Source organism: Vigna angularis, chromosome 4 (assembly GCF_016808095.1).
Source record: "Vigna angularis cultivar LongXiaoDou No.4 chromosome 4, ASM1680809v1, whole genome shotgun sequence".
In the NCBI taxonomy this organism is placed as follows: Eukaryota; Viridiplantae; Streptophyta; class Magnoliopsida; order Fabales; family Fabaceae; genus Vigna; species Vigna angularis.
The window spans coordinates 621,814-683,294 of record NC_068973.1 but is presented as its reverse complement, the minus strand read 5'-3'; the positions used below and the strand labels follow the sequence as shown (position 1 = coordinate 683,294).

The following is a 61,481-nucleotide window of genomic DNA, read 5'->3' as shown; positions in this document are numbered from 1 at the left end:
TGGGGGTTATCCTAACACTCTAATGGTCATACATTCTCGTATAGAGAAGTTTGATGCATGTAGTGAGAGTAGTAGGAAGTCTTAGTCTAGGTGCTTCCAGTATGACCTATGACGCATTACAGACTAACCTTGTGATGTGTGGTAGGGTAAAACCCAATTGACAACGACTTTGCAAAGCAGTAGTGACCACCACAAGTGTACATACTAACATAACTCGACATTCATTCTAAGTCCAAATAGTCAATTTAGGTCTTTGCATATTAAGATGTTTAGATTGGTGAATGTTACATATGTAATTTAAGGATGATAGGTTATAAATGATATATGACATGTTTTGTATTCTAGCTTACCTTTGCTTTTTATGTTTGTTTTCTCTTTTGCGATGATTACCTTAATGGTGTCAGCTTAGGGAGACATTCTTTACGGTTGCTCCAGCAAGAGGTGAGTGTGAAACAATTGAGAAGTCAAATGATTCTACAAGTGTATATATTATTTTTTGTAGGTTTTTTTTCTTATAATAGTTTCCTGATCATACACATAATATTCATTTTAGTAATATTTTACTATTAATGGATATTACATTAAAATTAAAACAAATTTAAAATAATAAATTACTAAATGTTAATAAGGTTGAGTTAAGTATTTAAGTTTAGTAATTACCATGATAGATAGATAAGTTCAAATTATTCTAAATTAATCTTAAAATTTTATTTATTTAAACTTGATTGAGTAGCCATTTACATGATTAAACCTAATAAAAAAACCTTGTAAAATAGAAAATTATAATATATTGAATATATATTTAATAAAATCAAAATTATTTTGTAATTAATTGGCTTAGAGCAGTTTAATCTTTGCCCTATATTTATATGTTGTTATAATTCTAAAATCAAATCACACATTTTCACATTTATAATTTATGTTTGGACTATTTTGTGGATGTTGGGTTTATGGCCAGGGCATTATCGCCATTTAATGAGAAAAACGCTAAAAGGTTTCGTCTCAATATATAAATAAACAAAGCCATCGTCCAACAACCCTAGCCGGCTCATCTGTGCAAGCACTTTCTCTTCGGTTAGTACGCTCATTCGATTTTACGTCACAACGTTCTTCTAATTCTGCATTTCGCAATTTGTTCTGCGGCTTTTCATATCTGATTCTGCATTTTCTGATTGTAGGGATGGCGAAGTCTAAGAATCACACAGCTCATAACCAGTCCTACAAGGCCCACAAAAATGGCATCAAGAAGCCCAAGAGGCATCGCCACACTTCCACCAAAGGGGTAAATTTTTCATTTTTTTAAAATTTGTAGGTTCTCTTCTATCATGCGAATATGTATGTTTTTTGGGGTTATTAAATTGTGTGTGTATGTGTTTTGTTTTTTAACTGTATGCATTTTTATTGTTGGCAATTGGTGCAGATGGACCCCAAGTTTCTGAGGAATCAGAGGTACGCTAGGAAGCACAACAAGAAGGATGGAGAAACTGCTTCCGAGGAAGAGTAAAGTGGCAGCACTTTCTAACGGAATCTTTAGGGTTTTTAAACTTTTTTTTTCTTTAAACGGTAAACTTTGTTCGGAATTGTTTGGAATCAATTTTCAGTAGTATAATTACTTTGTTCAGAGAATGCATTACTCTTCTAATTTTGTTTTCCTGGTTTCTGTTGAAGAAGACCCTTGATTTTATTTTATTTATCAAATGGAATGAATGTTATCTTTTTAATCATTGCTGTGGGTGAGAATTGAATATTTGTTATCTTAATTGTGGAAAGGAAAGGGGGATTGGTTTTGCTTTTAATGGTTAGCTTAGCACTACGTCGCCGTGCTTTTGGATGTAGTTTCAATTGGGAAGAGAGAAAAATCGAAAGGGTTTAGGAGACATGGCTGGCTGATTTTAGGGTGTGTTTGGAAACCATTTTGTTCGAAGTTGAAAAGAAGTTTTACACTTTACAATGCATAAACCGAGAAACAAGATGAGTTGAATTGGTGTTGAACGTGGATTATTTGAATTTTTTTTATCAATGGAATGAATGTTAAGGTCTTTGTGTCTTTTAGTCATTGCCCGAAGAGGGTTCTGATGGAGAAAAATGATTGCTCCAAAATTATACCCAGGTCCTTTTATAATTTTTTAATCGCTATTTGTGATGTGCTCATCATAGACTAAAGAAGTGTGTTCACAATTATGCTGACTGAAGTGTATGAATGTATAGGGCTACAGGTAGGAGTTTTATTGTATATATAGTTTGGTGAATGTAATATTATACAGATCACTTTCCATAGCTCGTTACAGGTAGGAGTTTTCGTGATACCTCTGATCTTGCTACATGAGTTGCGAGAAGGAACATAAAGTTTGTTTAGTGAAACCTTCTCTATAAGAAGAAAAAAAATCAAGAAAAGAATGAAATTCCTTTTAAATTGTCTACAAGTTAATTTTAATTTATGAAAGATATCATTACTTTTTCCTAGAAGGTTGTGGAGAAATCTAGAAATCTAAAGTGCATAAACCAAAGTTGCGACCTCCTAAATTCCAAGCGCAGAGTAAACTGTACTTCATAAGGAAGTGTTGTATGAAGGTAAAGAAACTGGATTTTGCATATAACTCAAGCAGTGATTGTCTGTATAACAACTTCATTTTGTTCAACCATGGCTTTACTTTAAAGCAACTACTGTAGTTGCGAAGGGATTAGGAACTAAATGTGCTCTAAGCCCATCGTCGGTTGATGTTTGAAGTTGACGAGTCGGCAAATGTGTCTTCTAAGCTTCTCATTTGAACAGCAGACCAGTATTGAAAACTACGAATTATTGAAAACAAAGCTATAATGTACTTATAAAGTTCAAGTGTTTTAGATTTTAAGAATATTAGTTTAAAGTGAGTTGGTATTAAAAATATATTTAGAAATATTAATCAGTAATTAAAATTATAATTAGTACATGAACATGTGGAGAACCATATTTTAGATGATTCATAACGGCATAAACATTTTGATCATAACATCATCACGTGGTGCTTGACACCATCATCTCGGCATATCATGTCCAGCAAAGATCGATACCAATTACAGAATGGAGGCAGAAAATTCTAAATGTAGACCAAAATTGCTTTATGGGGTGGACTGCGTTATATCGTCACTTCATAACGTGAAAAATTGACGGTTTATGTTCGTGCTCAAAACTGAAACAATGAAAAATAGGGTACTCGCAAAGGCCTCGGAACATGAAAAATAGGCAACTGCTACACACAGAACATGACGGCATCTAGGCTGCAACTTGGAGAAAACCAGTATTTGAAGTGAGAAAGGAATATAATCTTTGTTGGACACTAACAATATGCCAACAAAATAATATATGCGGCACTCATCCATTCCGAGCCTCCTTTTAACGGTGTTTCCTTCTTCTATTGGATTCTGAATGAGTTGAAGTATTCCGCCAGAAGATGTGAAATGCATTAAAACTCCATTGTACATGGAACTCATTCGTAAAGCGGATACTCAGGGTAGATTAAACTGCAACTGCTTCCTTTACTGGTGCAGAAGCTTGTGCTTTAACCTGATTTTAGTAATTGAAGAGGAGAGCACGTATTAAAGTACCAGGCATAACTAACTATTTGTGTATGAACGTGCAAGTGTACAAATAAATTATGGATTAACTCACCTTTGCTGATTTAAACAGCTCATCAAGCACCTCAGACAAAGTCGGATGAGCATGAACGGCAAATTTTATATCCTGCATTGATGTGGGAGTTACCATACAGATAACCATAAAAGATAAAAAGATCCTTGAGGCTATTAACAGGTAAATTTAAAAACACGGCACGAAGAACCTTATTTATTTCTCAGTGTAGCAGAGGCGATCATTAATAACCAAATCCCAGGCTTTCACATTTGACAGCTTTGGAAGGGAAAATTTACCTGAATACGTGTTCCTAACGCTATTGCATTGGACGCCTCGTGGATGAGATCAGCAGCATGCAACCCAAAAATATGAACTCCCAGTATCTCTCCAGTGTCAGGCCTGTATATCAACTGCAGGAAAACAGCGTAAAAATAGTAAACAAAGAAGCTGATAAAGAACAACAACGTTCCTAGAGAAAAAGGGCAATAATGAGCTTAAGAAGTAAGCCAGGACTCCCTGCTCTAAATCAAATAGCACCGATATCACAAAAATAATAATCTTTTGAAGATAACTCAGTTAGCCTCTAACTGCTAGGTCCAATTTCTTCAGATTATTTTTTGGTGACCAAGAGAACTCTATCAGGATATGGCGGGGTAGGGGGTGGAGGTATGATGATAAAATCCGTCAGTCCCAGTAACAACATCCCGATCTTAAAAATCAACTGAGCTAAGACCCACAGTTTGTTTTTATTTGGGAGAGTCCACAATCGTATTTGGGTAGTTTGACAAAATCCATTCTCACTTTTTTCAAGGTTGTAAAATGGTTACAAGATCGAGATAACAAAATCAATTTTAGCAAGGGGAATCGAATAAATTTCCAAAAATAACCCTATTATAATCACAATTAAAAAATCATTGCACTAAACAGAATTTAAAAAATAGATGTTTTAAAATCATTTCCTTTACAATCCAACCCAAATAAGCTTTTGTAGAATAAGAGAATCAAGGGAAAAGAAACAGAAATATAACCTTTGCAAGACCCTCCCCTTCATTTTCAGCTAAGGCCTTTGTGTTAGCTTTAAAACTTGTTTTGGCAACGGTTACTTCAAAACCATCCTTTTCTCCTTTCTCCCTTGCTTGAGGCTGCATATAATGTGTTTAACCATAATACATGAGTTCATCAGAGTGAAGGCCAACAAGAAGAATTTTAGATGTAAAATAATGGAATGGGAAAGGGAGTAACAGAGCAGAATAACAGAGGAGAAGACAGATAGCCATGCATATAAAAGAATGAAAAAAGGAGCAGGTGGAAGTCGAAACATAAACAAAAAGAAAATATTATACACCTCGGTCAATCCAACCATGCTGATTTCAGGATGAGTAAAACAAGCAGCTGGTATGCTTAAATGATTGAGCACATGATCTCTTCCAGTGACTTGTTCAACCACTGTCAACAACCTTTTATTAGGTAAAGGAAGCAAATGACTCAAATATTACAAGCAAAATTACTTGTTTCTTACCTGAAATTCCTTGCGCACTGGCAGCATGAGCAAGCATCATCTTGCCATTTGCATCACCAATACAATACAAATGAGGAACCTATCATTCCATCACACCCTAAATCAGTAACAATGTGTCAGATCAAGATGAAAAAATAATGTGTACATGAAACTTTTGAAACAAACCAGGTTTCCATTTGCATCAAGTACTCGCATGCGCTCATCCACAGGAACAAAACCACGCTGAGTTACAACATCTATCTGCAGGAAGAAGTAAAGAAAAATAACCAAATACCCAATCACTTCCTTTGAGGAAAACATTTTATCATAAAGGCATTTCAGTTAGAAATTACATTCTCCAATCCAAGACCTTGTGTGAAAGGAGCCCTTCCAGTTGCTATTAGCGCAGCGTCCACCTAAAGCAAATCAGAAGTATCAGCTTTTAAGAAGTTAGAACTAAATATGAATGTAAAGGCATGGGTGGGTGGGTGGGTGGGTGTGCATATATGGATGGGCAGACAAAGATGGATGGATTGCTAGATATTTGAAATGTCATTTATAATTGAGAATTTCCAGAAAGTTGCCTCTAAAGTGTTAAGAGTTAACTGACTAATTGAAAGCATTAAGGAAAAACATTAGGGTACCTCTAAAGTGTCCTTTTGTTCCTTGGTCTTTGCATCAATGAGCTCAATCGTGACAGGTTTTCCATCTCTTGCAGGAGTGATCTATGTAGAGGAGAAGATGACTGAGTTCAGAGCTACCCAACAAAATATTATACCAGAAATCACCACATGTAATTACCTTTGATGCAAAAACTCCAGTATGATAGTCAATATTCCGGGGATTTATGAGAACCCTTTGAGCCAACTTGCTAATTTCAGGATCAAATCCTGGCATGAGCTGGTCTAAAGCTTCAATAAAAGTAACCTGCAGTATATTATTATTACCATTAGCAACTATATCACTCATGCACTAATTAGGTTTCTATCTATTACGAACAATGAAATAATATAAAAAACTTTCAAACATCCTTAAAAAAGGGCAAACTATCGCAGGTTCTTCTAATGAAAAAAATACAACGGTGAAAGGAGAAAAAAATAAGTACTGGAGAAGTAATACCTCACTTCCAAGAGCTGTATAAACATCACTGAATTCAAGACCGATATAGCCACTTCCTACAATTGCAACCCAATCTGGAACAGTCTCCAGTTTGAGTGCATGGTCACTGGTAATCACAGTCTTCCCTGAATGTATATACTTGGTGAGGTTTCACTTGAAATTAAATAAAAGTTATGACAGAAATAATAAAAACAGTAAACATGAGGAATAGTCTCCAAATAGAACAGAATATAGATATTCATCGCCTTATACACATTTTACTAATATCTTATCCATCAAATCTCTCTAATGCCAAATTGATCGCTTCTTTTTTTCCAATGGGTGCTAACTGCGTTTATAACTGATAGCACTCTACTCGTTATGCCACTAGTGGCATGATATGATTCTTATCATAGATGCTATTGTACATCCTAGTTTCTGGTAGCAAGAAGATATGCCTATAATCAAATCCTTTCACTGAGTAAAACTAGAGATGCTAGCATAAAGTAATAACGTCATGAAGAGAAAAGATAAAACATGTAGTGTACGGCGTACCATCAACTTCAATGCCCTTAGGAACAAAAGGAACCGACCCAGTAGCAATAATGATGTCTTTTGCAGTTACCACTTTGTTGGAAGAGCCAACTTTCACCTTTTGAGGACCCTGCATGGATTCACAGACAAGGCAGCAGACAAATATTTTAAAATTGACATTTGCATTTTTGTGGTCAAAATTCAAGCCTTGCCTGATAAACAAATAATTCAATTTCCAAACGCAATCACAATAGTATTTATCTTTCACACCACAGAGCACATGTCACTTACCAAAATGGTTCCAAAACCAGTGAGAATATCCACTCCAAGAGCTTTTAAAGAGTTGGTCAAGTTGCCACGGATTTTCGAAGCGAGATTATTAGCATGGTCAGCTACTGCTTGTCTGTCATACCCAGCACCAGAAACCTAAAATAGCAAATTAATCATAATACAACCAATATCTCTGCCGCAATGCACACTATATTCTAAAATCCTAAACACATTTCAATTCCAACACAATACTTTTACCTGCAAACCCAGCGACTTCAAGTGATGATCATCCCGTAGCTCTCGCATACGACCGCTCACAGCCAAAAGTGCCTTAGAAGGAACACAGCCCCTATTCACACACGTCCCTCCAACCACATCTCCCTCAACAATGGCCGTTTTAAGGCCCTGCAAAACCACTTCCTCGCTTCATAACTTCTTCAAATAACATAATACTTTACCAATACGCAATGTATTAATTAATTAACGGCTAAAATACATTTTTGTCTCTCGTCTTTTTTTTTTTCTGTTTCAGCTTAGTCCTCTAAGTTTTAAAGCTTGGCTGTTTGCTGTTAATCTAGGTTACGCGCCAAATACTTATTTGGTGCAACATTTCTCGCGTCTAAACAAGTTAATAAATAAACTGAAACAGATACACTTTGAGTAACAAAGTAAAACTTTAAAGTTGGCACAAAACTGAAATCTAAACATAAAAAGAGTGAACAGAACTTTCATTTCAGCCTCAATTAAACTAACTCCTCTAATTCATTACAAAATTCAGCTGAATTTTCCAACTCGACAGAGCGCGCGCTCTAAAGTAAGGTTTTCAGCGATCCAGATGTCGGAAGCAGAAGCACTGAGCGTACCTTCTCAACGGCGTGAAGCGCGGCGCCGTGTCCACCGACGCCGGCGCCAATTATGAGCAAGTCGTAGTCGAACAATGTGGGACCGGTACCGTTGTTCGAAAGCGCGGCGGTCACTGCGGCGGAGTGCTGCAGACGCCGGCGGCAGTGGTGATTGAGGGAACTGGAAGTGAATGCCTGGCGGCGGAGACCACAGAAGCGGAGAGTCGAAGGGACGAGGCTGCCACCGGAAAGAGAAAAAGAGTGACGTGGCCCCGAAACGGTGGAAGCGTATGAAGAATAGAGAGAAATGGATGATTGCATTTTGAAGGAAATCAGAAATCGTGAAAATAAGTGCTTATCTGTGAGTGAAAATTTGCTGGTTGGATTGGGAGTGAAGAGGGATAACCCACCTTCTTCTCTCTTTCTTTGTCTTCACTGATTTATAATGTCTTTCAACTTTCAACTTCCAACCTCAATAACCATATTTTTTTTTATGGTTTTTCTTTTGGAGCTCAAAATATGTTTTATAAAAATAGTATGGTCGTTTATAAAATACGTAAATTTATTCTAAAAAAATAGATATAAAGATGTTGTTAAAAAATGTAAATTATTTGAGTAATAAACATAAAACTTTATCCGCAATAATAAAAAATAAATAAACCAAATTGTCCCACTTAATGTAAATTTGGCAACAAAATCCAAAGTGCTCAACAAAAATCAAATTTGTCGGGTATACAACAAACATTTAATATAAACAAAATCTTAAAAAACAAAGCAAAAGTCCAACATAAATAAAATAGTCAACACTACAACACTGCGGTGTTTATATATTCTTTTCTAAATATCTGATCAAAATATAATTAAATGTCAATATATAATAAGATAATAACGAAACTGAATAGTAGAATAAGTTTGATGGAGAATTAAAATTTATAAATGAAAAGTAAATTTATAACCTTAAGATGTAGTTATACGAGTATAAATCTTACATTTGTTATAGACAATTCTTTAAAATAATATTTTATCGACCTAATCATAAATTTATAGTCATGTTCAACCCATTAGAAAACATAAATACAAAGTTTGAATTTATGAAAAAAAAAATTCTTTATATTTGATTTAATCTTTTGTATTTGGTATATCTCATAGTTTAGCTCAACTTATTCATCAATGGTCTTGAGAAATTTATACAAATTAAAGCTTTGACAATAATGAGATTTAAATAAGTTTTACTTCTAAATGAATTCAAGATTCAATTTATCATATTAGAAACACTCTTCATAATATACCAGAATTATCATAATCTTAATTTTTATTTTTTTCTAACTCTTTAAAATGTCAAAATTATTATTAGGATGTTGAGTTTTGAACATCATCCTCCAAATATATTTCTAACTCAATCTTCACTTCGTTGCATTTTGTTTATTTTCAATTTCAACTTATCTCACTGGTCCATCCTTTTCACCATGATCATCCTTATCGTTAATGGGATTATTTGACTAAGAAGCCTAACAATTACATGATGATGGCACAATCACTAACATTAATATGAAAAATATACAACGTAGCATCAAACACAAAAATAACCTGAGAACATCTTTAAAATATTCAACATCTCCTTATTTCTTATGTGATCGTGCATACGATCAAAATAAAATTTAATTTGTTCAATCTTGCACTATGGATCGAGAAGCCAAACCACCAACATCAATTAGTGTATTTCTCATTTTTTTTAATATTTAGAAAGCTTGATTTGCACATGTTATTGATTTTAAGTGTCTTGTAGATTAGGTCTCTTATGTCAGTTGTGAATGTTGACAATACTTGTTAGAAGTTTTTACATTTTTCATTTGGCTAAAAATCTAAAATATTAATAAAAAATATTAGTAAAAACCACATTATAATTATTGTCATATACAGATAATAGATGTTAAAGGTAGGTTACTGCTAACACTTTTCTTTTATAAATGCACACAAATTAGCTCATACAAAACAATTTATTTACATAATTAGGACATAGTTTATTAATAAACTTAATTATCTTTTTCTACACGGGAAGATTCTGTAGATAAACACACACGCGATGCAACATTTCTCTTATAAGAAAGATTAAATGGAAAACTACTCTTTGTAGTAGAAAAATAACTAATTAAAACATTATTCGTGTAAATATAGTTACTAAGAAACACAACATAATTGAGTTATTTATCCAATTTTACACAACATGCAAATCAAGGTAAACCCATGAGTGTGTGGAAAATTTTTATAATTTCATTATAATTGGCAAATTATATCATATGAGGGGAGAGAAGATATATTTCACGTTTATCTTTATGAAGTTCTTTTTGTGCATATTACACACATGTAACTTTTTTAAGAAAGTGTTTACATCATGACAACACTTGGTAGAAAGTCATTATTGTTTAATTAAACTAAACCATATTGTTTATTGTAATACATTGTGAGTTCTTTAATTGTGACTCACCAAATTAGCATGGACCACAAAATAAAATATGTAACTCACAATAATTTCTTATTTGAAAAATTGTTCTACTTAAAATCAAATTTCAAATTTGTAACATTAGCTCAAATATCAATTGTTAAATCACACGCTTCCCATTGGATTAAAAGTTATAACTAATAGTGAATGCAACCTTTTATACTCGAGAACATAATAGTCAAAATGTCAACAGTGACTCGTCTCACTTGACCCTTGTCACAAAACAATAAATGTCATAAACAACATTTTTATTTAAGTTTGTTAGTTATTAGTTAATTACAAATAAACAACATTGTATGTAATATGTATTAGAAAGTGAGTTTATGCCTAACTCATCCCCACAAAACCGGCTTGTAAGGTGAGGTTTGCACCTCACTTATATATTATTATTTGGCCTTATCTCTAGTCGATGTGCGGGTGGAAGAGAAGAATAGAATGCCCACTTAGAACTCACTAGGATAGGCTCTAACCATGACTCTGATACCATATTAGAAAGTGAGTTTATGCCTAACTCAACCCCACAAAACCGGCTTGTAAGGTGAGGTTTGCACCTCACTTATATATATTATCATTTGGCCTTATCTCTAGTCGATGTGGGACTTCCAACAATATGTAGTTTTGTCTTATCTCAATTTGAAATTTGAATAAACTATTCAATTAAGAAAGATTTAATTGTTTTCTTTGTCTCTGGTTTGGGTGCAGTGTATCAAGTTGGTATGACCTTTTAAAAAAGTTTCAATTTAGTCCAAACATGGTTAAAATGTTTCATTTTCCAGATTTGGACTAAATTGAAACCTTTTAACCATGTTTAGACTAAATTGAAACTTTTTAAAAATGTTGAACCAACTTGACACACTCCAAACCAGGAAAAAAAAACAATTAAACCATTAAAAAAAAGTAAATCCAAACAATTAAAAAAGTTAATTTTTGTGAGTCATGATTTTCTTGAATCAATTCAATTTTAAACAACCTTAATATTATGATAAAGAAACTTTTCTTTGCAATATATTGTTAAATAATATAATGTTTCTATTTTTATTTACCTAACGTGAAGAAAAGGAAAGCATTTTAATTTTAAATGATACAGGTGATGAAATAGACTATAAGCTTAAAAAAACAGTCATACTAGAAAAAAAATGTAACAAAGATTAATTATGACTAAAAAAAACTATATAAATAATACCAAAATGTTATGACTTGTTATTTGATGTTTAAGAGATGTGTTATAGTAAGATTTACAGTTTATACTTTATAACTCAGTAAGCTTATAGACATACACATGTCAAATTTGTTAGAAATGTCAGAATGAGTTATAATTTTGGATAATGATACTTTAACAACATTTTAACATCATCTACGTGTCATTCTATGATTGGTCCATGTTAGTGTTTATGATTATTATTATTGATTGTGGAATAATTTTGGACCAATCACAGAATGATACGTAGATGATGTTAAAATGTTGTTAAAGTATCATTATCCTATAATTTTTGAGTTAACTTATCTCTGTTTCCAACCAAGTTGGATTGGAAAAAAAATTAATTTTTTAAATAGGGTTGAACTAAAATTGTTTGACTTAACCCACATATTACCAAATTTGAGCCAAATTGACTCATAACTCACCAACACCAACATTTTATTAGCTCTTTTTTACCATTTTTATGTAAGCTTTTTTATTATAATTTATTAGCTTTAACTATATAGGTTTACAATTTGATCTTTTTAAATACTAAAATGATGTTCAATAGTGTTTAATATTTAAATGTTTAATTTGTCTTTTTATCAGCTTATACGTTAATACTTTGATTTTCAATTACTATCTTTACAATAAATATTTGGAGAATTATGTGTATACTATGATTCTTGTATTATAAAAAAATAATCGAGTGAATTAATTTTGATTCTACTTTAATAAATATATAAAATAAATTGTAATCCACCAATCTATGGTGGATCGAGTTGAGTTGACCATTTTTTAGTCAAACCCATGTGTTAGGTGTGTTAAGACGTCTATAAAACTAAAATATCTAAACTTTCTCATGTGTTTTAAAGTTTAACAAAAGAATTAAACGAAATAAGCATATGAAAATATTATCATTAAAATATTATAATAGTTTGAATATAGGCAAGGAATAAAAATGCTTTTGAAAACCAACTAACTTATGAATTTATATTTAAATATCTTTTCATAAATTTAAAATTATTAATATATATTTTATAAAATTTATTAATTTTATATAGGAAAATACTGTATTTTAAGTGATAAAAATAATATTTATTTATTTGTAAAATTATTATATTTGAAATGGAATTCAAGAAATGTTATCCGGATTCATGTAAATTTTCGTTTAACAAAAAAGTCTCTTATTGGTTAAAATATTTATCTTTTTCACGAATAAAGAAGAATTATTTAAAAAAATATTTATATGAAAATAAAGATAAAATTAAAATTCACTATTTTCTCGAACACTAAAATTAAAATTAAAATTATATACAAGTCAAAATAATTTAGACAAATGGGCGGGATCCCCATCCAGTCACGAACACGTGTAAAGCGAACTTCAGTTGCAAATGGCGCATTAGTAATTTTAGCGGGAACATAGTGGTGTTTCCGGTATTTCACTCACGCGTATTTGTTTTCTGTTTCTCCTTTGCATAAACTAAGTCAGGGAGACACTCTTGCACGGAAAATATTATATATGAGAGAGAAACAAGAGAGTGTATATGTGGAACCTTCACCATGCTACGTCAATGGCAGTTAGGGTTTCCTGTTGATTCCCCAAAGCTCGGTTACCTTGCTATAGTTGTTTTTTCCTTTCACGCTTCTTTCGTTCTCCAAACCCTAATTTGAACCCCAAAATTCAGTATCTCTCTCTCTCTCTTTTTTTTTTTTTTTTTTTTTGCTTTGAAATTTTGAGTTGCTGCCTACGATGGGTGCTCCGCAGAAATCGCAGACAAACGCTAATTCGATGCAGGCAAGTGTGCTTTATGAGCAGTTGAAAGCTTCTGTGTTTAATCCTCGAGTTTCAGTGGATGTAATTGCATTTTGCTTTGCTGTTCGACGTGTTCAGAGTTCGCATATCAATTTGTTTTATTGATGAATTGGTGAACGTGTGAATAAGTGTTATGGATTTTTGTATTTAGCTGCAGCGGTTTACTGTGTATTGTTAGTTATCACTCAGTTAGTATCATGCTTTATAAAATGCTTTATAAAATGCTTTACTATGTTGATATTCTTAGAAACGTGAAAGGCAACGAAGTGGAGGATAGTGCTCATACTTGAATACGCATTTTATGTTGTATCTCGTTGGTGTGATAAACTAATAGCTGTTTTTATTCCTTTGTGTTTTTTCTTTTCTAAATTTTAGAGTTTTTCATTTGAGGATTTTTTAATAGTACCTAGTATCAACTTATATGATATGTCAGGAAATAATAAAAAGTAGGATTTTCTACATAACGTTGTGATGTGATAGTCAAGGCCCTTTAAAAACTAGTGATTGGATTTGGATGATTTGTTGATAATAGGTTTGTTATTGAGTGCTTATGGAGCTCTGTATAAGGGAATACAATAGGTGTTTCTAAGATGGAATCAATGTCAATCAGTGTCAATCAAAGCCTATCCTAGTGAGAGTTACTGGTTCCCCCTCTATTTTTGTGTTCGAGATGTTAAGTCTTTAGCATGAGGGGTCCAACACTGCATTTTTCTTGCAACAATGTGGTGCGGCATGAACTGTAATATGGAGATATAGCACGTCGAGATTAGCATTTAAACTTTCCTATGCTCAGTTTTGGCAGTTCTTTAGTCACTAGTAAAGTAAGAACTCATTTAAATTAAAAAAAATGATCATTCTATTATTTAACCCAGATTTTGTAGTTTCTGTTCTTCGATTGGTTCTTGATTCTGTCTGTTAATATTTCTTGCTTGAAGCTGCACATTTTTTGTCATGAGCTGGCTGTGGTTATCAATCAAGTGGTAATAGGGCTGGAGCAGAGTGTTGTGGCACCCTGCCGCTTCTCCAACTCCAAGAGCAGTTGTGTTGCTCCTGGCTGTTGCACATCTGCGCCCAAAATTTATAGTGGCCATTACAGTCTATAAATGACAAAAGTCAAGTTTAGCCCTGAGCACCAGCCTTTTCAGGGATTTTTGGTGCCCAACTTGTAAAATTCCCATCCTAAATCTGATGCATTTTTGTGTTCATTCTCACTTGTTTCTCTTCTGTCTGCTCTACTTTTTTTGCCATAGCTCCTGCACCTTCTTATGTTTTGCAACCTCTGCTCCTCAACCCTCCTCTGTTCCACTTCTGCTATGTGCAGTGCTCACTGCTGATCTTCTGGTCAGTTTTCAGATTTCTAAAGGTTGCTTCTTCATTTCCAGTGCCTACTCATCAATTTTGGCGAGTTTTCTCTCCAATATTGGGCATGTTCAAAGATCCATGTCTCTTCTCTGTCTTGTCCTCAATCTTTGCAAATAAGACTAAATGATTACAATTCAAAGACCCATCATTCTTTCTTCTCTGTTTGTGCTTTTTGCACATACATAATACAACAATTTAATACTATTTAAGCGTCCTTATTAGCACAAAATGGAAGTTGTGCAGAAATGGCTTATTTGGAACATGGAGCTCTTATTTTCACATTTTCGTGGATTAATATTGTATTATATTCATTCAAATAAGCAGCCACATTAAATGAATAGCGTTTTAGGAACATTTTACTAAGCTTATAAACTATTTTGTTCACTTCTTGTATCTTATCTATCCAATTTCAATAAAAGGCCTTCCCTGGCTAGATGTGATTAGCTTCTCGGAACAAAGGATGGCAATGTGTTATGTTATAAGCCATGTCTTAAAATTCTCCCTTTAGATCATCTATACTATTTTTAATGCTTTCATTGGCTTGCCATTGTCTTATGTCATAAATCACGTGGTGAAAAAGGTCATTGGATCTAAGTTACTTTTAATGATTTCAATTACAAGTTTTGTGGTCCTCCTCTTCCTACAGTTTTTGCACTATATTATATATGACCAAAAACTTATTGGAGTGTTTGTTTGTTTGTTGTTGGAGACCTTATATCAACTAGAGATATGACCAAATTATAACTTATATAAGTAGGATGCAAATCTTATCTTATAAGACGGTTATGTAAAATTAAGTTAAATCCACTTTTAAGATAACGTCAAAACCTATCCTAGCGAGGTTTAATGAGCCCTTGATGTCATCCGCTATTGGGCCACCTATAAATATCTATTCCCATGCCCTAGATGTTCAACCCTCAGGTATGTTGGGAATCTCACCACAACTAAAGATAAGACTGTGTATACACACATATGCATAGTCGCCGACCCCCCCCTCCCTCCTCTTAAAATTCACCCTCTAAGATCTATCAACTTCTGTTAGAAGGCTTTCTTTTCAGCAACCACATATGCAAATGTTTTAATAGTGCATGATTACACCATCTTAGCTGAATTGATTTTTTCGTGATGATAAAATTTAAGGCAGCCTTAGTTTGAGAATACTTTAGGAGAAACAATTGGGAAGTTAGAGATTTGGAGACAAGTGGGTCTTGGAAATACATGAGTTTGTAAGTAGAAGTGAAGCAAAGACAAAGTATATGGAATGTCAGTTTGGCAAGTGAACTGGGTTGCACAATCTGTTTGCTGCCCTAATCTGTTGCATGACAGCTGTTCTTTATCCTATGACCCTCTTTGGATCTTCCCTCAGCTTTGTTTGCTCTGTAGCTTGAGTATCTCTCTTTCGTTTCAGTTGCCTCTTCTGTGGTTCTTTGTGCCTGTAATCAACAGCTCAGTAAGTGTGTGAACTAGATAGACTTGGTTTTATTTTTCACTGTTTGTTTTGTTGTAAGGAAATGGTGCTAGTGGGGCTGGGGCTTTAGGTTTGAAGTTGGGACTTGGTTTTATGAGTTAGGAACTGTTTGTATAAAACCTTGAGTTTTCAATTTTAGTTAAATGTTTGTTGTGATTTATTTATGGGTTATGTTGCATACAATCTTACAATCCTACACCCATGCATACAATCCATTCTGGTGTTGGAAATCAATTTTGACAACCATGCTAGTTAGGAGCATTGACCAAATAGAAAGAAAATTGTAATGAGTAGAGGAAGACCGAGAAACACTATGGTCAAACCAATAACAGAGATTTATAGGTTAATGGTCTATCTTTGTTTGTAATGTAAGACAAATTTATGACATCTTATAATTCAAGCAGCCAACCCTTCCTAGTAAAAACATGATTAGTTTTTGCTAAATTTAAATCCCTTCTAAAATGTAGATGTAGATACTTTGAAGGGTTTAACATCCAGAAACAATTAGGACAACATAAAAACTGAACATTTTAATTTATTTTCAAAGTCAATTATGGCCTCTGCAAAATCATTCTCGCAACACCAGTATCTGCCCTTACATGATAGGTACTTTAGAAGCCCATTTTATCCATTGGAAATGTGACTTGGTAATATCCAAAACACACTTAAACTGTTAAGAGTTAGTCAAGCAGTTAATCTGCTATAAAAATAATCAGAAAAGGTGGAATCAGTAAGATTTAGGTTTGGGAAAACGAAAGAAAAAGAGGGTTTTGAATTCTGACTCAATACAATATGGGCATTTGGAAAACTTACCAGGAATGTGTTTTCAATCTCAATATCTTGAATGGTTGAGATGTTTACATTGACTCTTTACTCAAGTATTTCTTCTTATTGGATTTCAGCGTGTCAAGGTCTATCGTTTGAATGGTGATGGCAAATGGGATGACCAAGGCACTGGGCATGTCAGTGTTGATTATTTGGAGGTTTGGACACTTTTTGATAATAAAAGCTTTCACTTGTGACTAACATGTATGTTGCATATATGAGCACTCCTGTACACTGTATGCTTAACATCCACTTTATATCTGATTATGTGTATGGTCAGAGGCTTTTGTCTTTGCATTAGTGTTGATTAGTTGGAGGTTTGGACACTTTTTGATTAAAGCTTTCACTTGTGACTAACATGTGTGTTGCATGTATGACCGCCTCTCTACATTGTATGCTTGATATCCACTTTATATCTGATTATGTGTATGGTCAGAGGCTTTTGTCTTTGCATTTTATTAAGATAATAATTTATAATATGTAGTTTCCTCTGTGATTGGTGATATTGATGGTAATATGTTTTATTAATTTAGTGCATAAAGATGCAATTTATAGTTGACAGCAAAATCTGATGTTAAACAGAAATATGTGGTTGATTGATCTCAATTGTTTTTTATTATGATGAATGAAACATCATAATATCTTATAATGCAGCGATCAGAAGATCTGGGCTTATATGTTTATGATGAAGAAGACAATGAAAACATACTTTTGCATCGCATCTCTCCTGATGATATTTACAGGAAACAAGAAGGTAATGACTAGTAGTGTACCCTTTGTTCTTGAAGCATGTCAAGGTTCACGGTGTATGTCAGTTTGATGGTGGACACTATTTTGTTATGCAGATACAATTATTTCATGGAGAGATCCAGAATATGCTACTGAACTTGCACTTAGCTTTCAAGTCCCTGGTGGTTGCTCTTACATATGGTGGCATATAACTATTAAAATTTAATTACTTCACATCTTTCTCTATTTTTTTTTCTTTCTGCTATGAAACAGATCTTAATTCATATAATTGTTTTATTCAGGGACCATATTTGCAATGTGCAAAGGAATATGAATTTTAATACTTTAAATAGTAAGTAATGAAAAATTTGAATTTTGTTATTCTCTCTTTGTACCGGAAGTTGTTTACATTTTTTATCTACTAAATATCTCATTAACCTTTTCAATTATTGAAAATTTTTAACACTTTCTTAATTTCTGTATATTATTTTATTGTTAACTTTATTATTAATGAGAATATAACCCTTAGGAGTTGTTTTTTGCTTCTGCTACTATATGCTTTTGTTTTAGTTATTTATTTATCTGATGTTCTAATTCTTAATTTTAAAATAATTACTGCTTTACCATTTAAATGTCATTTGGTGCTGTACACGGTATTCCTTCTTGAACTAGAGTAAATACACTCCTCCTCCTTACTATGGCGTAAAATTCATATGATATGACTGTATTGGTCCTGGAGCTGAGTTGATGAAACCATTATTTTGGGTGTAGATTGCTGCAGCTTGTATATACACTCTCTATGAGAAACTGTCATGTTTTAATTTTTGTAGGCATGACTATTTCAATAAATTTAAACTTATAGTTAAAGATAAAAAGGAGGGAGAAGCCATTATATTGCTGAATTATTTTGTTCGGTGCTTTATGGACTTGGTCTTTCTGTTTGCTGTATATTTCAGGTGAGGCATTCCATAGTATGAACAGTGAGTCAAGGGACTTGCCCACAGTTGAATTGTCAACACTTCCATTGATTCTTAAGGTTTGAAAGTACTTGTTTAAGTTGCTTTACTTATGGAATCCATCCATCCATTCATGCAAGTTCTTGATTTACTTTTAGAAACAATTTTGCTGTGCAATTATCATCAGTTTATGGAATTACCACCAACAATAAAGCAAATTAATAGTTTACAAGTTAATAGTTTTTGTTGAGCCACTTTTGTGTGGATTGTTATATGATTGTTACAAAATACATATTGGTGTAGCTTTTAATGATATTTCACACAATTTGTGGTAGATATTATTGTACTTCAGTTGAATTTTGGCACAGTGCTATTGTTTTAATTGTTTAGACTTATCTATCAAGCTTCAGTGAAGTTAATCCTCTTTTTTGTTCACAGATGGTGGTTGAGAGTGGCAATACAGATCAGTCACGGCTTGCGGAACTAATTTTGAGTGATGTAAGATTAAATAAATCACTTGTATATGTGCATACATTGTCTTCATAGATTAGGCTCCTTCATTGTACATGATTTGGGATCACCCAGTAATTAAAGGACTGAATGATAAGATAGACTAGATAGTTAGTTTGAGTCATCCATGACTTCTGATGCATGTAACATTTACAGTTTTTTCTTACTCTAAGTTGTTCACTGTTCTTATCTTTAAATAAATTTAGGTGAAAGTTACCATGGATTATAAAATTTTGGGGTATGTTTTTATCGTTTTTTGGTAGAGAAGTGTGCTTTCTGATTTTGCCAACAAAGTTTTCAACATGTATGGTATAGTAATTGATACTTATGTGATACTGATGATGGTTATGCTGTTGATTTACTTGCACCGTTATACCAACGTTAATTACTATTTACCAAGTCTTATATTGTTTGCAAATTTAAAAAAGATTACATAGTCAATCCTGTTACATTTTTTCCCCCTTTTGTTCTGAGGTTTACACATCTCAACGATCATGTGTATGTAAGGGTGCCTTAAAACTTATAAATATGTAAATTCCTTCCATTTTCCCTCTAGATTAACCTTTTTTATTTTGTATTTCCAATGCAGCAAGATTTTTTTAGGAAACTTATAGAAGTATTCAGAGTTTGTGAAGACTTGGAAAATATGGATGGCCTTCACATGATTTTCAAAATAATCAAAGGGATCAGTCAGTATTCACTTTTATGCCATACTTAGTTCCCTTTTGTTGAAATTTGTCATTTATGATATATATGTTTGTTCTCTTGCAGTTTTGCTTAACAGTACACAAATTTTTGAGCGTTTATTTAGTGATGAGTTAATGATGGACATTATTGGTACCCTTGAGTGTAAGTTCGTTGCACACTTTTTTTCTCAAACTAGTGAAATGCGTTATTTGGTATTTAGACATTACATCCTATTGTGTTTTACGCATTGTTAGTAGTGAACAAACACTAAAAGTGGTTTTTTCTTTGAATCTATTGTTATGTCATTTAGATGATCCAAAGGTTCCCCATGTTCAACATCATCGTAAATTCTTAAAGGACCATGTTATTTTTAAAGAGGTATGTGTTTGTGATCTGTTTATCTATTCTATTTTGGGAGAGAATCCAGGTGGTAGGTAGATCTCTTGGCATGCCAGGAAATTTTTACTTCTTTCTCATAGTATTTACCTATTTTCTTTGTAGGCCTTACCTATAAGAAACTCAATTGTATTATCTAAGATACATCAGACATATAGAGTTGGATTTTTGAAGGTTTGCTTCTCAGAAGCCTTTTCTTGTTTACTCTATTTATTTGTAATTTGGTTTTTACCTTCATTTATTGCTTTTAGGATGTTGTTTTGGCTAGAGTTTTGGATGAGGCTACTGTTGCTAATCTTAACTCCATAGTACATGCAAACAATGCCATTGTAAGATTTTGGTTTGTATGGAAAGAAGGTTTACATTTAATATAGGGACTGTTATATTTTGTTTTGACTCTGTTATTTTTAGGTTGTTTCTTTATTGAAGGATGACAACACATTTATCCAGGAATTGTTTGCTAGGTTAAAATCACCCACCACCTCTCCTGAATCAAAGAAAAATATGGTAATGACAAATACTAGTTTACTATTTCCAGCATGACATTGGTATTTCATTAGTTGACATTTTCCCTCTTGGTGGCATAGCTTATTATTTGTGTGTGCAGTCACATTTGATGAAATTTTACTAAGAGAAGAAATGGAATTCCAGTGTGAGGTTATGCCAATAAATGGTTCCTGTTGTTCTCTACACTTTGTTTAGGTCATTATTCTATTAACTATTGATCTTTTATGCTCCCCCCTCTCCAATCTGACTTTGTTTCAAAACTTTGGAAAATATGCATTGTGTTATTCGAGGTACCACCCCCGAAAACTGTTGTGTTGTTATTCAAGGTACTAGTACTGTCAGTTTTATAGAAACTTGTGTAAAGAATATCATAGTTATCTATTATGTGAATCTGTTACCTATTTTAGTGGAGCTTTGGCTAATAACGAACTCCTATCTGACAGCCCTAACGGAATACAGTTCAGTTAGTTACCATGATAGAACAATATAGAAGAACAGAATGTAAAGTACCATGATAGAACATGTATGGAAAGATTACAGTACATTTTGCAGTTCTGCCAGACAGAACTCATAGCGAGAAAGAAAGAAGTTATGAGCAGTTATGGGTGGGTTACAAACTAGTGTAACCTCTGAAAATTGAAAAAATAAAGAGAAAATAAAAATAGCAAAAGTAATACAACTGTATTACAAAGTTAGAAAAAGCAAACAACAAACAAACAATAAACATATAACATTAATGCTCCCCCTCAAACTCAAGGTGAGGGATTGGGATGAATGAAATCCATCACTTTGAGTTTGGAACGGAGGAATTGAAAACGAGCAGAGGAGAGTGGTTTGGTGAGAGCATCAGCCTACTGATCAAGGTTGGGAATGTGAGAGACCACGAGTTGCTGGGACAACACCTGCTCATGAACAAAAAAGACCTCAATCTCCATATGCTTAATCTTGGAGTGAAAAACAGGGTTATGGGCAATAGCAACAACACTCTGGTGGTCACAGAAGAACAGGAGTAGAAAATGGAATGTGTAGCCCTTGGAGAAGTGCTTGGATCCACGAAAGTTCAGTAGAGGCCTGGGCTAAGCTGCAGTACGCCACTTCAGTAGTGGAACAAACAACGACACGCTGTTTGCATGACCACCAGAACATCAGATTTAGGGCCCAAATAAACCAGAGGTGGATTTATGATCTTCAACGTCAGAAGCCAGTCTGCATCACATAGGGCAGTGAAGGTGAAAGGAGTGGAGGAAGAGGCAACTCACAGATTTAGACTATAGGAGGTGGTGCCTTTTGGAACGTGTTTGCATAGGTGGGTGTTTAGGTTAGAACAAACCGGGGATGAGACAGGAGACGGAGAAGATGGAATAGAAGAAGAGCTGCGTGAAGGAGAAGAATGAGAGGAAGAAAAAGTAGAAGGGGGACTGGAAGAAGGACAAGATGGAGGATTGGAAGGGGCAAACAGATTACGATTAAGATCAAAATACATAGGTAGAGAATGAGAGACAACATCTGGAGAAAAAAGAGACTGATAGGGAAAACTAAATTCATTGAAAACCACATCTTTGGATGTATAAATGTGACCAGACTTCGACAAACAGAGATATCCCTTGTGAGAGGTGGAGTACCCAAGGAAGACACATTCTTCAGAACGAAAGTCAAGTTTATGTGGGTGATAGGGACGGAGAAAAGGAAAACAAGCACACCCAAATACCTTAAAAAATCCATAACCAGGAGAACAGTCATAGAGAATTTTGTAAGGCACTTGAAACTGCAAAAAGGTAGTAGGTAACCTATTAATTAAATGAACAACCATTTGAAAGGCAAAATCCCAAAGCTTTAAGGCAAGGATAGCATGAGACAAAAGAGTTAACCCTAATTCAGTAATATGGTGATGTTTGCGGGGACAAAGACAATTGGAAATGCCATGAGTGGCAAGAAAAGAACTAAAAGACCTAAACTAACCACCCCAGTCAGTTTGAATATTTTGAATTTTAGCATCAAACTGAAGTTCTACATGAGACTTAAAGTGTTGAAAAACAGTAAAAGCTTCAGATTTTAACTTAAGAAGGTAAAATCATGTAAATCTGGAAAAGGCATCAACAAAGGATATGTAGTACAGCTAATCAGCAGTAGGGGAACATGAGACGCCCCCCTCAAATCACTAAAAACCAATTGAAAGGGTTGTGTATAAACAGTAGACTAGAGAGAGGAAGGTAAATGATGAGATTTTCCAATACAACAAGATGAACAGAAATCCAACTTTTTATTATTGAAAGGAATATTGCATTGACTAAGAACAGTTTTTAATACATCAACATGAGGATGGCCTAATCTGGAAGGCCATAAATTGAGAGATGCTGAAGGAGAGGGACCATTGGCAGAGACCAGAACAGTAACAGGATGAGTGTTGGAGAGAGGAGGAGGAGAACTTGAGGAGTGAGCAGCAGGACTGGGAGGAATGTGAAGATTAGGGAAATAATACAAGCCATCAGCATCAACAACACCTCGGAGAAGAATTTCATGATTGGCCTAAGATTTGACTGTAAGAAAATGAGGGAAGAAACTGGGGAGGAATAACGGGATTAACAACAAACCGCTGGAGTGTTGGGCCTTAATGACAGGTTCAACTTGTTGCTTCCAGTGGAGATAATTGGAATCATCCAATTTGTCCACAACAGCAGTTGGAAAAATCTAGAGGGAGTTGGTAGGGAGCTAGAACTGGTATTGGTCATGGTGGATCATCAATCAGCTCTTGATACCATAATAGATTTTGGACAATACTTAATATTTGGTGTTGGAAAGATTACACCAGACAGAACTTATAGAGAGAAAGAAAGATGTTATGAGCAGTTATAGGTGGTTACAAACTAGTGTAACCTCTGAAAATTACAAAATAAAGAGAAAATAAAAATAGATTGTTGGAAGTCACACATCGACTAGAGATAAAAACTTCACCTTAAAAGCTGGTTTTGTGGGGTTGAGTTAGGCTTAAAGTCCACTTCTTCTCACAGATAAAGAGATATAACTGTTTTACAAAATAAGAACAAACAGACAACAAACATATAACATTAATAGCCTGCTTGACCTTTATTCTTATTTATGTATGAGTATATTAATACAGTGTTTTTTCTATCTTTTGTGTTAACATGCTTTAATGTTAATGCCATTTTTTATGCTCATGATTGGCATTACTGGTGATTCTTATATTAAATATTCTTGCCTCTCCCTATGATGAACAGGTCCATTTCTTGCATGAGTTTATTAGTTGTAGCAAGAGCTTACAGATGGTGCGGCAGCTTCGGCTCTTTCGGTATGTAGCATGTGGAGTGGTACAGGTTGCTGTTGACACTGTGTCTTCCTCTTATGAAGTTTGTGGTCTCCAATTTTAAAATCAGTTGCTCTTGTTTGATTGCATTCTTGGTGTAGTTATTTAGGCAGATTGTTGTATTCTTGTCAAGTTTATTTCTTGTAAGGAAAATTTGATCAAGCATGTCTAAAAGTTCTACTTCTTGCATGGTAATGGAATCTTCAATGGTGGATCTGCGAAGGCTCGCATATGCTTTTAATTTTTCTTACTCCATGCTTTTTATTTTTAAACTATCATCGTACGTGTTTACAGAAGATTTGATATCTTCAGTTTGGATTTTTCACTAAGTATATGCCTGGTAATTTTATGACAGTAAACATCTTTAGAAAGCAAATTCTATGTATAATTATCAAAGCCATCTCTATAAAAGCACTTCAATGGGATTTTTATTAGGAAGCTCTCACATTTATTTTTTCTACATGTAGCATAGAGGCCTTATTACTTGAATTCCCGGTTATTTATTTATTTTTTTATTTTGCTATATGTTCTGTTATTGGATCTTATTAAATTTTATTGGTTGATTTGAATATATGTTTGTAGAGATCTGATGAATGAGGGGATCTTTGACGTCATCTCTGATTTACTCTCGCAAAGTCAAGACAAGAAGCTTATGCTTACTGGGTATGATGCCCCCGTTTTTGTTTTTACTTTTCTGCTGACATTCTTATTGATTAATTATTAAGAGGGCAATGTTGTGATGGTTGCAGGACAGACATCCTCATTCTCTTCTTGAATCAGGATCCTAATCTTCTGCGATCTTATGTTGTTCGAGAGGAGGGAATTACACTTCTTGGACTATTGGTAAGTTTTTGCATGGAAATGAAGTCACATATTCTTTCTAGATAAATGCAGGTGGAAATCGAATGTCCTTGGTGTCTGTGTGTGTGACTTTCTCCTCGTGTGTTTTAATTGGAGAGATATGTTAATTTATGTTAATAGAAGTTTGAGTTTGTCGGAATGTGAAGTGTAACTATATTGTCGCAAATAAGTTCTGTATCCTATATGTCTAGCAATTTTAGCTTTAGGATTAAATGTGTAAGCCATTTAAGCTCCCATGCAGCTGCTGCCATAGACATGGATTTGACAACTATGTGCTATGCTTGCACCTCCATTAACTCAGATTCCTCCAATAAGAAAACAGTAACTAGCATCGGAGAAACTAGTGATTTTGGCTATGGTAAGATGATAATTGAGCATCAGTCTCAGTAAAGCATATTCAAAGCATGCTACATTGCAATACTTGAAGAGGATTGAGCGAACTTCAATCCTCAAGAAGTATTTGAGATGTCCGTAGTCTTTTGCCAGAAATTGACTGAAGAGATTGGGTTTGAGATGCTATACCATTTATGTCATCATCATTGATGATTATTTCATCAGCATAGGTGATACAATAAATACACTACTGAGATGGAGAAGGAAATCACGGATACTATGGAGAATGAATGGAGAAAGCAGATTGTTCAGCTTCATAATTTGGCATGGCAAACTATATTAAGCCAGAGCTAAAATATGTAAACCTTGAATGATGAGTCTGCTTGAAACCATAGACCGAACAATGAAGATGATAATAAGGTGGGAGTCATTAGAGACAGTAAAACCCAAAGTCAAAGTTTGGTCTGTATAAACTTCTTGCAATTCCACTTACAATAAGCAATTTTTAATATCCGATTTGCAAACAAGCCTCTGATGAATATCAGCCATGACTAGGAAGAGATTAAAATATGGTTTTTGGCCACACAAACGATCATAGGTGCCCTGTACTGATCAACATGACCATTACATTTAGTCTTTAATGTATGAATCTGATGCCATAGTCTTGTTAGGAGGTGAAGTTACAAGTTCTCAAGTGCCACTAGAATGTAAAGACTCCATTTCATCCAACTTCACTTGTTGCTAGTTGGGATTGCCCATGATTTCACCTATAGACTTGGAAATAAATGCAGAATCAAAAGGGATGAAAATAAATAGCAATGAGATATGATCATTTTTAAAATGCAAGCATAGGGAGCGGAATATTAGGATTGTGAGAGTTGAATACCTTTTTGTAGTGCAGTGGAACGTTCAAGTACAGGGGACATAGGTGGAGGTGATTGGAGAAAATGAAGTTGAAGTATTAGTGGAAGGAAGTACTAATTTGAGTCCACTGTTGGTCAACCACTGTGTGGTGGAGCACGAGCGCAATAGTTGCTCTGGAACAGTAGATGGAATATGTAGAGGGTATGCAGTAAATTGGCATAAACTACAATAGAAGTGAAGGGGCAAGTCTAGTAGGTGCAATGTATCATTGAAATCATTAACAAAGACAATGAGTTCTTTTGGAGGCGAGTAACGGAAGGAAGACATTCTAAAGGTTTGATAGTTTATCTTTACCTGTAGTGCAGTCTTAGATAAATAATGTGCAGCAAAAAAATTAACATGATTGAAACTATATTGTGGATACCAGGCGGAGTGGGGAACTTGATTGTGAAATGTGGTTGATCAAATGACGTGGAGAGAAGTTTTTCTTCCCCTATAAATGAAGAGGATCATTATGGGGAAGAAGTCTACGAATGGTTTCAACCAAGTGCTGTTTCTTTCTTTTGAAAACACCATTGTGGCATGCTGTGGGAGTAAAAGATGTTTAATAAATAATACCTTGTGAAGTAATAGATGTTGGGAAGATTTATTCACTAGCATTTTGAATGAACAAAATTTAATAGAAGAATAAATCGATTTTGAATTTTAGCTGACAAACTTTAAAATACAGTAGAACGTAATTTTCATTAAAGAATAACCAGGTAGATAATCATCAATGAAAGTGACAAAAAAAAAATTGAATAGAAATGAGTAGAGCCTTAAATATTGGAGTGAAGCAGGTGATAAAGCATTTTTCTGGACTTTATGACTACTGGTATGGTGAGTATGTTTTCATTAGTGTCATTTATAATTAGGAACCATAAGATGCATTATATTAAGAGCAGAGTAGACAATAGATACAGTAATCAGTGGTAAAATCTTTTATAATTCTCAATATTCATGTTCTGCTTCAATTTTCCGCTAGACAATCTTAGTTATTGACAAAGAACAAAGTAATCAAGGGTGTGACCGAGATGATCTTTTTATTATTTTAAATATTCTGTGAAAGTGCTTTCTTAGATTTGTTGAATCTGTTAATTGTCCATGTAAAGTGCTATCCCTCCTAAATTTAAATACTTGATAAGTAGATCATTGTTGTATCGTTTATGAAAGTTGGTTTGAAGTTAAATTGGAAGTTGTACCAATATATTGGCCTTTGTTCCTGATAGTAGTTTAGCCTTAATAATAAATGGAAATAATGGATATTAAATTGAAAGGACTATCAGGATAATCTATTTATAATTCATTTAAATATTCTTACTAAATGCTTTTTATAATTTATTGCATCTTTTAATTTTCAATGTAAAGTGCTAAACCTCCTAAATTTAAATACTTGATAAGTAGTCCATTGTTGTATTGTTTATAAAAGTTTGTTGGAAGTTTAATTGAAATTTGCACCAATATATTTTACCTTTCTAAATAATAAATGGAAATAAACTTCGGTGCACATCCCCAGTAAAATTGTGGATTCTGAATAGTAGTTTTGTTTAATTAAGTTCTGTAACGTACAGGTTAAGGGCATGATAACAGATTTTGGGGATGACATGCATTGCCAATTTCTTGAGATTCTCCGCAGTCTATTAGACTCATGGTCATTGTCTGGAGCACAGGTTTGATTTGGCCTTTTTCTCTGATCTCTCAATTTTGCCTTGCTTTCTAACTGATTTTTTGCTTGACCCAACTGAGTCTAGAATCCTGGGAGTGATTATAAAATAGTAATATTTAAGTATTTGTTATCTTTTTTTGACAATATCTTGTTTTTTATGATGTTCATTATTAAGATAATTAATGCCATTTTCCCCTCTTCAGACAAATATTCTATTTCCCTTTTTTATAGTCATCATTATAAAAATCATTGTGTTTTTTTAATATTTTTAGAAAAATACTTGAGTAGTATTTATTTTCCTTTCTAATAGTTTTTTTCTTGTATAATCTACTAATGCAATTTGAAAGGCTATAATAAATTATGACATTTGCAATCTAATTACTTTCCTTTTATAATGATATGATTGTAAGTTGGTTTTTAAATGTTTCAATATGTGTGTGTATAATATTAAAGGTTCTATTTATTAAGGGGATTTGATTATAAAATAGTAATATTTAAGCATTTGTTATCTTTTTTTGACAATATCTTGTTTTTTCGGATGTTCATTTTGAAGATAATTATGCCATTTTCCCTTCTTCAGACAAATATTCTATTTCCCTTTTATAATCATCATCATAGAAATCATTGTGTTTTTTTAATATTTTTAGCAAAATACTTTATTGTTATTTATTTTCCTTTCTAACACAAAACTAGCTTGGAAGGAGAGGTTTGCACCCACTTATATACTATAAATTGGTCTTATCTTTAGTGAGACTTCAAATAGTTTTTTTCTTCTATAATCCACTAAGCAATTTGAAAGGCTTTAATAAATTATTACATTTGCAATCTAATTACTTTCCTTTTATAATGATATGATTGTAAGTTGATTTTAGACTAAGTTATTTATTAAGTCTTTATGATGAAAAAAACTCATAAGCACTATTAACATCTTGAATTTTGGACATATTAACAATTATCATATCATTCTATCACTATTCTTATATTTTCTTTATTTTATTGATCTTAGCCAAGAAACATAACATTCTTCTACTATTTTTTGACAATTTTAAAGCTAATTTTACTCAATAATGTTAGCCAAGAAACATAACAAATAAGATTATTAAACATATATTTATCAAATAAATCTCATGTGCCGGTTTTAAAAGCTTTAGTAGTGCTCCTTAGTCCTATTTTTAGCCTTCTATTCCAGTTTTATTCTATTTGAAGTTGTGGATACTAAAGGTTGGAATCACATCTCAGCTTTTGAAATTGCTTTCTTATTTGTTCTCTGTTAGATATATTATATTTTTTATCTTTTAGTTAGTTTATTATTATTTCTCATTTGTATTTTGGGCTTAGCCCATATTTCTTCTATTATAAATAGAGAACCCTATGTGTGTATTTTACACAAGGGAGATTAATCTAAATATAGTTTTTCACTATATTCAACATGGTATCAGAGCAGGTTCTCTGATCTTCTTCCGAGTCTATGCTATCTGCCGGTGGCCGACCGCCATGGCCGCCGGCAGCCCCTAAAATTTCAGTCGGCAGTCCATTTTCTCTTCTTCTCAGTGCAGCCAGTCGCCGACCATCGCCGCTTTCCGCTGCCGTCGCTGCTATCGTTGTCGCCGCCACTTTCCGCTGCCGCCGCCGTCGCCACCGCCGGCCACCGTCACAGTTTCGACGGGTGACCTGCGGATCTGGACCGTCTCTTCGAGCGACGGCCAACCACGCTGGTTTCGAGAGCCAGTTCTCAGTCACGCAATGCTTCTTTCTGGCCAGTCCGTCGCCGGCCGCCGGTCGTGGTCACAGTTTCGACCGGTGACCAGCAGATCTGAAGCGTCTCCTCGAGCGACGGCCAACCTCGCCGGAGACAAGCACAGACTCTGCTCAACGCGCCTCCACGCGCCGCCTTCTTCTCTTCAGATCTCGGGCGCGTGTTCTGCACGCGCCGCCTTCCCGGTGTCGGAGTTTCACCGCGACACCTCCATAGCTCTCGCCGGACCTCCTTCTCTCTGTTCAGACCTTCCAGAGCAGCCATTGCTGCCATCTTCGTCTGTCTTCGTCTCCGCCGTTGATTGTCTAGGCACCGTTTTCCGCTGTACAGGCACTGTTTGCCGCTGTCCAGGCATTGTTTTGCCGCTGTCCGCGCCGTCTGCCGCTGTCCGGCACCGTTTTGCCGCTGTCCGGCGCCGTTTGCCGCTGTTCGGCGCCGTTTGCCGCTGTTCCGCGCCGTTTGCCGCTGTTCCGCGCCGTTTGCCGCTGTTCCGCGCCGTTTGCCGCTGTCCAGGCGCCGTTTGCCGCTGTCCAGGCGCCGTTTGCCGCTGTCCAGGCGCCGTTTGCCGCTGTCCAGGCGCCGTATGCTTCCAACCACTGTAGGCCCCCATCACCTCGTGGCAGTCCCTGTAGTTTTGTCGCTTCCAGCCACTACAGGCCCCATCAGTCAGTGATGGCAATTTAGTCCCTACAGTTTTATAGCAGTCAACCGCCGCTGCAGTCGCTACCGCCTCAGACAGACGCAACTGCGTCAGTTCTTCTCTGGCTAGAGTTTAGCCCGATCTTCTTGTGATACACGGCTAAGTATCACCACTTGGGAGTTGTCCAGCAAAGAATCTTGGACCTCCAACATATCTTTGGATCTTTGATGCCTTTGTTTCAGCATTGTAGCTTAATATTTGGTTTTGTTTTAGTGGTCTAGCAACTGTGATATTCCACATTTCCACCCCTCACACTAAGGGGGAGTACGTTTTCAAGACACTGCAAGTCACATATATATGGGTGTAGTCCCTGCAGTTTTGTAGATTTCAGCTACTACTGTTGATCCCGTCACCCATCCATCATTGATGAGGATTTAGTGTAGTCCCTGCAGTTTTGTAGCTCTTAGCTTTCAGCTACCACTGTTGATCCCGTCACTCTTCCATCATTGATTGGGAATCAGTCCTTGCAGTTTATCATTGTCCACACGGCTCTCCTTCATCCACTTTTGAAGTTGAAGTTTCACAAGCTGCTGTTAGTCCATCTATGTTTGCCTCACACTCTTGAAGACAAATCATCTAGTTCAACACTGAGTTCATCTATTTCAAGCTTAGTTCATACAATTTGTATGCTCCAGCTTGAAGGGGAGTGTTAGATATATTATATTTTTTATCTTTTAGTTAGTTTATTATTATTTCTCATTTGTATTTTGGGCTTAGCCCATATTTCTTCTATTATAAATAGAGAACCCTATGTGTGTATTTTACACAAGGGAGATTAATCTAAATATAGTTTTTCACTATATTCAACATTCTCTTCTCTATGTCTAACAGCATCAGGAACCAACTATCCAAAAAGCTTGAGTTGTTAAGTGAATATACATGAATGTAATTATATTGACATATCTAATATCTAATACCTATGGAGAAAGTGCCCTAGTGTCTAAAATGTGGACAGATGAACCAACCAACGGTAACAATGTATGGGAAGTGCTGCCATATGTAGTATTTGGCTATGACTTATGTGTTATTGGATGGGATGGTTTATTGGCAGCAATATTGTTTATCATGGTGATTTAGGGAGCTACAAAGTGTATTGGTTGGAGGGAATATGTAGAAAGGAGTTGATGATAATTGATTTAGTTGGTTGATGATAATCAATTTTGTTGGCTCATCTCTGCTCTTGATATGTTGGAGATTCAACATCATCTAATGATATCAACAAATTAGAGTATACAAGGGGAATATGCACCTCACTTTACAGGTAGTAGGGTTGAGTTAGGGTCAAATTCACTTCTTAAAATGTTATTAGTGAGTATTCTAGCGATTGTTGTTGGTTCTATTTTGTTATTTGCTATTGAGTTGCCCAATATGTTCAGTCCTTTGTGTTCGGAAATTCCACATTGATTAAGTCTATGACAAACTTATAATATACAAGAAGGTGCAACCCTCATCTTATAAGCAGATTGTGTGGTGTTGAGTTTTTCTAAGAGTTACAATGCAGCTTCCTGTTACTGTTTAGAAGAGGTTGCATCTTTTGATAATTGGATTGGTAGGGACGTGTGGGACTCCACAGGTAGTTGTTGGAAGAAATTATTGTGAAGGAATTAGACGGGCAGGCTTCCAATATTATTTCCATGAATTGAGTCATGTGCTACTATTTTATTTTTTCGTTTTCTCGTATACTCTTACAGCATTCAAGAATTCTAGAGCACATTTCTTGTGAGTAGTAGGAGTTTCCATATTGACTATTGACATGACTAAAATAGTGATAGGTTTCTTTGATCAAGAAATCTATCTATTCCTCTCACAACACACACTTGCGCAGAAGAAGAAAAGAAACTGTATATTTCTTCTATAACCAGTAACAATGTACACACACAAAGCCTCCAAGGGAACTCTCTCCTTCCACAGGATATAGATGTCCTGTCTATACAAAAGAATTAACAAAACTGAAAAATGTACAGGAGTTCCTCAGCCTCTTATATAGGCTCCCCTCCCTCTAACTAACTGTCACTAACAGCTATAAACACATCAGTATCCTCCTAACCTCCTAACAACCCTATTAATTCTTTTTCCTCCTTTCATATACATTTAGTATTCTACCAAATAGTGTATTAAATGGGGGTGTATCCCTCCAGCTTTGAGCTATTTTTTGATATACTAGACTGTCTATTAGTTCTATTTGCTTGTCGTGCAACTTTTACATTCAGATGTTGGACAACATAGATTGTTGAAATCAATTGCGGGATTGGTTTCGTTCTCTTATTTCTCATTTGAGTTTGTTTGCGCAGGTTGCAAATTTTGAAAATTGAGTTGTGTTAATTTAATGTGTTGATTTTTGTTTGAGAAGCTGGTATGCTATGGGTTAATGTCTCATTCTTGTGTTATTAGATGGTTATATTGGAGTTTTTTTTTATTAACTTTTCAGTTTTACTTGACAGAGGGATACTATTATCGATATTTTCTATGAGAAGCATCTGAGTCAACTGATTGATGTGATAACAACATCATGTCCTACAGAAAATGTTCATGTGAATAGCCAAATAAAGTGTCAGAGTGGGACAAAGCCAGAGATTCTATCAAACATATGTGAATTGCTGTGCTTTTGCGTCCAACACCACCCATACAGGATAAAGTATTTCCTTCTTGCCAAGCAGTAACCTGAATGACTTTATGTTGTTGAATCACTTAATGTGATAAGACATGGGTCTCTTTTTTTGCAGGTGTAACTTTCTTCTTAATAAAGTTACGGATAAAATTCTATTACTGTCACGGAGAAGAGAGAAATACCTTGTTGTTGGTGCTGTGCGGTTTGTTCGCGCTGTTCTCTCACGTCATGTATGTTTAAATGTTTGTGCAGATATTGTGTTTTGACTTTGGCCAGTGCAAATGCCAGAGTGAAGATCCCCCTTCCCCTACTCTATATGTATTAACTCAATCTTGATATTCTGCTACTGGCTTGTAATTTTATGGTTCATATAGGACTTACACATACAGCCTTATATCAACAGCAAATAAAAACCATTCTCCCAATCATTACAGAATGAGCCCTGATACCTTATTATTTATTTTTAAGGAGGCATATTTACTGATTTATTTATTTTTTAGGGTAAGGCATATTGACTAGTAATGTTAGTGACTTAATCTTGAGAATGGTCTGAATTTATGAAATATAGAGTGGATTATTCGAAATCAATTGTATGTGGAACCTATAACATTTTATTCTGTTTTTTTCCTTCCATAAGCTTCTATGGATGAATTGTTGAGTTGTACATTTTGTCAATTTGGAGCTTATTGCAGTAAATTTCATTGAGAAGGGAACTAGGGTTGAGAACCTTGGAGTATGAAATCTTGGCTGTTTGGGAGCATCTTCTTGATAACTGTAAAAATATCTGTAATTTTTTTCTTTTTAATCAGGCCGTTCTCCGACCTTTCATTTCCAAGAGGGGAGGAAGGTACCAGTTAGCCAGAATGTAACTTTTGGGCAATTTAGTTTACTTTGTTATAGCTGCATTAAGTTGTTTATGCTGGTAGCTTTAATGTAAATTGTTATCACTAAATTCTTTTGTATGATTTGTTCTCGTGGTATTATTTTGAAACTCAACCTTTAAGATAGTTGGTTGAATTTTTTAATGTGAAACTAATTATCTTGTTTTAGGATATTACTGCTTGATTCTATTTTTTTAATCCCCTTGTTTATTGTTGTTTCTTGTGAATATGGTTAATTGTCTCTTGCAGTACATGTAACAGTTTGGAGTGTTGCCCTGCAGGATGAGCATCTTATAAATCATTTCGTTAGAAGTGATCTTCTGAAACCAATTGTAGATGCCTTTGTTGCTAATGGTAATCGCTACAATCTGCTCAATTCAGCTGTACTTGAGCTTTTTGAGTATATTCGCAAGGTATCAATCTTTTATATGTATTCATTGTTCATTACCTCGAGCACTTTTGAACTGATAATATTGTATAATGCAGGAGAATATGAAATTATTGCTGAAGTATATAGTTGATTCTTTCTGGGACCAGTTAGTGAAATTTGAGTACTTGGTTTCCATTCATTCATTGAAAATAAAATATGAGCAGGTATTTCCAATTTTCGTTTACCCACACTCTACGAAGTACAGTTTTTGACTAAAGATTATGTGCTTGCTTCAGTATTTGGATAATGATGGGATAAAAGGGACTTCTATTATGAATGACATTCGAAGACGACTTGATGAGCGTGCTCCGGAGAAAGAAGAGGAAGACTACTTTAACGAGGACAGGTATATATCCTCTTTCACATTTATAGTAGGAGATTTTATATACCTGGCATTGAGTCTCCAGATATTTGGTTGTTAATCAGTGATGAGGAGGATACGGCGTCTGCATCCAATTCACATAATCAGAAAGTGAAACAACGGCAACATGCCTTATCCAATGGAGATGCTGAAAGCTACTCAAAGTTAAGGTAGGTATACTTGTTTTTCATTGTATTTATTGGTCTATTTAATTTGCACAACATCATCGTCTGAAAGGTATAATACATTTCTCTTGATTTTCAGTCCAAGATCCGGTGGGTTGGTTGACTATGATTATGATGAGGATGATGAAGACTACCGGCCACCACCAAGGAATAATCCAGAAGCATCTGAAGAGTATGAAGAAACAATGGAGTCTCTCAGGCTGAAAAGAAAATTGACAAAGGTTGAGATTTTACAGATGCCGAAGTTGTCTAAAACTTCAAAATCTAAAGATCGTGTTTTTGCTGCCTTATGTTCAACTTTGAGCCAGGCTGTGCTACCTCGTAAGAAACCTTTAGTCAACTTTATTACTGTTCCTTGTATAGAGGACAATCAAGAAAAGGAGCAACATGTTTCTGGAAGCTGCTGTGAGAATAGTAGTGTATCGGCTGAGCTAAACCATTTAGAGAAAGAAACTGCTGCGTCTAGAAATTCTTCGGATAGGTTGTACGACACATCTGACAATGGACAGTTGGGTGGTGAGGAACACACAATGGTTTCACCAAAATCCCCGCCAGAGATGGCTGTTACTGGATCTTAAGATTTTCATACCAGAGTCAGGCGTATTGTTTGTGGCCAATGGATTTGCTGGTGTAAAGTGGTTGCTGTGCTAATGTGAGAATTGCATTCTACCGAGAGGGTAAGTTCTGATTATTCATTCTAGGGATGAATTGTGGAAATGCTGTACAGTGCAAGATATTATTCAGCAACTTCGATCTGCTCCTATGTTTTAGTAGGCTTTTCGGGCTTTGAGCGTGGTAACTGTTGCATTTGTGTAACATTCACCAGCAATAATTCTCGTTTACCTTTCCTTCTCAACCTCTTAAAGCTCATTTTTCGATTCTGCAGAGGATTCTGGGTTGGGGGGTTTGACCACCTCGTCATTATAAAATTTATATCAACTTACAGACAGAGGGCGCCAATATTAGCCCCACACAGGTTTTACCTTTTTTTCCCTCCCCAATATTGGTGAATGTGATATATAGGGATATGTGCAGTGATTTTCTAGGGCCATTTTTTCGCAAATGTACTAGGAAGAAAACATGATCCAATGTAAATCTAATGAATTGTAACGTATGCATTGAACCTCCCATATAGTTGCGGTGGTTAGTTTTCGCCGCAGATCGCTTCTTAATTCTTTATTTGGATTTTCCAGTATGCTGTCCTTGAGGGTAAAACTCTGGTGGGGACAGATTGGCCTAACTTTTACCATTGCCATGAAACCCTTGATCTTGGTGCCACTATAGGAGTTGGATATTAAAGGACCAAATATTAAGGATCAAAGGTTTCATGGCAATATAAAACATCATTTTGAAATCAAGCAGGTTGCTCAATTACTAAAGTTTCTGGTAAAAAAATCTCCGCCGTTGATGATGTCTTTTGGCTCAAACTGCGGTCACAGACAATGGATTTCAAAACTTAAATTGCTATTATTGCTAACGTCTCCATCCAGGTAGCTGACATTTCTCAATTTCGGTGTGCATTGGATCAGTGATCGTGGCGGAAACAACCTTAGCCCCGTGTATCAGCGCTGAGCCTACCGAAGAACTATTTACGTGTACGTTTTGAACATTTATTCATCCTACAAACACATTTTTATAATACTTTATTGAAATTCATTATTTCTTATAATAAAAATCATGGTTAATTATTATTTTCTGTTAATACACGATATTTCCAGTTTTTAATAAATTTTAACTAATGATAGATTAAGTAACAAAAGACGCGTCATAGTGATGTTTTTAATTTTTCATTTATCAAATTTATGTATTATCTAGTTTAGATAAATGCAAGCTTAAGATTATAAAATTGAATATTAGACATGGTTTTTCTATCTTTCAGAGTTGGAATAGCGAAAAATTGATTTTAAATTATTAGAATATGTACTAAACTACTTACATTCAGACATGAACCCTCTAGACAGCAGACTCTGAATTTAGTAATCTCTTCAATTTCTCTAAAAATTCTAATGGATAACATTAGGGAACCAATACCGACAAAAATAGTCCTTGACGGTTACGGTCTTCATTTCAAAATAATTTATATTTAAGGTTAACATTAATTTATTTAAGAATATTTAATATGTATAAACTTCTTTAGTATATCTGAAAACTTGCTGAAATTGAAAAATCATGTTTGAGGTTTCAAACTTGTAACTGCTATTTTTCAACTTTACGTAATAAATGTGAAATCTTTTTCTAGAAACTAAACACACTATTAATGTATTTAGTTTAAACTATTATTTATTTAATATATGATGAACGTAATCTATCTATTTATTGAAGGATTTTTTTTAAATAGGCTGTAATTGTTATTGTTTTGTGAGTTAAAAAAATTGTTATTTTGAATACTGAATATGCATAATAAACGTAATAATATATAATGAAAAACTTAAAATTTATTAAATATGAATTATTGGAAATATATTTAAAATTTGAACAGTTTTAGACAGGATATATGAGGTAAAGTATTTTTAATACATAAAGAAACACTAAAATGGATTTAGGGAGTTGAATTTGTAAAATGTGCAGAAGGGGAACGGGTCTTAGGCATCATTAACCTCTGATTAATAGTGTAGTGGAATAAGTGAAGTGTGAAATCTGTTGCAAATGAGTTGGCACCGTCTTCGCGTTCTCGTTGCCTCACAAGCCACGTGTACACACGTGTCCTACAACCCCCTATTCTTCTTACATTCTATTCTTTCTTTCACTTCGTCGTCTCTCTCCCACTCTTACTATTACTACCAACATTCTCTTCGTTCCCACTCCTGAATTGAATCAGAGAGCATTTGAATCATATTAGCTAAGATGAACCTCAACACGAGCAGTAACTTGGAGACTCGGTCTCTTCTTGATGAGCTCTGTAGCTTCGACAAGAAAGGACTCTTCGATCTTGGACACCCTCTTCTCAACCGCATCCTTGAGAGCTTCGTCAAAGCTGCTGGAGTATTTCTCACAACACCCTTTTCTTTCTCTTTCTTCCTTTTTCTCTGTACAAATGTCTTTTCTTTTTCAGATAGGAGCGGTTCAAGCTGTGTCCCGCGAGGCTTTCTTCTCTGCTGTTGAAGGTGCAACCGACACTCCTCCACTTTCTGTTGTAATTGTAAATTACATTATGGAAATGATACGAAGAACTGGATATATCTTGATTTAAGATTTGTATTGTCTTTGTAAATTATTTTTCAATTAGTTCCTTTCTTTTTTTCTTGTAAATGTGATCCAATTTGTAAACAAAAAGAATATTATAGAATGGTAACGTATTGATGTGTATGATACGCATATTCATAGGTAACGGGGCAAATAGCAGCGGTTTGCCTGCAGAAGTTTCAAATACGAAGAAAAATCAGTTGCCGGGTCTTAGAGGTACATTATGCCAGATTCATTATCAGTGGAGTTTTAATAACTATTGCATTTTGCTTTTTTTTTTCTTTTTCAAATGAAGTGTGGGTCCACCGGAATAGGGATATTTCAAAGAATTGGAGTTGAAAATATATATTAACCCAACAACGAAAGACAAAAGAAAATAAATTTTGTCAAATTCTTTATTTCCCTTTCTTAACATTGTTGTACTGAATATCTGTGCGGTGGAAAGCTTTAATTTGTCAGAGTATTGATCTTTTGTTCTTTTCTGTTTGTGCATTCAGGAGAGACCAGTAACAAATCTCTTGAGGCCATGGTGAGTTTTTAATTATATAATATATACCTCAAGTGAACATACCGTATGATTTTTTCTTGCTGTTAATTTTGTTGTTTTTTTCTCTAATCCTCAGGTGATGAGCACGGGCAAAGAGTCCTTACAATGGGGTATTGAAATTTCCCTCTACCTAACCAGGATACCATTTGCTTATGTTATATTAAAATGTGAATTTTCTAAAAACAGTGAATGCTTTAAGCTGTGTAATAACTTAGATTTGCCACCAAAGTTACAAATGACAGATTGGGTTTCAATATTTTCTATTTCCCTCTTGTATCTGTTCTATTTACTCCGATGAGTTTGCCAGCATTGCACGATTTTTTCCCCTATTTAAGTGCCAGATGGACCTTAAAAGATTGTTTTGAATGCAGGATTGGCCGCAGGATTGTATTCAGGTCTCACTTATGGGTTGAAGGAAGCTCGTGGAGCTCATGACTGGGTAGCACCTTTTTTCTCTCTCGGTTTCTTTTTAGTAATCGGTTTCATATTTCACATCTCAACTTCAATACTTTAGTATTTAACCAGTATGGCAGATCGGCACATCTGTCTCATTGCCGGAAAAACAGTACCTACTTTTGGGATATTTTGATCCATTCTTGTGGATCATTTTCAACTCTATAATTTTCATTCTCTCCCTATTTTCAGTGAATGACAAAAATTGCTTTTGTGTCTCACTTTTTATTGCCTTTTCTTTTTCTATTGCTTTCAGCATAGTGCTATGTGATCTAACTTCACTTTCTAGTGTTCACTATATTGATAATATAACATGCACAACTATAATAACGTCATAACTTATTGTATTTGATGCAGAAAAACAGCGCAGTTGCGGGAGCAATCACAGGGGCGACCCTTGCCCTTACATTGGATGATTCCACCCATGAACATATTGTGCAATGTGCTATCACAGGAGCAGCTATCTCCACTGCTGCTAATCTTCTCACTGGGATTTTCTAAATGGTTGTCTTGTTCGAGTTGGCTTAAGACAGTAGTTACCTTTTCTTTGCTTCTGAACGTGACAGTAATACATGTTTAAGATGGACTTGCAAGTATTTCCTTTTCAATTTTAGTTGTCACTTGTGGATTTCTTGTCAAATGATTTTAAGGCTTTGTTTTCTTTTCTTGCTTATGTAAATCTACTTTTCTACTTAATAAACATTCATAGAAAACATTTAAATGTAAAATTAAATACTAAATACATCATGCCTGAATTTTGTGGGCAGAATATTTAGTGGATGATTTCCATTGCATTTGATTAATTTTCAATAAGACTTTTGATTCCTATAAGTGAACAGGAAAATGTCAATGAAGCTACATTGTAATGCCATCTCCATCCACTAATTTCAATTTGTTTTGGATAAACTCAAATGTATTTTTCTACTTCAACTTTTGATCAACTATTCAGCTCCTGTCTTCTAAAAATACCTTCATTGATTTTCCATGTTTTTTTGACAAATTTTATACTTTTGTGAGTACAGAAAGACGTAGACACATGCAAATCAGGGAACTTAAATACTTTTTGTCTCATTTCATTCAATTAAAAGAGACATAAAGCTTGTACAGCTGTAAATCACTTGTGAGCCCTCTCTTTCAAAGGATTGAAGGTTATTTACACAATTTAAAACTTGTAATGAGTTATATCAATATCAATAAGGTAATATAGTATGAGAGTAAACTTCCTCAATTACGTTAAGTGGTAGAGAACTTCTAGAAAGTTAAATGAAATTGAAAAACAAAAAGGCATTAGAATTTATGGAGGGAGAACAGGGTTTTGGTCTTCGACAGACAATTAATGCAATGCAAAAAAACAAAAAAAAACACACACACACAAGTTCTAAAGCAGTGAAAATGTAGATCACAACATAAAAAAATTTCAACTCTTCACATCCAATATGTAGCAAGACAAGCATCAATTGCAGAAAGGTCACACTTCTCCAATCAAACAGATACAACATATAGCAACCATTCAAGTACGTTATGTAGGACTACACAAATGTAACTTAATACAGAAATGAGGTTTCACCTTTTATCATGTCAACAAGCCTCTAAATATCATTTCACGAACAAATATCTCTGCTTTATCAATCTCATCCTTTTCAAAGAGAGCCCTGATCATTATTTCGAAAGTTACCGCATTAGGTAAGCAACCATTGTCTTCCATTTTGGACCATAAGATTAATGCCTCATCAATCAAACCCTTTTTACAAAGACCATTGATCATAGTACTATAACAAAATACATTTAAACGATACCCTTTAATTAAAAGATCTTGAAAGGTCTCTTGTGCCTCCTCAAGTCTTCCCCCTTTGCACATTCCATCAATAAGTATATTCCAGGTGTACATACTCGGCTGAATTCCCTTTTCCATCATTGTTTTGAATAATTCAAATGCCTTGTCTAGATGATAGTTTTTGCAGAAAGCATGTATCAAGCAAGTGTAAGTGATTTCATTTGGTTGTTGATTTCTATCATGCATCTCATCAATAAGATCCCAAACATAACTTATTCTTCCAGATTTGCATAAACCATCTATAAGAGTAGTGTAAGTCACTGCATTAGGAACCATGTTCCTTTTATGCAATTCCTGAAAGAGATTCATGGCCTCATCCATTCTTTTACTCTTACATAATCCATTAATCATGATATTGTAGCTGTAAACTGTAGGAGTCACTCCAATTTGGGTCATAATATTAAATATGTGTTTAGCACTTTTCATCTCGTTAACTAAGGAATACCAATCCATTAAAATGTTAAGTGTAACACTAGTAGGTTTCACACAAGCTTTCACCATCACACTTAGCACATTTTTAGCTTCTTTTATCTTTCCTTCCTTACATAAAGCATCAATCATTATATTATAGGTACAAGCATCGGGCATGATGTTATTTGATATCATTTTAATAACCAAATCATAAGCCTCTTTTGCAAGATTATCTTTGAATAGAGAGTCAATGATAGTGGCGTACATTATCACATCAGACTTACATAATCCGCCTTCTATTATTCTGAGCAACTTGATGGCAGCTTCGGTTTTTCCTACGTTGCACAAGCCATTGATCAAAGTCCCGTAAGTAACTCGGTTAAATCGAAATCCTTGTGCTACTGCGTTGTCATGAAAGGTAAGTGCTTTCTTGACCTCACTATTAAGACAGAGACCTTTCATGAGAGTAGTTAAGGTTATGACACTTGGATGATAACCCAGTTTGAGAATCTTGGCAAGAATAGAGAAAGAGAAGGGCATTTGGCCTAAGTGGCACAAACAATTGATAATGACGCTGAGAATGACAAGATTACTCTGAATTCCTTTGAGCTCCATTTGCTTAAAAAGAGAAATAGTTGTAGAATAGTGTTTCATCCTTGCAAGAGATCCCAAGATCTGCTGAAATTGGTTGATGGGAGGAACAGGGCGCATATGAAACATGCGATGAAATTGGGAGACGACGTCGTCATGAACATCAACTGAAGGAGGCTGAGAGTGAAAGGAAGAGAAGGAAGAAGGGTTTGGAAGAAAAGGAGAAAACTTGGAAATGGAAAAAGAAATACAGAACCTTAACTTTGTTATTGGGAGTGACATTGTTAGGTTAACACAAAAGAGAAAGAGGAGGTGATGCTGTGCGGAAAAGATTGGGTGTTAGTGTTTCTCTAAAAACACAAATGGAATTGAATTTTCTGTTGTTCATGGCTTTTCTCAATCCTTTATATACTATATTTATATTATAATAATCTCTGTCTAGTATTTTACTTTAATCCTTAAATTATTATTTTTGAAATTATAAAAATATCTTTATAATATTTTAAATAATATAAATGGGTGTAAATATAAGTCATATAATTTTTATTTTATTTCTTACCTTTAGTTTTTTTAAAAAACAATACTTTTATAACGATAATAAACTTTTAATGATTTTAAGGATTGTGTAAAAATTATTGTAAAAGGATTTTTAACCTTTTTTTGCTATGTTGGTTTAGTTTTTCACTGTAATAATTGCAGGTATATGAACATGACTCTTTAGATAATTTGTATAGTGATTAATAAAATTATCATATAATTATTTAAAAGATGTTGTTTCTATAAATTGAGATTTTGGATAAATTTTATAATCAAGTAATTTACTTAAAAATTAATTAATTTTTAATATTTTGTAGAATTGGTAATTGAAATTTATTAAATTTTATTTTTTTATAAGCACAAATTGAAAATATTTTTTTTATAAGTAATGTCAACTACCTATATCTCTATAGCTAAAAGAGATTCTCATTTTTTGTGTCATATTTGTTTTACAAATTCACCCTTTAAATAATTTTTTAAAATTAAAATAAATTATAATTATAGTTTTTTTTTAAATATAACCATTTTATAAGAAAAAACAAAAGAGCATGTCAGCCATTAAATCAATATTATTCTCTAACCTAAATGCATAAATTTATTTTTAGGCATAATGTTCGTATTTAACTTCAATTTTGTAGTTTTCTCCATTAAAGAAGCTCGTGTAGTAGACAAACTTTCAATTGACGAGTTGTAAAGTTCTTTTGTTGATTCATGAACTAAAAATTTGCTAATAAGAGAAAGAGAAACAATCATTGAAGGCTTCTACAAATAATGATTGAAGGCTTCTACAAATAATAATTCCACAAATAATAATACAGATCCATATTTTTTACTATACCTTTCTTCAAAATCTAATAATATTTTATTTTTTAATTATTTGATTAAATAATTAATTAAGTCTTTGAAAATGTAAAATACTTTACACATTGTAGAAGCTTAAAATCTGACTTTATCTGTTGAAATGTAAAGAATGCCATTGTTACATCCTACCTGAGTGAGACCGCTTTGGATTTCAAAAGTTACATATTTATAAAAAGTGCTGATAAAAAAATGTGAGACTATTTCTACTATTTGTAATTTTGAGGACAACATAATACTAAACTGTACTTTTCAAAATCAAATTGATATAAAAGTGTAAAGTTTGGACCAATTCGTACTTTTATGTATTTAGAAACTAAATCAAATTTATTAAATTGACAATGTCGTGACCTGGTTGACTAACTTCAAACATGATTAGAATAAGAATGTATATTAATAACAAAAATACTATTTCAAGTCCGTTTCTTATTAGTGGTCCAAATGAAAATTATAAGCTAATTGATCGATGCTCCTTTTATAATAAACAAATATTCTTTTACATTTGGGGAGGAAGATCACTGGTGAGTTGCTCAAAGGAAACTGCTCAGATTAATTGGTAGTTTGAGTGTTTCCCATGGAGGATTAATGGAACCTCTGTCTCTCTTCTTCACTCAGAAATCGATCACACACTCAAGTTTAAATATGTACATCTCAAATATAATAATAGACATTTAATTTTGTTAGGATAAATATTAAATCAAATTTAAATAATATGTTAAGAAGTAAATTTTATTTAAATCTTACCATTTACTATTATTAAGTTAAGTGAGAGTGATTAAATCTATTTATTTTTAAAATTATTAAAGACAAGAACTAATTACAATTTTACTGAGTTTAATCCCATATAATATTATACAAAAATTTACGGTCAAAAATTGTTGTGAATTGATTATATATGTCTTTATTCTATTGATATGACATTTAGAAAAGATAGCTAGATATAATTGAGTTATGAATAGATAAAACTATAAGACTATGGACCCAATTATTAGACCAATGTTCTTATCAAAACGTCATTAGCCTTTGAGCTATATAGATGAATTGGGCATGGTACGTAAAAAAAATTAAACAAGATTAAAATTGTACTATGAATTAAAAATATAATTTTTCTTCTTTACCCACTAGTGGATCGTGGACTTGTAATGAATGGATAACTTGTGTCAAAAAGCTCAATTGAATATGACATAACAAAGTTTGGTAATAAAATTTGAAGTTTATCCGTGGAACATGATGTATGCATAAATGAACTATTTGCTCTGCTAAGCAATTTTATTTTGTTCATATGTGCGATTAAATGAACTTATCTGCATTCCAAGAATTTAGTGAATGAATATTGCGACTGGTTTTAAGTCTCTGCAACAGATTTGACTATGTTTATTCACACCATGTGAATTGAAGTCATAAAACACAATGAGTTATACAAGACAGCAACATATAGGCAATCATAATAGATGTAAACCATAGATGCAAGAAGCATAAAAAAAACATATCTAGAATATACATGGGACAGTAACATAGCAGACAATTTCACACTTCTGATGAAGTCCCAGTCTCCCAGGATCTATCAGGTGACCGTTATAGTTTCACTGCAGATCACCTAAAATTTTCAGAAATTGAAAAGCAAAAAAGGAAAGAAGTAGGAAGCAAGAAGTAAAGAAGGGAGAAGTTATCACATACAAATAAAAAATAAATTTCTATGATAATAATTTTCTGATTTTGATATAGTTGCAAATGAATTCCATTTGTGTTCAGAATGTTCTTATGCATATTATAATCCCACAAAGAACTGTATCTTTAAAATGCCACCGTTTACTGCTTGTTACGATACAATGTTAAGTTAATTGCAGTTTTCTTATGAAACTATCAATTGGAGGCACCTCATAACTTAAGTGATAACAACTCAACTATTTTGTAATCATACACACACGAAGGAGGGTGTGATATTGTAGAATTTGTTGAAGTTAAGGTAAAATATTCAAGAGACAGGATGCTGCAGCAAACACCAGAAAGAGTCATGGCATATGCTACAACTTGATAACAAAATATCCAAAATTTCAATTACATTGATTTACTAGTGGGCCCTCTCTTTCAATGGATTGAAGGTTATTTACACAATTTAAAACTTGTAATGAGTTATATCAATATCAATAAGGTAATATAGTATGATAGTAAACTTCCTCAATTACCTTAAGTGGTAGAGAACCTCTAAAAAGTTAAATGAACTTAAAAAAAAAAGCCATTAGAGTTTATGGAGGGAAATCACGGTTTTGGTCTTGACAGACAATGCAATGAAAAAAAAAAACACAGAAGTTCTATAGCAGTGAAAATGTCGAGCACAAAATAAAAAATTTTCAACTCTTCACATCCAATATGTAGCAAGACAAGCATCAATTGCAGAAAGGTCACACTTCTTCCATCAAACAGATACAACATATAGCAACCATTCAAGTAGGTTATGTAGGACTACACAAATTTAACTTAATACAGAAATGAGGTTTCACCTTTCATCATGTCAACAAGCCTCTAAATATCATTTCACGAACAAATGTCTCTGCCTTATCAATCTCATCCTTTTCAAAGAGGGCCCTAATCATTATTTCGAAAGTTACTGCATCAGGTAAGCAACCATTTTCTTTCATTGTGGACCATAAGGTTAATGCCTCATCAATCAAACCCTTTTTACAAAGACCATTGATCATAGTACTATAACAAAATACATTTAAACGGTACCCTTTAATTAAAAGATCTTGAAAGGTCTCTTGTGCCTCCTCAAGTCTTCCCCCTTTGCACATTCCATCAATAAGTATATTCCAGGTGTACATACTCGGCTGAATTCCCTTTTCCATCATTGTCTTGAATAATTCAAATGCCTTGTCTAGATGATAGTTTTTGGACAAAGCATGTATCAAGCAATTGTAAGTGATTACATCTGGTTGTTGATTTCTATCATGCATCTCATCAATAAGATCCCAAACATAACTTATTTTCCCAGATTTGCATAAACCATCTATAAGAGTAGTGTAAGTCACTGTGTTAGGAACCATGTTCCTTTTATGCATTTCCTGAAAGATATTCATGGCCTCATCCTCTCTTTTACTCTTCAATAATCCATTAATCATGATATTGTAGCTGCGAACCTGATGAGTTACTCCAATTTGGGTCATAACATTAAATATGTGTTTAGCACTTTTCATCTCGTTAACTAAGGAATACCAATCTATTAAAATGTTAAGTGTAACACTAGTAGGTTTCACACAAGCTTTCACCATCACACCTAACACATTCTTAGCTTCTTTTATCTTTCCTTCCTTACATAAAGCATCAATCATTATAGTATAGATATAAGCGTTAGGCATGATGTTATTTGATATCATTTTAATAACCAAATCATAAGCCTCTTTTGCAAGATTATCTTTGAATAGAGAGTCAATGTACATTACAACATTAGACTTACATAATCCTCCTTCTATTATTCTGAGCAACTTGATGGCAGCTTCGGTTTCTCCTACCTTGCACAAGCCATTGATCAAAGTCCCGTAACTAACGCGGTCAAATCGAAATCCTTGTGTTACTGCCTTGTCATGAAAGGTTAGTGCTTTCTTGACCTCACTGTTAAGACAGAGACCTTTCATGAGGGTAGTTAAGGTTATGACACTTGGATGATAACCCAGTTTGAGAATCTTGGCAAGAATAGAGAAAGAGAATGGCATTTGGCTTAAGTGGCACAAACAATTGATGACGATGTTGAGAATGACAAGATTACCCTGAATTCCTTTGAGCTCCATTTGCTTAAAAAGGAAAATAGTTGTAGAATAGTGTTTCATCTTTGTAAGAGATCCCAAGATCTGCTGAAATTGGTTAATGGGAGGAATAGGGCGCATATGAAACATGCGATGAAATTGGGAGACGACTTCGTGAACATCAACTGAAGGAGGCTGAGAGTGATAGTGTAAGCGAAAGGAAGAGATAGAAGAAGGGTTTGGAAGAAAAGGAGAGAACTTGGAAATGGAAAAAGAAATACAGAACCTTAACTTTGTTATTGAGAGTGACATTGTTAGGTTAAGGCTAGAGAGAAAGAGGAGGCGATGCTGTGAGGAAACAAAAGATTGGGAGTTAGTGTTTCTCTAAAAACACTTAAATAGAATTGAATTTTCTGTTGTTTGTGGCTTCTCTCAATCCTTTATATACTATATTTATATTATAATAATCCTTAAATTAAGTTTCAGATTATTTTTAAAATTATATAAATACCTTTATAATATTTTAAATAACAATATAGATGGGTGTAAAAATAAGTCGTATAATTTTTATTTTATTTCTTAGCGTTAGTTTTTTTTAAATAGTTTTATAATGATAATAAACATTTAATGATTTTAAGGATTGTGTAAAAAAAATTGTAAAAGGATTTTTAACATTTTTGCTATGTTGGTGTAGTTCTTTACACTAATAATTACAGGTATATGAACATGACTGTTTAGATAATTTGTATAGTGATTAATTAAATTATCATATAATTATTTAAAAGATGTTGTTTCTATAAATTGAGATGTTTGATAAATTTTATAATCAAGTAATTTACTTAAAAATTAATTAATTTTTAATATTTTGTAGAATTGGTAATTGAAATTTATTAAATTTAAATTTTTTTATAAGCTTGAAAATATTTTTTTTATATGTAATGTCAAATACATATATCTCAGATAGCTAAAGGAGATTCTCATTTTTAGTTTCATATTTGTTTTACAAATTCACACTTTAAATATTTTTTTAAAAATTAAAATAATCATATTTATAGTTTTTATTTTTAAATTTAACCATTTTATAAGAAGAAACAAAAGAAAAGACAAAAGCTGAAGAAATCATCTTTCTAGTAAGCATATCAGCCATTAAATCAATATTATTCTCTAACCTAAATGCATAATTTTATTTTTAGGCATAGTGTTCGTAGTCAACTTCAATTTTGTAGTTTTTTTCATTGAGAAGGCTTGTGTAGTAGAGAAACTTTCAATTGGAGCTCGTGCATACAGACCTATGTGGATCCATCACTCTGATGTCAAATGGAGGTAAATGATATTTTATATCGTTCATTCATGATTTTAATAGAAAAACTTGGGTTTATTATTTGTATGAAGATCTGAATTTTTCAGTCTTTAAAAGTTTCAAAACTCTAAATGAAAAATAAGCATGAACTCTAATCAAGTTATTGTGCTGGAGAATACAATTTAGAAGAATTTATTAATTTTGTGATGAACAAGGAATAAAGAAACAATTGACTACAATATACACACCTAAGTAAAATCACATTTTTGAAAAGAAGAATCATACAATTTTGAACATGGTAACTCTTTTAAAAAGTAGTGAAATTCTAAAAGCTTTCTGGCCTAAAGGAGTTAATTGGAGCATACATATTCTGAATAGAAGCCCCACAATAATTGTTCAAATATGACACCACAAGAAGTTTGGAACAATAGAAAATTAACAGTAGATTATTTCAAAATCTTTGGGTGTGTTGCTTATGTCCATATACCATATCAGAGGAGGAAGAAACTTGATGAAAAAGGAGAAAATTGTATTTTTTTTTGTGTTAATGAGCAATAAAAAACTTACAAATTGTACAATCCTATTGCCAACAAAATGGTAATTAGTCATCATATGGTGTTTGATAAGGGCCTATTTAGGAATTGGGGTGCAAGTAAAGTTAAAAAACAAATACAAGTTGATTTTAACAGTGAAGATGAAAAGGGGAGGTAATCACTAATAGAGTACTGAGTAAGCAACAAGCAACTAAACTAGTGAATGAACTTCAACATGGATAGAGGATTTTATGGTAAATAGAATTAATGAAGAAGCTACTCATTTTGGTATATTTGTAGATTTATGATCTGGTAGTTTTTGAAGAAGTTGTGGAAGAGCCCAAATGGAAGAAGACAATGGATGAAGAAATTACAGCCCTTGAACACAAATACTTGGGAGTTGACTCATCTTCCCAAGGGTTGTTCCATTATCATAAAAAAAAACAACCAATTATCACTTTATCTACAATTGAAACAGAGTTTGCATGTGTTACAACATGTATCTATCAAGCTCTTTGGTTGAGAAAAATACTTAAAGAACTACACATATGCATATTGTCGTAAGGGTCAACAACAATTTACTATTACAATAATTCAACAATCAAACTTTTCAAAAATCGTCTTACATGGACAAAACAAACATATAGATGTAAAATACCATTTTTTGAGGAAGCTTACAAATAATGGAGTCATTGATTTAATTTACTATGGAAGTGAAGACCAAATTGCTAATCTTTTCACTAAATCTCTAAAGGTAGCTATTTTTCAAAAGTTAAAAGGGTTGTTTGGTATTTGCATTTTAAGGATCCGTCAGTTTAAAACTATCATCTTTCAAACAAAATATTTACAAATATTTTGGTTTAAGGAGTTTGTTAAGACTGTGGATGTGTGCAAAGAGTTGTAGAATAGTTAATTAATGACCATATTTTTAACAAATATTTTTGTTATTGCTCCTATAATTTTGTTTTGTATTAGTAGTAGTTAACAATTTGTATTTCCGTATTTAAATATCTTCATTAATGAATGAATGTACACAGCAGCATAAAAAACAATTAACTTTCTATCCTTGTTTTTAACCTTTTTTTTTTTGTAAAAGAAAAATACTACAGCACACTACAAAAAAAATATGGGATTTTACTATGTTTTTTTTACATTACCAACGATTTTAACCATTTGGTAAATACATTTTTCGCGATTGGAAAAACGGTAAAAAAAAAAATCATCAACAAATACTTTTCGGCAGTTTTGAGGGGTTCTTGAAAACAGCTGCTATTTACAAGAATTCTTCAAAATCGCTGCAACTTGCGAGGATCTTAAAATAAGAAACCAGAATAAAATAATATAAACCTAAAATTAAATATAAACGTTAAATGTAAATCAAAATATTATTATATAATAGAAGGTCATTTAAAAGCATTCATTTATTCTCCATTTCTAACTATCTTTTACCTATATTAGCAAATCTTCTACAACACCAAATAAAAGATACTTACTTGGTCACTAGACTCCTGTCCAGACTACAAGCAAGAGCTACAACACCACCAATAACTAGCATCTTATGAATGTTCACACCTTGTGGTTTCTCAGGAGAAGCAACACTTCGATCCTCCTCTGAGTTATCATTGGCTCCAATAGAGTGCAAGAGTTATTTTTGTGTTGACTTGAGCCATAAAAGCTGAATGAGAAATCTTCTGAACAGTTCCCCACATTCCTTTCCTTACTCCTTATTCCAAGCTTTGCAATTTCCCATGGAATGCCTATTTCTTCATGATGGAAAAGTAAGATTTCACAAGCAGTTAACTCACCGGTACCTTCTTTTATTCCACTGTTAAAATAATACCATATCAATCCCAAATATTCTACCAGGTCAAACAAATATGTCAATGTCAGGAAAATCAAACTTCATCATGAGCCTCATACAGTTTGGTAAAATACAAAATTCAGTGTACCATTAAGGTTATAATCTTGAACAATATAGCAGGTTGGCTAGATAGGGAAATTGATCATATTATCATACAGAGAATGAGCATAATTGGAACTTAGAGCATTAAAGAGGTTAATTCAATTTTATTGTGCTTAAATCTGGAAAAAATAGCTTCAACTGGAACGTTTTCAGGAATTGCAGGATGCACACCTTCAATAGCCAACCAGTGACTGGTAATTGATGTATCAAGGGGTGCTTTTGGTAATCTTGGTGTACCTAGAAATCTTACATCTTTGTATTAATTACTTAGTCATAACTGAACAAGGTATTGTTGAGATTCATAGAGCAAAAACAGAGAATTTTTTCTGGATATTGCATACTGCACCCTTCACCCTAATAAATTTTAGTGTCATATCACAAAACTAAACATTGTTATAACTTTTAAAATAATTATATGCTGACTTATGATTAGATGATAATCTAAAACAATTTTTCTTAAAAACACTAATTGATGCTTAATTATTGAGAAAAATAATAGACATTATTTAATTGTACCAACATTTAAAGATAAATTTTTTCTTAAATGTTTTTTATTTCCCTTCTGATCATGCATGTGAGACTTCATAGGTTTGCCATTGATATAGCTATGACACATTCAAAGATGGAGACTCAATATACCTAATAATTAATTTTCTGTAGGATAAGCTTTTACATCATGGTGCAATAGCTTGTGCATCACGATAGATCCTTTATTCCAAAAGATGCCACACTTAGAATAAGGAATGATGTTTGGCATCAAACGAAAATGTTATTATAAAGAATAAAACAAGCCACATATAAGAGAATAACATTCTCCATTTAATATCATTACTTTTCTATCTCGCTGTCTCTATTGAACTCTCTAGGGTTTGTCAAAGAACCTTCATCCAAAAGTAACCTTTGCTGAAGATGGACGCTACAACGTGTTTATTTTGGCATTGTGTAAGTGCATCCATAGCCACATAACACAGAGTTCCAATACACAGACAAAGGTTCCATCATGGGAAATTGTCACGGTAGCTGCGATTACTCGGAGCGATTTCCTCTGGGCGATTCTTCCGTGGCTGTATTACGCAGAACTAAGAACCGCAAAGGGCATGAAGTTGAGGACACTTGGAAAGCTGATTATTACTCATTTGGAAAGAGAAGCTGCGAATACGAGTTGACCAAAACCAACCGCAGCAAGCGTGAAGAAGAGATATCCATCGATATCTGTGACCATGTATCAAACAATGGCAAGGACGACGTTGATTTTCATATGGACATGAGAGTGGAAGAAGGTCTTGTTTTAGCAAATCTTACTCTAAACGGACCCAGATACCTGCAGCAACTTCCCGAGAGGAAAACCCCTATGGCGCAAGGTGGGGTTTTCAAATCCTCCTCCTTCTTATACGGACGTGACAATGACCGAAAGGGTCTTATTGTCGTTTTAAGGGCAAAGAGAAGAGATAACGATAAGGAGCTTCCTTACATGATGACTGTGAAGCACTATTTTGTTTCTGCGTGGTGTTCTCATGGTGTCTCTCTTCAGGCGAAGATTCGCAGTGATCGGAGTGATGGAGGTTTGAGTTTTGAGATTGAAAAGCCTTACATGCAGTCCAAACGTGATTTGTTGAGCATGATTGATGATGTTAAAGGAAAAGGGTGGTGCCCTAATCCTACTACTTCTGATTTTCCGATGGAGCTTTCCAACAAAAGTAATGGTAATAATGTCCCTGCCATTAGCTTTGGGGGAAAGAACAATAGTTCAGATGCTGTTCCGGCCTTTTACACCATTAGCGGCAAGCAAAACATCACGTCCCTTATAAGCTCGAGTGGATGGACTGAAGGCAATTATAACAGTTCTCTCATATTTCAGGACTGTGAATTTTATGAAGAAGCCGTTGGTACTCTGACGAGATGCCCGTGAGTTGGTAATTTCAACGTTTTCTTGCAGTGAAACTAAGTCAACATATTTGTGTTTTTCAGTCATATAATCTGTTTCAACTATTATCTATTGCCATTATTAGAGGTGACAAAAATGTGCTACTCTGTTTATTTTGTTTCGATTTGTCATTAGTTCATCAAAAAGAGTTAGGCCGCCATAACAAAACAGGTTAAAGCATATCGACAAACTGGTCCGCCAATTTTTTGTCAATTTTTTAATTTTTTATTTGTAAAATTTGTTAAATCGACAAACTGTTTTGAGCGACTGACAGACCGACTAAGGAGTATAGTCTGACTTTGTCATCTCCAGTAGTAGTAACTTGGGTGAGTTTTGTTTTTGTAGTAAGAACTAACATATATAAATATATATTGTCATGGTGCAAATTGTACCTTTTATTGAATTCACTTCTGCTGATGAAAAACGAAAAACGTGAAAATTAACGAAGGCTATATTGATTTCAGACAATAATAATTTCTCATTTACATATTTTATTCAATTGCATGAGTTCATCAATTATATTCTAATCAAACTTGTAACTCATTATAGGTTTGAATTCTGCTACCAATACGATGACCTTGTTTTTAAGTACTTCTGTAAACACTGTTTCAATCTTTGACGCATGTTCTAAATTTAGTTTACAACATACTAAACTTTTTCACATAAAAAATAAAAAATTCTGATATTAATTTGGACAAATAAAAGGAATAAAGTTAAAATACAATTTATCATCGATATAATTAATATTCATATTCTTTCGTAGCATCATGATTTTACTTTGGAATTCAAATATCTTTCTTGTCGTTATAATGTAAGATATGCATATTATTCTTTGTCAATGGAAAACATCAAACGAATATTTATCAAATTAAAAAAGAAGCATCGGTCCTATATTATGACAGTAACTGTGATCCTAATGTAAGTTTTTCAACTCATTATAACCGTAATATTTCTATGACTTACGGAATATTAGAGTCGCTTTAATCCATTTCTACTGTGTGTACATACATACATGGTTCTAAATTTTCTGTAACATCTCCATTAGAATCATGCAAATGAGCAATATGCTTTTACTCGTGATTCCATCAATTTGCAATGCAGCACGGCACAGGTGTAAAACAAAACTCGAATCGCACAATCTGACAAGCCACAAGTGGAACTTTTGTTCTCTCTGTTGATTCTTCCTTATTATCTCGTAGCACATTTGCTTGCTTTCTTTGAACGCGAAGAATATGATCGTATCACTTTCACCTAAGATTATATAACTGAGAATACGCACATTCATTAAGAAAGTAAACAATTTCAGAAGCAATAATGCAGATGCACGGAAACACACCAAACGCAAACACTAACGTGATGTGGCTCAAGTCTGGGCCGTTGAATGTGTACAGTGATAAGAAGAGATACATGAATAATCAAACGGGTGAGGAGTGTGTGGTAAGGTGCATTTCATACTTAGTGGGGAAGCGATATCTGGTTTTCACCATAACTGAGACGTACAGAAGCGACAGTGTAATCTTAGTATACGTGGAGGTGAAGGTGGAATACGGAAGGGGTTCTTCTGCCATTCTGAGACTGTGGTTCACAGCAAACGACAGGTACGGTGTTCTGAGTAGCATGCACACTAATCTATCTGGTTCCTTTGAATTGGTTCGGCAGAACTATCGTGTGCCACCTTTGCCAGACACGGAACTTGCGTGTTACTTTTGTCGTGAAACAGGTGATGGAAGTGAAACATCTTATATAGGTATATGTATATAAATCCGTGTCTATTTCTTATTTTATCTCATGAGACTTTGTTTGTAGTCGGCAAAGACAACGGTAATACGGTAATGTGTGGAGATGGTGAAAGGGTTACACGGCTTCATGGTTGGCGACGAAAGTGTGGCTAACGACAGAAGGGTTGGGTTGCGTGTTGAGGTAGAAAATCCCATGAAGCTTACCATGGAATACACGAATCGTGTGTTTTCCAAAATGGGGCATCGGATGGAGAATGAGATGGATAACAATGTTGTCTCCCTTTATAAAAACGCCATGCCTCAACTTCAGAGTTCCTACCCTTATCCTTACCCCCACAACCTCCACAATTTATATGGTTATTGTCATATAATTTTATAGTTCTTGTCTACTTAAAGTTTAGAGTTTTATATCAATAATGATGCATACAACTCTAATTCTCTCAAAGTAGATATATATAACAGTAAAGACCAAAGAAATTAATATACTTCTTGAATATGGTCAAATTATAATTGTGTGGCAAATAATTATTATTTTAAATGTAGAAAGAAAAACGATCCATCACACCTTTGGATTAATATACACACCTAAGAGATAAATATATGAGAAAAGGAGAAAAATAATAACTGAGATAGGATAAACACAAATATAAAGCTAACAAAAAAATAACGAATGTAAAACAGGTTCTGTTTTATTTAAACTAAAATTTATTAAATATTTGTTTAATACTAATAGATTTCAAGCAAAAGATTAATTTCAAAAATCTGTAATTTTTTTTTAAAACTTTGTTTAAAAAATACTAATATTAATATGAGATTAACATCTATTTAACCAACATTAATAGAGTCTAAGGTTGGACGCTAGTAGAGAAAACTTAACCAATTATATGAATAATTAACTATTTTTAATGCTTTTTTAACAAGTAGAAATATTTATGTTAGTGTTTAATGTCAACTAAAATAAATATTAAAAACAAATGAGATTAACTTCGAAAATATATTTATTTTAATTTGAATATCTAAATTTAAAAATGACAAATTTTCTTAATGACACTTTTCTTCTCTTATTTTCTATATAAATATCATAAGACTGATCTCATTTATTCACATTAAATTTTTACAAACTCATCTCATTTATCCAATATTTATTTCCTTCACCATATACATATCTTTAATTCACGGTATCATGATTATCTCCTTCATTCAAACTCATCTCTTTCATTTACAATTAGTTCTTTCATGATCCATAATTTTTATATTTTTCGTTTATACTTTACTTTGTTGAAAAGTGAAGTATTATCTCACAAGCTTTTTTTAAATTATTATAATTATTCAAGCAAATACAAATTAAATTAATATTAAAAATAATTGCCCCAAAATTAAATAAACTTCAAACTAAAAGGAGATCAACGTCGGTTTGATTGATACTAAATTACTTCAATTAAAAAATCAATTTAAAAATTAGAGATAAATTGTCATTAACTTATTCGCTACTTAAGTCTATGGCTTTAGAATCGCAAAACAAATGGTTGCATCAACTTTTGATTGACACTATTATTTTATTGCACTGATTGATAAATATTTTCTCTGAAATTTTACTAATATCTTAAATTATGAGAAAAAATATGCCACTTTATTGAAACATAAAAGGATGTAAATATTATTCACTAAAATTCTTAAAAAACTAAAATATTATTTATTAAAAACATGAAAAAGTAAATATTTCTTTCAAATTGCAAGCGGCTTTTAAAACTGAAAATGTAAATGAATTCCAAAACTATAATTTTAATTTCAATGCATGTATCACTTGGTGAACCTAATCTCGAGATGTCACCAAATAAAAAAAAAATCGTAAGCTTAGATAAGTTGATGATGCTATGTGTTTGTGCGTCACCATATCCGCAAAGATTAATATTAATCACTTCATACAAATTAATGTAAGCAATTTATGTGCACTGAGAATAAGGAATAAAAGTAACTATTGTGAGTAAGCTAAGCCACAGAACACGGAATCTCACCACTTTTCTTTCTATTATTTTATTAGGTGTTTTTTTTTCCCACCAAATAAATATGTTTTGCTGGTATTTAATAATTTTTTAAAAGATAAAATTTATTTAATTTAGAAATTAAAAATAAGAAAGACAAGAGGATGTAATAAAAATGGGTAGATATTATTATCTATAATTTATAACAATAATAAGCAGAACTACTTCAATTTATGTATTCTTTAAATATCCTGACCATCTAACTGGTAATTTCTTCTCAACCATTTAATTGTTGTGTCTTTTTGTTTAACTTTTATTATTTAAGTAAATGAATAATCTATTCTTTTGAGATATTTATGTATTCTTTTATTATATAAATAATATATTTTTATTTCGTTACTGTGTAATTATAGTATGATGCATAATAAGTATATATTCAATTCTCTTACTATCATATAATAAACAAAGATAAAAAGCAAAATTAAATTTTAATTTATTTTAAATAAAATATCAATAATTAAAATGCGAATTAACATAATTCATGTGTAAGTAATAACTTCCATCCAACATATACTCACCCTCTTTTCTCTTATCATAAGAATACTATAAACAATTTAAATACAAAAGGATTTCCTAATTGAAATTTTTTTGAAATTTTTTTAGAAATGGTTCTATTCTATATTCAAATTCAAAAGCAGCCATTGCGGAAGATGAACGCTTCCTTCCAAGGGAAATGATTTTGTTTTCTCTAGTGCGTCCTATTTATAAGAAAGCATTCATATTACCATTATTCACCATTGTGATTAATTTGAGTGAATCCATCATGGGAAACGTTCCCAGTAGCAACAATTACTCTGAAAGTTTTCCCCTGGACAATTATTCAGAGGTTCTTTTTCGTAAAACCAGGAACCGCAAATTGTCTGAAGTTATAAACAATTGGAGTGCAGAATACTGTTTATTTGGAAGGACAAGCTGTGAACTCGAGCTCACCAAAATCACACGCAATAATCATGACGAAGAGGTATTCATCGTAATTCATGACCACACATCAAGCCATGCAAAGGGCGATTTTGATTTTAAGATAAACATCACTGTCGAAAATGGTCTTCTGTTGGCAAATGTTTCTCTGGACGGACCTAGAAGCACACAGCAACTTCCGGAGAGAAAAGTCCCTATGGCACAAGGTGGGGTTCTGAAGTCCTCCTTCTTCTTATACGGAGGCGACACTGATCGAAAGGGTCTTGTTATCATTTTAAGGGAAAAGAGATGTGATGATGATGAAGAGCTTCCTTACATGATCACAGTGAAGCACTGTTTCGTAGCTTCGTGTAGTTCTCATGGTGTCTCTGTTGTGGCAAAGATTCGCAGTAACGGCGGTGATGGGGATTTGAGTGTCGAGATTGAAAAACCTCGGAAACATCCGAAAGGGGAGTTGTTGAAGATGTTTGATGATGTCAAGGGAAAGGAGATGGAGTTTGGGAACCAAAACAATGGCAATGTTCCGGTCATGAACATGAGCGGTCAGCAAAACATCTCTGCGGTTTTAAGCGCCGCTGGATACACTAATGGCGACTATAACAATGCTATCATATTTCGCGGATGTAAATTTAGGTTGAAGAGGAGGAAGTGAAAGAGTGTTATTCTCAAAATAACAATCTTTCAATCATGATTCCAGCCGCTCAGCGCTAATTCCTGAGGCGTAGCGCCCTGACCTTTTTTTTTTTTTTGTTTTAAAGGTTTTTTTTTTTGTTTCTGTTCCTTGTATATCTGTATCTCTTCTTCTCTTGTACATACGCTTTTCCACATGCAGAAATAAAATTTTCAGCTTTCATCTCTTAGTTTCATGGAAAGTCTATGGAACATCACAGATACTGTCATCGTCATGAAGAAAATGTTCAGCAGTTGGTACTTTGAGGCTTTGAAAAGTTCCTAAGATGGTATCATAGCTAGCTATTATGTATTTGATAAACCATGTAATGAGAAAAAAAACAAGAAAAAGAAATATTCTCGTTATAAACTTTTTAACAAGAACATTGTCTCCAATGAAGAAAGGATTGTCTTGACCTACTCTATAATAGTGTCGTATTAGCTTGCATGCTTGTATTAATCAATCTTGCACACATTAATGAAAAGTTGGATAACCCGTTTGAGTGTCAAAGACATTTATTTAACTAATATTCGTACAAACATTTGCTTTTTGCTATACAACAATTGAGTTATTATGTTTCTCAACTAAGACAACCTCATTACAAGTTGATCATCATGTTCTCATATATTTAGAGGAAGCTCCTGGTATGACCTCTTTTTTCCTTCACAAGATAATGTTTGCATTTGAGTTTGTTCAAATTTTGATTGGGTCTATTATAGTAATCTTAGACGTTCTAAGTTCTAAATAATGAATCAAGGCCAAATCCTAGATCGCCTAGGTCGACTTAATAATACATTCACTGCGTTTCGAAAAACGATATTTGGTTATCAAATTACTTGAAAGTCTGTTTTCTATTAGTTCGAATCTTTCCCTTGAGGGATTTGTTTTCCAAAGCCATAGATTTACCCTACTTAAGTTTTAAAAAGTCTCTATAAATACCAAACAACTATGACCAAGTGAAAACACTTCATCACACTGACTTAAAATTACTAAATTTTGATTCGAAATTCTCTTTCTGGATTACTTAGAATATCTTGGAAGAACCATGAGTGGAGCGGAGGGAAAGTTGTCCATAGTGCGTAAGAATAGTTTTTATCAAAAGCGGTTAAGAACAATGAAACGTAAAAAGAAAGACTGAAAAAAAAAAGGAATAGTAAGATCAAATCAAGGAACGGAACAAACATGAAAGAGGTAAGTGGGATGAGAATAAATGCTCTATACCCTTTAATTATGTTTGTTTTTCATTCTCTATATTTGTATTTCTTATCAATTTCATTTACTATTTAGGAAAACGAAATTTCATTTTAGTATAAAAAAATTATTTAACTTACAGTTATAATTTATAAAAATAATTGATTCAATTTATACTAAAAATTAAATTTAGATATTAACAAATTAATATATCTTGCCAAATTCACTAAAAACGGATGAAAAACAAAAGCTTTAAATGATGTTTTGGAATTTTTAGAAAAACAGTAAAATTCTCTATACTGGAAGGATATCAGACCACAAAAATATGCTAGATGCTGATAAAAAAATAATAAAAAAAAAGAAAGATGCTGGATAACATTTTTCTAGTTGTAGGATTAAATATGCTCCTGGCTCTTTTAACATATATAATTCTTTGCATTCTTTTAACTCTTAGTTGGAATCTGTGGGTAGGTTCAGTTTTACCTATAAATGAAGATGCAGGATTAGAGTGAGAGCAGACGAGATAAAAATAGTGATAAACATTTGAGAGGCAATGGAAGGAAATAAGAGTGTTGTGAGGCTCAAATATACCCGTTTTCCGTTGGAAGTCAACACCAAAAGGCTGAAGTACAACTATGAGGGTGGAACCACCGGGTTGTCTTCGGAAATCACATACTCCCTCGGTAGCACCCTCGTAACCATCAACGTAACCCAAGAGATTTACTCTGGTAGTGTAAACGCCGTCTACATCGACCTCTCCGAGGACAGTGGTAACGGTTCTTTCGCTAATCTGAGTCTGCGAGTCACGAGAAACCAGAGGTATGGCATTTTATGCAATTACATGAACACCTTATTCGGGGGCTCCTATGATTCGCTTAAGGAGAAATACTGTGCGCCGCCTTTACCAGAGACAGAAGTGGTTCGTTACATTTGTGGTGATAGTGGTTGCGGAGGGTGTTTCACTCTGAAGAAGAAGAAGGATTATGATGATGATGAGGTGGTGAGAATGCAGGCCACGCACGATTTCATTGTTGGCGAAGAGACCATGCACGTAAAAGTGAAAATAAAGAATGACGATAATGTGGGAGAAGGAGGGTTGAATGTTGAAGTGGAAGGACCCATGAAGCTTACAACGGATTATACGAACCATGTGATTTCGAGCATGACAAAGAAGATGCGAAGTGCGATTGAGGCAAGTACGGTTCCACTTGTTAAAAACAGCCCCGCTCGACGTTCGCCGAAGGATGGTGGGGGAGAGTTTGATGTTTCTGACGTGGACAGGATTGCCAGTATCACTCCTAGACAAGAAACAACATATGTTTCTGGTCATCGCGTGCGTATGAATATGCATAGGATGAGCAGTATGTCCTGAACAAGAATAAGGGTTATGAACTAGTTGTTATGGTCTCAAAAACGCCGTTTCCCATTAGGTTGGTGTACAATAAAGTGGGGTGTGAATGTATCAATTTACTTTACTTTACATAAACCTTTTGTAATGGCTACTATTTAATTTTAAGAAGTTTATCATTTTGTTAATCTAATAGATAATCGAGAATGATATTTTGACACTTTTTTTTTATATTTATTTGATATTATTAGTCACCTTTTCTTTTTTTTCTTTACAAATACAAAATTCATTTAAAAAAAGACAGTGGGTTGTCAGATGATTGTATTTAGTATCAAACTATTTTTTTCAATAGTTAAACTATACTTTGACACTGAGATTTTGCTTTACATATTCATTTGTACGCGTAATAGACGTCAACATTCAATTTCATTAGGATAAATAAAAATTATTTAAAAAAAACTCCAAAAATATGATATAAATAAAAATGGAGAGAATTTAAAAAAAAATAGAATGAATAAAATTAAAAAAATGGAGTAAATGAAAGAAAAAAGATTTAGATAATTCACTCTAATCATTTTAACCAATTTCTTTGTAGTCTATGTTGGCGTCACACCCAAGATCCTAAACTTCTTCCCTTCATAAAGACATAATTTCTAGGAGGAAGGGAACACCTCTTTTGAACTAAATAAAAAACATAGAGAAGGAGCACGAAGAAGAAAGGAAAAATAAAAAATAAAAAACTATCTAGTTTTACGAAGAACGAAGAAATAAGCAAGTAAAATTATCTAGGTTAACTGTCACTTTTAATTTCCTTTTATTTACATTGACTATTCTTTTTCTTTATATTATTCTTTTTTTCCAAATTTCGTTTTATAGGAGATGAATGGTGGCATTGGTATGAAAATTAA

General features: G+C 33.5%; 7 protein-coding genes across 8 annotated transcripts; 4 read left to right on the top strand and 3 right to left on the bottom strand.

The window, feature by feature from the left end:
• The first annotated feature begins 917 nt into the window (after positions 1–917).
• On the top strand, positions 918–1,724 carry LOC108322269 (60S ribosomal protein L29-1). The gene is made up of 3 exons (XM_017554294.2): positions 918–1,074; positions 1,179–1,282; positions 1,421–1,724. Exons 2-3 carry the CDS (start codon positions 1,181–1,183, stop codon positions 1,502–1,504), a joined length of 186 nt encoding a protein of 61 aa, XP_017409783.1. The 5' UTR covers positions 918–1,074; positions 1,179–1,180; the 3' UTR covers positions 1,505–1,724.
• Positions 1,725–3,075: 1,351 nt separating this feature from the next.
• On the bottom strand, positions 3,076–8,322 carry LOC108322220 (dihydrolipoyl dehydrogenase 1, chloroplastic). The gene is made up of 15 exons (XM_017554241.2): positions 7,874–8,322; positions 7,269–7,415; positions 7,032–7,166; positions 6,762–6,870; positions 6,228–6,352; positions 5,910–6,035; positions 5,753–5,833; positions 5,462–5,524; positions 5,295–5,369; positions 5,130–5,208; positions 4,956–5,056; positions 4,639–4,752; positions 3,907–4,020; positions 3,650–3,721; positions 3,076–3,544 (listed from the first exon to the last, which is right to left on the bottom strand). Exons 1-15 carry the CDS (start codon positions 8,171–8,173, stop codon positions 3,497–3,499), a joined length of 1,689 nt encoding a protein of 562 aa, XP_017409730.1. The 5' UTR covers positions 8,174–8,322; the 3' UTR covers positions 3,076–3,496.
• A 4,684-nt stretch (positions 8,323–13,006) lies between these two features.
• Positions 13,007–35,905, top strand: LOC108322293 (uncharacterized). 2 transcript variants are annotated; one of them, XM_017554320.2, is made up of 24 exons: positions 13,007–13,327; positions 17,078–17,158; positions 17,655–17,754; positions 17,846–17,930; positions 18,032–18,081; positions 18,686–18,765; positions 19,124–19,183; positions 19,785–19,884; positions 19,967–20,044; positions 20,193–20,260; positions 20,384–20,452; positions 20,530–20,607; positions 20,690–20,785; positions 24,022–24,092; positions 24,690–24,770; positions 24,857–24,950; positions 27,776–27,874; positions 32,768–32,961; positions 33,050–33,164; positions 34,097–34,228; positions 34,302–34,409; positions 34,482–34,591; positions 34,672–34,776; positions 34,871–35,905. In XM_017554320.2, the coding sequence occupies exons 1-24, from the start codon at positions 13,283–13,285 to the stop codon at positions 35,367–35,369; spliced, it is 2,598 nt and encodes an 865-aa protein (XP_017409809.1). In that variant the 5' UTR covers positions 13,007–13,282; the 3' UTR covers positions 35,370–35,905. The 2 variants fall into 2 exon arrangements, with proteins under 2 accessions (XP_017409809.1, XP_017409810.1); XM_017554321.2 differs by lacking the exons at positions 13,007–13,327; positions 17,078–17,158; positions 17,655–17,754 and having other exon boundaries at positions 17,854–17,911.
• A 1,629-nt stretch (positions 35,906–37,534) lies between these two features.
• Positions 37,535–39,647, top strand: LOC108322254 (outer envelope pore protein 16-2, chloroplastic). Its single transcript, XM_017554277.2, has 7 exons — positions 37,535–37,773; positions 37,844–37,895; positions 38,116–38,190; positions 38,472–38,503; positions 38,598–38,631; positions 38,893–38,960; positions 39,332–39,647. Exons 1-7 carry the CDS (start codon positions 37,636–37,638, stop codon positions 39,473–39,475), a joined length of 543 nt encoding a protein of 180 aa, XP_017409766.1. The 5' UTR covers positions 37,535–37,635; the 3' UTR covers positions 39,476–39,647.
• An 827-nt stretch (positions 39,648–40,474) lies between these two features.
• LOC128196100 (putative pentatricopeptide repeat-containing protein At1g12700, mitochondrial) lies at positions 40,475–42,173 on the bottom strand. Its single transcript, XM_052875802.1, has one exon. The coding sequence runs from the start codon at positions 42,090–42,092 to the stop codon at positions 40,548–40,550; it is 1,545 nt and encodes a 514-aa protein (XP_052731762.1). The 5' UTR covers positions 42,093–42,173; the 3' UTR covers positions 40,475–40,547.
• Positions 42,174–44,553: 2,380 nt separating this feature from the next.
• On the bottom strand, positions 44,554–47,343 carry LOC108322243 (pentatricopeptide repeat-containing protein At1g63080, mitochondrial). Its single transcript, XM_052875735.1, has 2 exons — positions 45,707–47,343; positions 44,554–44,791 (listed from the first exon to the last, which is right to left on the bottom strand). Exon 1 carries the CDS (start codon positions 47,255–47,257, stop codon positions 45,713–45,715), a length of 1,545 nt encoding a protein of 514 aa, XP_052731695.1. The 5' UTR covers positions 47,258–47,343; the 3' UTR covers positions 44,554–44,791; positions 45,707–45,712.
• A 6,634-nt stretch (positions 47,344–53,977) lies between these two features.
• On the top strand, positions 53,978–54,889 carry LOC108322284 (uncharacterized). Its single transcript, XM_052876589.1, has 2 exons — positions 53,978–54,385; positions 54,472–54,889. The coding sequence occupies exons 1-2, from the start codon at positions 53,980–53,982 to the stop codon at positions 54,555–54,557; spliced, it is 492 nt and encodes a 163-aa protein (XP_052732549.1). The 5' UTR covers positions 53,978–53,979; the 3' UTR covers positions 54,558–54,889.
• The last annotated feature ends 6,592 nt before the right edge of the window (positions 54,890–61,481 follow it).

What these genes read in the sequence shown, in the direction of transcription:
- LOC108322269 (XM_017554294.2), top strand. Translation starts at nt 1,181, where the DNA reads ATGGCGAAGTCTAAGAATCACACAGCTCATAACCAGTCCTACAAGGCC. An exon ending in GCCACACTTCCACCAAAGGG is followed by an intron (nt 1,283 to 1,420) that starts GTAAATTTTTCA and finishes CAATTGGTGCAG; the next exon opens with ATGGACCCCAAGTTTCTGAG.
- LOC108322220 (XM_017554241.2), bottom strand. Translation starts at nt 8,173, where the DNA reads ATGCAATCATCCATTTCTCTCTATTCTTCATACGCTTCCACCGTTTCG. An exon ending in CTGGAGTTTTTGCATCAAAG is followed by an intron (nt 5,834 to 5,909) that starts GTAATTACATGT and finishes TCCTCTACATAG; the next exon opens with ATCACTCCTGCAAGAGATGG. An exon ending in TTGATGCAAATGGAAACCTG is followed by an intron (nt 5,209 to 5,294) that starts GTTTGTTTCAAA and finishes ATGGAATGATAG; the next exon opens with GTTCCTCATTTGTATTGTAT.
- LOC108322293 (XM_017554320.2), top strand. Translation starts at nt 13,283, where the DNA reads ATGGGTGCTCCGCAGAAATCGCAGACAAACGCTAATTCGATGCAG. An exon ending in TTTTTGAGTATATTCGCAAG is followed by an intron (nt 34,229 to 34,301) that starts GTATCAATCTTT and finishes TGTATAATGCAG; the next exon opens with GAGAATATGAAATTATTGCT. An exon ending in GACTACTTTAACGAGGACAG is followed by an intron (nt 34,592 to 34,671) that starts GTATATATCCTC and finishes GTTGTTAATCAG; the next exon opens with TGATGAGGAGGATACGGCGT.
- LOC108322254 (XM_017554277.2), top strand. Translation starts at nt 37,636, where the DNA reads ATGAACCTCAACACGAGCAGTAACTTGGAGACTCGGTCTCTTCTTGAT. An exon ending in GCTTCGTCAAAGCTGCTGGA is followed by an intron (nt 37,774 to 37,843) that starts GTATTTCTCACA and finishes TTTCTTTTTCAG; the next exon opens with ATAGGAGCGGTTCAAGCTGT. An exon ending in TTTCTTCTCTGCTGTTGAAG is followed by an intron (nt 37,896 to 38,115) that starts GTGCAACCGACA and finishes GCATATTCATAG; the next exon opens with GTAACGGGGCAAATAGCAGC.
- LOC128196100 (XM_052875802.1), bottom strand. Translation starts at nt 42,092, where the DNA reads ATGTCACTCCCAATAACAAAGTTAAGGTTCTGTATTTCTTTTTCCATT.
- LOC108322243 (XM_052875735.1), bottom strand. Translation starts at nt 47,257, where the DNA reads ATGTCACTCTCAATAACAAAGTTAAGGTTCTGTATTTCTTTTTCCATT.
- LOC108322284 (XM_052876589.1), top strand. Translation starts at nt 53,980, where the DNA reads ATGCAGATGCACGGAAACACACCAAACGCAAACACTAACGTGATGTGG. An exon ending in TTACTTTTGTCGTGAAACAG is followed by an intron (nt 54,386 to 54,471) that starts GTGATGGAAGTG and finishes CTTTGTTTGTAG; the next exon opens with TCGGCAAAGACAACGGTAAT.